Source organism: Xenopus laevis, chromosome 2L, assembly GCF_017654675.1.
Source record: "Xenopus laevis strain J_2021 chromosome 2L, Xenopus_laevis_v10.1, whole genome shotgun sequence".
Classification (NCBI taxonomy): Eukaryota; Metazoa; Chordata; class Amphibia; order Anura; family Pipidae; genus Xenopus; species Xenopus laevis.
Window position 1 is genome coordinate 115043814 of NC_054373.1, and position 72089 is coordinate 115115902.

The 72089-nt window shown below is 38.7% G+C and overlaps 2 protein-coding genes across 6 annotated transcripts; both read right to left on the reverse strand.

Moving 5' to 3' along the window:
* Positions 1–584: 584 nt before the first annotated feature.
* LOC108708405 (interleukin-1 receptor type 1) lies at positions 585–31951 on the reverse strand. 2 transcript variants are annotated; one of them, XM_018247073.2, is made up of 11 exons: positions 31774–31948; positions 22268–22331; positions 18166–18403; positions 17355–17523; positions 11619–11781; positions 11151–11216; positions 9688–9805; positions 8490–8632; positions 6602–6745; positions 5122–5283; positions 585–1754 (listed from the first exon to the last, which is right to left on the reverse strand). In XM_018247073.2, exons 2-11 carry the CDS (start codon positions 22320–22322, stop codon positions 1411–1413), a joined length of 1602 nt encoding a protein of 533 aa, XP_018102562.1. In that variant the 5' UTR covers positions 22323–22331; positions 31774–31948; the 3' UTR covers positions 585–1410. The 2 variants fall into 2 exon arrangements, with proteins under 2 accessions (XP_018102562.1, XP_041438302.1); XM_041582368.1 differs by lacking the exon at positions 6602–6745 and having other exon boundaries at positions 31774–31951.
* Positions 31952–47026: 15075 nt separating this feature from the next.
* il1r2.L (interleukin 1 receptor, type 2 L homeolog) lies at positions 47027–58199 on the reverse strand. 4 transcript variants are annotated; one of them, XM_018247075.2, is made up of 10 exons: positions 58101–58199; positions 57275–57371; positions 55918–56179; positions 54612–54792; positions 52818–52989; positions 52544–52609; positions 51397–51529; positions 50723–50868; positions 49041–49171; positions 47027–47387 (listed from the first exon to the last, which is right to left on the reverse strand). In XM_018247075.2, the coding sequence occupies exons 2-9, from the start codon at positions 57348–57350 to the stop codon at positions 49044–49046; spliced, it is 1164 nt and encodes a 387-aa protein (XP_018102564.1). In that variant the 5' UTR covers positions 57351–57371; positions 58101–58199; the 3' UTR covers positions 47027–47387; positions 49041–49043. The 4 variants fall into 4 exon arrangements, with proteins under 4 accessions (XP_018102564.1, XP_041438303.1, XP_018102563.1 ...); XM_041582369.1 differs by lacking the exon at positions 58101–58199 and adding an exon at positions 58009–58062 and having other exon boundaries at positions 57275–57368; XM_018247074.1 differs by lacking the exon at positions 58101–58199 and adding an exon at positions 58009–58053.
* Between the last annotated feature and the right edge of the window lie 13890 nt (positions 58200–72089).

The following is a 72089-nucleotide window of genomic DNA, read 5'->3' on the forward strand; positions in this document are numbered from 1 at the left end:
TTTGTCAACTCCAGGCCAAGGACAACAGGAAAACTGAATATTAATACTTCTAGGGCCTCTATACAAATGTGACTATAATATCAGTGATAATAAAGAATTAGGAAGTGTTTGAGGGTTCTTTTCATATAAATATTAGTTTTATAACATGAAAATCACAAGCACTTCAAATAACCAGGGAGGTGCATTAAAACAATCCTAAATTAAGCAAATGTTTATGTCTAATATTTTTAATATACAGCTTTCAACTGTAGCTATTTCATATGCTAGAAAGTGTATCCTCCTGCAATGGATGGCACATTCTCCCCCAACACTTACCAGATGGCTCAGCCTACTTAGAGCCCTTCTCCCTCTGATACAACTCCCCTACACTGCAAGGGGGTCCCCAAAATACAACAAGGTATGGGGAGAATGCGCTGAGGCTATAGACTAACACTATATGGGTACCCCTCTGAGACTATGATCCCTCCCTCCACTGGGAACTCCAAAGTCCCCCTTTTTCTCTAGCAAGTGACTAAACATCACCTTGAGTAGGTTGTCACTGACTGATCACTATAGGTGTATTTTAGACACAGGAACAAAACATGTTTGTAGAACCAATATTGTATTGTTTATTGTCTCAATGTTATAAATGCATAAAAAAGGGAGGGAGTAATAATGATGGTTAATACTCACCTAAACTAACTGAAATACAGCTCTATGCATTAGCACATGCTGCCTGGGTTAGTAATAAAATTACCCGTATTAATGTGGATTGATTGCAATGGCAAATAGAAGTAAACAAATACTAAAACAATTGTGTCCCTTGTGGCTATGGAACTAGCCATTTTGGTAAATGCACCATTGCCCAAAGAGCTAGAGTGGTTCATTTATTAAAGGGTAGAGTATTATGTCACTTTTAGGCTGAAACTTGCAAAGCACCCAGTTGTGACTTCTCCCCATAGTGGCTCCTATGTGACCTGGCAGCTTTCATAAGGAGTATTCATGAGGAGGGCAAATGTTTAGCCTATGGAGTAGTCTTGCTCCTTCTACCCCATACCCAATAAAGTGCTGTAACTGATGAAGGTGGCAGCAACCCCAAGACATGCTGGATGAACTGGCATCCTTGGAATATTTCTCTCTCTTACTGAATAAATAGGCCTTCAAATGCTTTGCAACTATGAGGCTTGTGTGTATACAGCTCTAATTATTAGTATATGCAAGATCACCTAGTGCCCTGAGATACAGATACTGCACAAGAGCAATCTGATTCTGATCAGACCATTATCTAGTAGGACATAACTCAATGCCCCATATGTGCCCAGTCTTATCCTTCCATGTGTGACCAGCTTAATAACTCTGATTATCAGAGCCTTATAAAATGCTCCCACGTGTGGGAAAACGAACTCATTCCACAGTAGCATCAGCACTTATTCAGAGTATTGGTGTCTGAGTGCAGCAGGTCTTTGTGCTGGTTGGGGGCATATAGTATCTCATATGTTTCCAGAACTTTGTGTTTGACTGCATGAAATCTCCTTTCCAACGGATAGCACCTTGCTTTTGTTTGATGTACTGGATGGATTCTGGCATATTGGAGTATTCCATGCCTTTCTCTAATTCAACTAATATCACTTTAATTTTATTCCGAATGAGAGCATCGTACATTGCGATTTGCTGCTCAAAGTCATCCTTTAAATAGTTTTTGGACTGAGTGCTTCCTAGAACAATGACCAGCCTTCGACTCTGGGAGATGGCTTCATCAACAACATCAGACACGGCTGGGAAAATAAAATAACAATTTGTATTAATATATTTAAATTCCTTCATGACAAGCACAAAGAAGGGCATTATAAACTGAAATTCAGAATTCAGATTTGGTCCAGGGGTTTATAGTGAATGAATATTGTTTTGTTGTAGCTGTACTATAATGTGGTTATATTCACTCTCTGCTGCAGTACAATGGCATCCCCAGGAGGCAAATCTTTTCCTTTCCTACAACAACCATGTGATATGCATGATCCCCACCTTGAAATGTAAAATATAGGTTCAAACAATAAAGGTGGTGGTTAATAATAGGTTCAATACGCAGAACTTTACTACAAAACTCAAGTGCTTTAATGTGTCACGACATGTTTCGAGCTGAGCTCTTTCTCTTTACCTACTGAATCTACCGTTACTTGGTGTTGCACAAAATATAGGTTCAAGTGTGGCCAGATGGAATAAATTTAACACACCCAGACCCTCCCTTGTTCAGTGGAGACCACTATTGTTCTCTGCGATTCTTCAGCCCAAGCCATCTCTAAGTCTGCTTTCTCCCTCTGTGTATATCTTCCCTATTCAAAACTCTATCAACTATACTGTCATTTTGTTACAACAGGAAGTACAGAGTGATGAGTTACCTACTGTCTACCCCATAAACCCAAATAATGAGTTCATTCTGAAGCAGTGCTCCAATCCCATGCCAAATAATTAATTACCATTTACCTTATATTATTATTATTAACATGTATTTTTAGAGTGCCAACATATTGCGCAGTGCTGTAAAATGAATGTGTTTATACAAAGAAATCACATGAATTACATACATAGAACATACAGAGTTACATACATAACAACCATTACCGGTACAAAAGGTGAGGAAGGCCCTGTGCAAAAGAGCTTACAATCTAAAGGTAAAGAGAAAACTGCAGAAAACTCAGCAGAAAACTGCACCGGCCCGGGGTTATACCAGTGAGCACCACGGAGTGTTCTCTTCTGGCTTCTTCTTTCTTCAAATTTCTCGGGGCAGATGCATGCTCAGTTTACCAAAATAGCCGACTTTTTAGTTAAAGTTTGGATTTTTGTTCTACTGTGCAGGCGCAGCTGTGCGAAGGAAAGAGGAAGATGCTCACTGGTATAACCCCAGGCCGATGCAGTTTTCTCCTGATAGGAGTATTGGCCCGGGGTTTCAGGTAAATACAATCACTTGTAAATATCACTTGGGGTGCCTAACATTTGGCACCCCCAAGTACAAGAAGACTTTCCTTCTCCTTTAAAGAAGAATTCAACCCATTTGTAGACCTCCCCCCTCCCCCCCCCGAGGCTAACTGTCCCCTGGGGGAAATGCCCCATACTTTATACTTATCCGTTGGCGCAGATTCTGCCAGCGGAGTTCCACGCATCCATCTTCGGGGGCCTTGGTAAGCTGACTGGGAGATCAGCAATTTCCGTGTATTTCCATGCATGCGCAGTTGTCGCAAGCCGGCAAACTGTTCCAACTGTGCATGCAACGAAATACCGATCAGTCAATCAGGACCCTGAAGATGGATGCGTGGAACTCCGCTGGCAGAATACGGATAAGTATAAAGTATGGGGCATTTCCCCCAGGGGACAGTTAGCCTCGGGGGAGGAGGGGGAGGTCTACAAATGGGTTGAATTCTTCTTTAAAGGAGAAGGAAAGTCTTCTTGTACTTGGGGGTGCCAAATGTTAGGCACCCCAAGTGATTGTATTTACAAGTGATTGTATTTACCTGAAACCCCGGGCCAATACTCCTATCAGGAGAAAACTGCACCGGCCTGGGGTTATACCAGTGAGCATCTTCCTCTTTCCCGAGGGGTAAGTATAAAGTATGGGGCATTTCCCTGGGTGGGGGGAAGTTAGCCTCGGGGGAGGAGGTCTACCTGGGATGGGGGGGGGTACTCGGTTTTTTTACAAATGGGTTGAATTCTCCTTTAAGAGATCTTTTGAAAGCAGAAAGGTTTGGGAGAAAGTAGATGAGAATTCCAGGGGAGGGGTGCAGCCCTTACAGTGTGTGATGAGGTAGTGAGAAGAGTCGAGGAGCAGGTCAGTAGAGGAACATAGTAAGTGGTTGGGTGACTATCTAGAGATGAGTTCAGAGATGTAGGGAGGGGCAGAGTTATGAAGTGCTTTGAATGCCAGGGTCATTAGTTTGTATTTTATTCTGATAGCGAAAGCCAGTGCAGGGATTGGCATGGCAGAGGAGGAGCAGTTGATGAGGTGTACAAGCCTGGTGGCAGTGTTCGTTATGGACTGGAGAGGTGACAGTCTCTGGTGGGCAAGGCCAATTAATAGAGAGTTACAGTAGTCTAGACGTGATATGATGAGAGAGTGAATAAGAATTTTGGCAGCATCTTTTTGATGATAAATTATCACATTTTGGATATGTTCCTTAGGTGAAAGTGAAACGATTTAATAAGTGACTGGAAATAATCAGTGAAGGACAGGGCAGATTCTAGGATAATCCCAAAGCACCGGTCCTGGGGAGACAGGGTGATAGTGGAATAGGGATGTAGCGAACTGTTCGCCGGCGAACTAGTTCGCGCGAACTTCGACTGTTGGCGTCCGCCGCAAGTTCGCGAACGTTGCGCGACGTTCGCCAATAGGCGTTTGCGTCAAAATCGTTCGACCATTCGACCATTCGATCGCTAAAATCGAACGATTTTCGTTCGAATCGAACGATCGAAGCCATTGGATTGAATGAAATCATTCGATCGAATGGCTTCGATCGTTCGATTCGAACGAAAATCGTTCGATCGAACGATTAAAATCGTTCGAATCGAACGATTTTCGGATGTTCGAAGTTCGCGAACTGTTCGCATTTTTTGCCGGTGTTCGCGAACGGCGTTCGTGAACACATACTCGGCAGTTCGCTACATCCCTATAGTGGAATTGTTAACTACAATAGATACTTCTGGGATGTTACGGGTGTTATTTGGGGAAGAGTACCATTTCTATTATAAAGAAGTTTAATTCAAGGTAGCGTCAAGACATCCAAGTAGAGATAGCGGACAGGCAGGAGGAGACCCAAGCTCTCCTGCTTGAAAAAGGGCCTTTTGCTGCCCGAAACATGTCGTGTGGACGCACAATAAAGCACTGATTAGCAGGTATTCTGCTGTTTGCCTTTGATTTCCATATCCCATGATTGAAGTATTCTTGTGGTGACTTGACGGAACACCAGAGGGAATCAAGGCTTGCGAATAATGCTTGGCGTTCTGTGTGTTACCCTGTGAGTGAGACCCAAGCTCTGGATTGAGAAACCATAGATTGAGATATTAGAAACCATACGATATATACATGTTAGGTAGTCCTACTATACTGCATGTATTACATGTCTGTAAAATAAACAAGAAGAAGAAAATATTCACCTTCCCCTGGTGATACATCTCGTCCAAATATAAAAAGTCGATATGAAAACTGTTCCTCTAGGACCTCAGGCAGCACCTTTAGTACAAAGACGTCCATGGGATAGGAGCTGGTTTCACTTAGACTTTTTGGATACATAACGTAAGCGTCATAGAGCTTTCCATCTGTGACAAATGAACAGAGTTAAATAAAGAAATTGGATACATGATAAATACAAAGTATTGTGAACACTGCCAGGAACAACTGGGATTGTTACAATTCCCTCACAATATGAGTCAGGTAAAGACGTTTGAATACATTTGCCCCTATGCCTCTTGGGGAGACATATGGAGCTGTAAGACAACCTGTGCTATAGGCCCTGTGCTAATGCAATGCAGCACCTGCAAATAGCTCTTTATATTTGTATTTTCAATCAGGCCGCCCTCTGCAGCTGAGTTAGAGAAACAAACATTGCTACCGGACAACCCAAATAAATCTGCAACATGCTACAAAGATGTCTCTAGTCATTTTAAAAATATGATTCTACTTCGGAATTCAGACCATGTTTTAGTGAACCCCCGTTTGCACAGACACATACAGGTATGGGATCTATTATCTGTAAACCCATGATTTCCCTTTTCTCTGAAATAATAAAACAGCACCTTTTACTTGATCCAATAAAGATATAATAAAGATATAATAAGCTATAATTAATCCTTAAAGTGGACCTGTCACCCAGACACAAAAATCTGTATAATAAAAGTCCTTTTCAAACTAAACATGAAATCCAATTTCTATTTTTTATTAAAGCATTCATAGCTGTTGTAAGCTCATTTAAAAATCTCAGCTGTCAATCAAATATTGTCTGCCCCTCCTCTATGCCAGTGGCATAGAGGCAGGGCAGACAATTACTTTCACTTTCCATTCAGCACTTCCTAGATGTCACTGCTCTCCCCAGATCCCCCAGTTCTCTTCACCATTTAATTGTGTAGCCAGGGCATGGGGATGGCCATCGGGTCCCCTATTCTGGTGCACAAACAAGATTCTGAGATGATACAAGGCTTGTCTTAATAACAGTGTCCACAAAATGGCTCCTGCCTGCTTGCTATAAATTTGAAATCCCAGACTGAAGGAAGCAAGATTCAAATAATTTATATAGTGTAATTAAAGTTAATTTTGCTTGACTAATGCGATGAAATAGGATTTTGAATAATTTTTTTGGGTGACGGGTCCCCTTTAATAGTGATGGGTGAATCTGACCAGTTTCACTTCGCCGTATATGGGCAACAAAATTGTGCGCAGTGAAACTTGGTGAAAAATTTAGCTCATCGCTAATAATTAATCCTTATTGGTAGCAAAAACCAGCCTATTGGGTTTATTTAATGTTTACATGATTTTCTAGTCCACTTTTCTAGTCCACTATCCAGAAAACCCCAGGTCCTGAGAATTCTGGATAACAGGTCCCATACCTGTATAATAGAAACCACAAACATAAATCAATACCCTTTTTATTTTTTCGAGCAAAGCAGGAACTCCGATACCAAAGGACAATATCAATTTTAAAAATCTTGACGGCTATTACAATATTGATAATGACGAAAATCAATGATACAAAAAACGCGATCAAAAAGGGCTGCAAATTAGGATCTGCAAAGAGAAAGAAGACAAAGACAAGTATATGATTATTGTTGTCTTGCTCAGCACAACTCTACTAAGGGCAGAGACACGCAAAGATTCAGAGAGATTTAGTCGACCGGCGACAAATCGTCTCTTCTTCAGCAACTAATCTCCCCGAAAAGCCTTCAAAATCTCCCTGTTTACGTTAAAAGCCTTATCAATGAGTCTTGCTATATGAGATAAGGTTCAGGTAGGTAAAACTACCAACATTACAATGTCCTCCATTCCTCTGCACACCACTACATCGTTTGTATCTTTGTATGTTCCTGACCGACTCTTCTGTTCCTCTCAGAGCAACCTCCCGATTGCAGCCACCATTAGTACAGGTATGGAATCTATTACCTGAAAACCTGTTATCCAGAATGCTTTGAATTATAGGATGGCCGTCTCCCATAAACATTAATAATTTTTATGTATTATGTCAATTTACTTGAATAAAAAGGCAATGTTAAAAAAAAAAATCAAATCAAATTTGCTTTTTCTCCAATAATAAAACAGTACCTCGTACTTCATCCAAACTAAGATATAATTAATCCTTATTGGAGGCAAAAAATCCGATTGGGTTTAATTCATGTTTAAATTGTGTAGTAGACTTTTTAGTAGACTTAAAGGAACAGTTCAGTGTAAAAATAAAAACTGGGTAAATAGATAGGCTGTGCAAAATAAAAAATATTTCTAATATAGTTAGTTATCCAAAAATGTAATGTATAAAGGCTGGAGTGACTGGATGTCTGACGTAACAGAACAGAACTTCCTGCTTTTCAGCTCTATTACTCTGAGTTAGTCAGCGACATTAAGGGGGCCCACATGGGACATAAATATTCAGTGAGTTTGCAATTGATCCTTAGCATTCAGCTCAGATTCAAAAGCAGTTATTACCCATGTCCCCCCCCTCAAGTCACTGATTAGTTACTGCCTGGTGGAAACCAAGAGAGCTGAAAAGCAGGAAGTAGTGTTCTGGCCATTATGTTACACATCCAGTCACTCCAGCCTTTATACATTACATTCTTGGCTAACTAACTATATTAGAATTTTTTTTATTTTGCACAGCCTATTTACCCAGTTTTTATTTTTATACTGAACAATTCCTTTAAGGCATGGAGATCCAAATTACGGAAAGATCCCTTTCCGGAAAACCCCAGGTCCCAAGCATTCTGGATAACAGGCCTTCTACCTGTACTGCTATTTGCCCTTAAACCTTTATCTATTGCTGCTCCTTTCATTTGGAATGCCATCCCTAACTTCTGAGTAAAAGGAATCTTCCCTCAGTCTCCTTAGAAATCAATTCCCTCTTGGAGCACTCGCATTAACATCTGACTCCTGTCCTGGCACTTATAGCACAGTGACAACCACTCTAACCTACAACACTTATAATCCTCCTATTTGTGTCTGTAAATTACCCACCTACTTACTGTAGATTGTAACCTCTACAGGGCAGGGACCTTCTTCCTCTTATCTCTTTAACACTTAGCACTTAAACCTGAATGTAACTGTATTCTGTATATATTTGTATTTATTATTGTATTGACCTTGTTTTTAATGTATTGCTCTGCTGCACAGCACTGTGTACACAAGCAGTAATATGTGAATTAATATATATACACATACTGTACTTTCACCTGACTAAACCTTTTCAATCCAGGTGATGCATAATAACCATACTTAAAAATGTAACTAAAATTAAAATATGCTGGAAAAGAGAAAACCTACGTACCTGGACGCTGTAGCATAACGTAAGCTTTAGTCATTGCATTGAAAATTTCACAATAGAACTTCTTGTTATAATGCTCTTCTTTAATCTCTGTAAAGTTCAGATAACTATACACCATTGGTTCTCCGTCCTCAGTCATGGAAGGACTAAAAGTATGCAGAAATAAACTCAGCAAATGTCTGCCAACAGCTATAGCCTAACAGTGTAATGGATTTGTGGATATGGAATAGGTGAGAGTAATAAAAAGTAGCAATAACAATCAACTTGTAGCCTTATAAGGCATTTGTTTTTGTTATATGGGGTCAGTGCCCCCACCCCTCATCTGAAAGCTGGAAAGAGTTAGAAGACGGTACATAATTTAAAAACTATAAAAAAATAAAATAATGAAGACCAAGTTGTACAATTAGCCATTCAATAACATAATAAGAGTTAAATTAAGTGATTAATATCTGATAACAATATATACTGATGTTAGTTTGGTCAAGTCTTCAATTGTTTTGGATCAAGACTAACTAATACTCAATGGTTACATTTCAAGTATTTTCCTCAACTGGGAGCCTATAGAATCATTATGTATGCATCTGTTTATACGTATGTATATATATATGCATGTATATGTGTGCATAATATATTTATCATCTTTTTTCCTACGATACATAGGCGACCTCGCAGAAACCACCCTAAAACTGTTGATGAAAAAAATGTACTGTTCAAAAGTAAATTTCTATAGAATATGACATGCCGTCAAAAGTTACTGTTAATTTAATTTGGTTTTTTTCCCCTTCACTCGGCCCTTTCACCAGACCGAGATAGGACCGATTCTTTTCTCTTTCTTCACCTTTCTTCTATATGCAAATATTTGATGATGTTACATAAATGTGAAACTACCTTTTCACTAAACATGTTAAAACTCAAATATAAAACTATTGAAAAAAAAAAGTTAACTTAAGGGTGAACCAACCCTTTAAGATAGCAATGAGGATCTGAGAAATGGAATTCTCTATTTTTCCAGATATAAAGTAATTTCCCCACCTAGAACAGTGATTTTGAACCTCCAGCTATTTCAGGCTGTAGCCTCTGTAGATGGACACAACATGGACACTGACTAAATCCTCATTGGTATCCACCACTGCTGAATCAGAATTAGTTTGTATTATTCAGCTTGCAGATTGAGGTAATTTTTTGTTATTAAAACACTTACATGATATCTCCAGTTATAACAGTATCATAGACCTCATCAACTGCAGAATCATTGTACGTCCACATAATCAAAACTTCGTCACCATTGATCACTTCGCATCTGAGGCTTATGGCAGATCCTGCACCAGTACAAAATGACATCTCACACAAACTTGCCACGGTACTTGCATACTTTACAGTGAGACTAACAATATTTTAGGAAGTGGTAGCTATGTTATCACTGTTTTTATTGTTATTAAATGCAATTAATACTGTGGACCTTTAACCATATCTGCATAAACAGATTATTATAACAGATCTATATAAATCTCTTAATGGTGGCCATCATCAGTAACATTGACATCCACAAGCAGGACATGTATGCTGTAAAGTTCATGCAATGCAGAATGCAGGTTACACAGGCACAATACACTTTGATAAAAAAAGTTCTGCTGGGGTTGAATGCTGTAAGCTGAGCACAGGAGAGGTGGTTAGGTGAAAAAAATAGGATCGGACAGCTTGAGTTTCTATGGGAACCAGTGATGCTATCTCTTCACTGGCTGTTAGACTGGAGGGTGTGTTTAGTAATCTGTGCTGAGAAGAACTGAGCATGCTCATAAATTGAGTCAAAGCAAATTAATGAGGGAGGGGGCAGAGAGGGTTAGAGGAGGAGAAGGAATTCTAAGTGATTAAGGGGATGCGGCAGCCTTACTGTTAACCTTTTAACAACCAGAGTGGCAGATATCTAAAGATTTCAAAGAGTCTGTTCACTGATAAAATCTTTGTGGGAGGAGTTTACATGTCCTTTAAAGTTCAGATTTTCACTCCACTGTGCATGCTGCTGGGCCCAAAGAAAGAACATGTAGAAGAAGATCACCCTCTGGTCCTCCTCCAGAAATACCCAGTGCAATCTTCTAGTCTTCTAACAGGAGCACCTGCCTGGCCCACATCATCATTTTAATACCATTAATTCCGCAAAGTCAAGGCACATAGTAAATTTGCAGGGAAACAATCACTAAATTGTTTACTTTCTGAATACCGGTTAGAAACAAACACAGTTTATGCCACACTAGGCATGCAATATAATTACAAATTTGGAGCGACCGAATACTAATTGCAGTTGATCATATTCATATAATATTGTGGACAATGGCAATCTTCTCAGCCATACCACGGGGGCCTGGAAACGTGGTTATCCACACTTTAAGGTGGTTTATAAGCATGCGGATTCTGTGTCTACTACATTAAACAATCTGTGACACTGAGACAGATACAAGCTAATGAGAAAAATATATCTCATAATTCAGTTCCACATTTTTCTATATATACTTCAATGAGGTTGTGGATGTTAAGCCACGGGATACGTTTTCCTCATCCATCTGAATCTGCCCATCTTTCCAATTTCCTCCTTTTAACCACTTTTTCTCTTTAATACAGGTATGGTTAGTGAGTAGAACATTGCTATCCAAATGAAACAAAACTCACCTAACTCCACTTTGTTAATAGTGTTACTGGGATTTCGCATAAATGGTAAAAGAGAAGCTGCCGCTACTGAAAAAGAAAACAACAGTGTTCAGTTAAATAGAGCAGTAATGTCGTTTCCTTATATATACACAGAGCTGGCTTTCATGGCTACTGCATTTTACATGAAGAGCCAGCAAACAATCTGATGAAGTTAAAGGGCGATGACTAGACTTATTAGTATTAACTTAGAAGGCTGGGCATCTTACACCTTTCCTGTTACAAACCACCTAAAATTAGAGGGGGACCTTGTACAGTAGCAGAATAAGAAGAAATACAACAGAACATATTGTTTGTTTCAAATCTATGCAGATGCCTGCAACTCTATAACATGGTGCTTCTCTCACTATCTGCTCATTAATACCATCTCATCCAATCACACAAACTGAAAGTTTAAATGCACAGGGCTCTACGGTATAAATAAAGTTTTACCTGTAATTTCCAAATCAATAGTTCGAGTCAACGAATACTCTGTCCCACTGTACTCAAACTGCACAACACAAGTATATAATCCTTCATCTTGCTTGACAGCGTTCTGTATGGTCAGGGCATCAGCCAAAGCATAATACTTATCATTTTGCAAAGGCTGGCATTCCTACAGAGAAAGTCATTGTGTTCATATATTAGATGGAAAGATTACATAGAGAAAATATATATAAATATGAATTCTAATTTTTTTTATGGTCAAAACTGTCAAATTTGACTGGGGAATTATCCAAACTCGATTAGAGTTTTTAAAAAAATCCGATTTACTGGTAGATTTTTGAGATTTATCAAACTCTAGCCCTTTAAAGGGGAACTATTGCGAAAATGACAATTTTATATAAGCTTCAGTCTACTGAAATAAGAAACTTTATAAATATCAATTAAAAATTCTGTACTGTTTCTGAAATAATCAAGTTTATATTCACTATCCCTCTGTCAGCATCTGTTTCTCTTCATTCTGTCTTCATGCAGCAGTTGGGTGTCAGATATTCATTGACAGTTAGATCCAATATATCTTATAGGGGGCTCATTTTGCCTAGAAGATGTATTAGAGCTCACTCTATCAAACTCATCAGACATCATGTCTCTCTACATGCAGGATTTGTGCAAAAGGCAATTATTTTGTTTGTACTGGAATCAGTTATTTGAGTGAGCTCTAATACATCCTCTTTTTTTTTAAACTGAAATGTTTTATTGATTTTCCAAGGAATAAATTCAACATATTATTGTATGAGTTCAGTTACAGAGAAGCATAAGATATCATATTGAGGTTCAATGGTGAGTGAAAGAGCAATAAAATAACATGAATTAAAACAAGGAGTAATTTAAACAATAGAAAAGAAGGAAAAAATAAATAAAATAAAATTTGACAAAAAAATTCATAAATAAATAAATAAATAATGGCGGCTGGGCTAGGTATTAGAGCAAATAAGAACAGTAGTCAGAGACATTTTCAAGAATGTAGGTAGCTAGATGACCCAGAGAGAAAGTTGACAAACTATACATGCAATGCTGAGAAAAGCAAGGGATCATTTTCATATGCTAACCAGGGTAACCAAATCTTATCATAGGCTTCCATATCATTTTGTAACATATATGACATTCTTTCGTTGGCTGCTATATCAATTATCTTTGTTTTAAGCATGGATATAGGGATTGGTTTTTTCCAGTTGCGAGCAATAATCAACCTGGCGGCTGTGAGGATATGTGGTGACAGTATATGAGCCAAGTTGGGTAATCGAGCTTGTTTCTTTTCCAGGTGGTGGTTGGGTCTTTAGGGAAATCTGTGTGTAGGATTTTAGATAGTAGTTGTATGATACGATCCCAGAATATTGAGACAGCTTTGCCAGTCCACCATATGTGAAGCATTGAGCCAGTTTCTTGGCAACCTCGGAAGCAGTGCGGATCGCAAGATGGGAAGATCTTGTGCAGTCGGGATGGCACAAGGTAAGTTCTGTGTAGTGGCTTGATTGAGGTCTCTCTATTTGATACACAAGTTCTTCCTAAATTTGCCGTGAGGCTGCATTGTGACCATTGTTGTGTTGAGATTGTAATTTGGAGGTCTTTTTCCCATTGCAGCATATATTTAGGTTTATATTTATTTTCGGTAGGTAGTTTGTTGAATAGTTTATACGTTAGGCTGAGGATGCCTGGTGCCAGTGGTGCTTGTCTGCAGATTGATTCAAAGCATGATTTTGTGAAGCAGTTGCCATTGTATTTTTTGGCTTGCTGATGGGCGTAGTGGATGAGTTGCGAAGCTCTAAATATCTCTTGCTGGAGTGGTTTGAATTTTTGAATTAGTTGTTGCAATGTGAATGGTTTGCCTCGTTGAACCAAAGTTTCCAACGTGGTCACTCCTTTCCCTAGCCACCATGCATATGCCTTTTTAGACTTTCCTGGTGCAAAGTCCGGGTTGTTTATTACTGGGCTTAAGAGAGAGGGGAGCAAAGTCAGTTGTGTTTTATCCACAAGTGTAGCATGTCTATTGTGATTGGGGATGCTTCCGTAAAGCTTTGCAAGGGAATTTTGCTGAGCCATAGGACATGGTTGGTGATGTGTGGGTAGAGCAAGTCATTTTCAATCTGGACCCATAAAGGGGCCGCTTCTCCTGCATGTGACGGAGCCCATTGGGCAATTCTAGCAGCTCTATAGTATTTAGTTAAGTTTGGCACTGAAAGTCCTCCATTCGATTTGTGTAAGTACATAACATGTCGCGGTATAAGTGTCTTTTTATTTTGCCAGATAAAGTTGTTAATGGCTGACTGTAACTTGTGGATATCAACAGATAGGACAGGGATGGGTAGAGTCCTGAATAAGTAAAGGATCTTTGGTAATAGTACCATTTTTACACAGTGAGTTCTGCCGATCCAAGAAATTCAGTGTTTGTCCCAAGAGGAAAGTTTCTGCATCAAAAGGTGTATTAAAAAAGGGTAGTTAGTCTTGTATATAGTAGAGAGAGAGGTCGTTATTTTTACTCCCAAGTATTGTAGATATTCATTCCTGGTGGAGAATCCAAAATTCAGCTCAATCAGTTTAATCATTGGTTTGGGAAGGTTACAGGGGAGCATTTCTGATTTCTCTGGATTGATTTTCAGGCCTGAATATTTTGCAAAATGTGATAGTACGTTTAGTAAATTAGGCAGAGATGTGAAGGGGTTAGTCACATGCATGAGTAAATCATCAGCAAAAAGTGAAAGTTTGTATTCTTTACCCTTTACAGTAAAGCCTCTAATATCAATATTGTCCCTGGAGTGCTCTAGCTAGAGGTTCCATTGTTAATGCAAATAGGGCAGGGGAAAGAGGGCATCCTTGTCTCGTACCTCTCTGAATCTTGATATTGTCTACCTTCCTAGTAGAGGGGAGGTTGAGGTGAGCTTGTGGATCCTGGTAATATGCCTTCAGCGTATTGATTAGAGTAGATCCTAGACCAACTTTTTCTATAAGGGAGAAGAGATAGGGCCAGCTAAGTGTGTCAAAGACTTTTTCAATGTCCAATGCCAGGAAGCAGGTTGGGATTTTATTTTTGTTGGCATATGCTACAAGGTTTAGGGTTTACCTAATATTATCTGGAGCTTGGCGGGTAGGAATAAAGCCTATTTGGTCCTTATGAATGGTGGATGGTAGAATCGTATTTAGTCTGTTCACTAAGATGGTGGCTAGTAACTTAATGTCCAAATTGAGTAATGATATTGGTCTATCATTTTTAGGGTTTAAGGCATCTTTATTAGGTTTCGGGATAATTGAGATGCTAGCGTTGTTCATTTCGGGAGGGGGTCTGCCGCTGGTAATGAGTAGAAATAGTTTCTGGAGTTGTGGGATAAGTTGGTTCGATAATTTCTTGTAGTACAATGCGGAGAACCCATCTGGGCCTGGGGCTTTACACATCTTTAAACGTTTAATTGTGTATTCTATATCTTCATAAGTAATATCTTGGGTCATGATCTGTTTCATGTCTTCTGAAAGATGCTCAGGGGCATATTGTTTCAGAAAATCCTCCATCTCTCCTGGTTTCCCAGGGGAGTTAGAGGTGTATAATTTTTGAAAGAAGGATATAAACGTTATTTTATCAGGATTTGAGGAGATTGTACCATTAGCTCATCTGATTTTTTTGGACCTGGCCTTGACGCAGTTCTGACTTAAGTAAATTAGCTAGCATTTTGTTGGCTTTATTTGCGTACCTATAAAATTTATGTCTAGTCTTACGGATAGCCTTTTCAGCTTGTTCTATTTGGCATGCGTGGAGTTTGTGCCTGGTCTCATCTATCAGCTTCCTATTATGTTTCAAGGGGCAAAGTCTGTTATTTTGCTCTAGTAATGCTAATTCAGTTTCTAGACATTTTTGGACCTGTATCCTCTCTTTCTTTTTTTGAGAAGCATATTTTATTAAACAACCCCTGATGTAGGCCTTATGTGCCACTCAGACCCAATCTATCAATGTATCAGACTCTAAATTGTCTTGGAAGAAAGTTTTTATCTCTTGTGAGATAAAGTTTATGCATTCAGGGTCTGCTAATAAACTTTCATTCAATTTCCAATTGGAACGCCTGAACAAGGGCACCTGTAAGTCAAGTGTAGTCTGTACTATATCATGATCGGACCATGCACATTGTATGTGCTTAGAATCAATTAGTGAGGAGGTATCTGAAGCATAAACTAGGATATAATCAATTCTAGAATAGGATTTGTGTGTGTGGGAATAGAAGGTATAATCCAGAGTAGAACCATTAACCTCTCTCCAGGAATCAATAAGCTTGTGTGTATGGAGCAGTTGGTCTACCCGCTTAGTGATTGTCTTATATCGCACCGGGTGATTAGATGAAGATCGGTCTAGTATACGGTTGAAAGATAAGTTAAAAGTCTCCTGCCAAAAGGAGCCTGGTCCGGTTTAAATCCGGCAAAAGGCTACAGAGCGTGTCATAGAATTGGAGCGGATCAGCATTTGGGGCATAACTGGAGATGATTATATAGTGCTGGTCATATAGCGTACCTTGAAGTTATTGCTTTGGCTTTTAAACAGTTTCTTAGAACTCTGCGGTTGAACTACATGTTCATCATCCTTAGCTGGTCAGTAAAAAATCAGATGTTAGTGGATTATGAAACCTATTCAATTTCACTAACATGGTCTTTTTGTATTCTTTGGAAACCCAAATGGGGGGGGGGGGTACTGTTTGGTAGCTATGGATTACCAGACCAGTAGCAAACTATCAGCATTTTAACTACAATTTAAATTTAACATTTTAACTGCAATGTAAATTTAACATGTATAATACTGGGGACAATAAAATATGACTGAAGACTCTGCAGTGCTGGCAATCAAGGACCTCACTTTTAATATTTTGTTTATGGGTTCTAGTTTCATTTCTCATTACAGGAGAAAACACATTGTCTAGCAACGTGGCTGGCCTGCCATAAAACTGGTTAAAATAAACAAGATTCTACTCACTTTTGAGTATTGTACAGTATGCTGGGAACTGTAGATATTCGGTTCTACTGTTAACTTTTATCATTTAAATCACCTTGTTTACCTTCCAAACACTTTTTCCAGTTCCGTTGTTTTCAGATTGTTCACCAGAAAGAAAAACTTGCTTTCCATCTTTTATTCTTTCCATTTTAAAGTTTAATGTCCCTGTCTCTAGTGTTTCAGTCTGGCAGCTCAGTAATCCAGACACAGATTCTGAACCTCTGTAGTGAGGTTGTGGGCGGGGAGAGCAGAAGAAGCACCCAATTCGAACCCGCCCACGACCCAAAAAATATGTGTGTAAGTTAGCCTGAACCTGACCAACCTGCGGGTATTCGGAGAGGCCAGCACATCACTGCTGTATGTTGTCCTAGGGTCAGATGCCTTTATAGAAAGGCAACTCATACTGATTGTACAATGCTGACTGCTGTTGGATTTGTTTCCCATTAAAAGGAAGATTTTTGACATGTGGGGTCTGATCCCTTCCTCCAGAAGAGGTTAATTGTTCTGAACTGAACCTCAGTAAATATATAGAAGGAAAAGGTTTATTGCTGCTCAGTATATTGCAGAAGGGAAGAGGTTAATTAATGTTGTATTTCAAGAAGGTAATGAGGTTGGTTCAATTCTTTGCAGCACTTAAGGATGCATCTCTATCAATCATTCAAATATATAATCCATTTATTCATATTCAACCTCTATATGAAAAGGACAAGAATAAAATGTACCTTAAACCATTTGATCTGAGCCTTGGAGATGTCAACATAGTCCCATACATATGGGCATATGATTTTGGTGGCTTCCGAATACTGCCAATTAGGGAAGAGTGTGGATCTGTTATAACACAAGCCTTTCTCATTTTCAAAAACAATCAGCCTGGTGCAGTATGTAACATCTCTATAATAAACAAAATGTGAAAGCAATTAGTACAAATAATATGCTCAGCATTACAGGATGGGGGCTTATCATGTTTTATCTAAAATACATTAAAGGGTGTATGTAACATGGCAGTGCAATCCTTCCTGTCTGTCCCTTTCAGGCTGTACATCCCGTAGCGTGCATGAAGCTGTGGTTTTGGGGGCCTTGTTCCTGGATAAGCATTGAACTATATGTGTAAAACTGTAACCTTGAATAACATTTGCTAACAATCCTTCCAGCATTTTCTTAAACATGGCATACTGTGATATTATAATGCTTAAGTGGGACTGACCACTAGGTGGAGATAACAGCATGTATAATATCCAAATGTAGTTACAGGTAGTTGCAGAAAACACTATGAGAAGATCTAGAGATGTTGGAGGGTCCAGAAAATACAATGAGGGAGATAATATTGCCAGTAAATTCAAGCACCCCTCTTCTTATGCTCCCAGTCAGTTACACCTCTTTGCCTTCCCAACTGCACCCTCCATTCAACCCAATTCCTCCAATCTTTCATGGGGCACCCCAATCCAAGGCCACAACAGGAATGTGGGATACTATTGCTACACTTCATTCTTTTATAACCCACCACCAAAATAACTGCATTATATGGCGACTTACCTAAGGACACACATGTACCATCCTGCATCCTCTAAGCTTGCAGGGAAAAACCAGAGAGCATTTCTATTTTGATGGATTCTTGATTGTGGATCTGAACTAAATGGTATGTGGGAACCATTTTTAAACCATGTTATGTTAGAACTGTCATTTCTGTTCCCACAACAAGGCAATCGAATTGGCTCCCCATTCAACACGTACTGAACCTCGGCACATGTTACATCTTCATTCCTGCAAAGTTCTGCAAGGGGGACAAAATGTTACACCTAAATTTTGCACCAGAAAAAACACTGCAGAGTTCTGTAAATTTATTGTAAAAAATGTTGGCATTTGTCTCAGTTTTCACTTAAAGCTGAATTTACCTAGATAACTATTAGGACAAATACTCGAACAGCGGTGATTATAGGTCAGAAGCCTCCTAAGGAGTAACTAGATGTTACTGGGCCCACACCAAATTAATTGTAGGGCCCCTAATTACAACACTGTGCAGAAATTGTGCTTTTATACAATTATATGTTGAAATTGCTCATTAATTATGGTCTCATGGAGCTCCCTATACTTCCTGCCCCCCCCCTGCAGCCACAGGGTCTGCTTCCTTTGTAGTTAAGCCTCGCCCCCCAGCACCTTTCTGTGCTGGAGGGGGTCCGGGGACCACATCACTAGTGCTGAGAGCAATTGTGCTCTCTTGTACTATAAGAGCAAAGTTCCTTTTTGCCAGACATTTGCCCTGTAAACCACTTCTATGGTTAAGGGATTCTTGAAGAATGTGTACAATAGAATACGCTCTACACCGCAGGCAAAAATGAAGATCTCACTAAAATTGTGTAAGGAGTATTCAAGGAATTGTTGAATAACTTGTTTATGATAACACAGGAAACTGCAGCATTACGGAGAGACAGGGAGTACTTACTCTAGGAAAGACCACTCCTAACTGACATCCTCTTCATGCTCAGAAAATCCACAACACCACAATATTTGTTAAATTACACTTGCCATTAAGAAGGGTTATGACTGCCTCGGCAACATGCAGACACACAGGGGATTATTAACTAAAACTGTTTTTATTAAACCAAGCTCAACCATACTCCCATCCATGATTTTATCTTATTTATCAATAAAATAACTTGAAAAAGTCAGTTCGGGAAAAGACATAAATAAAATTGAGCAAAAACTCGAATTGTATGAATTTTTTTGGATTTGATGGCCGAATCGCTCGAATTTTTCTGGCCATCGCCTGAAAACCTCAAATTTTTGGGATTATCGGACAAAACCCAGTGCAGATCACAATATTTTTAAGTTGTAAAAGGGACATCTGCCATTGACTTCTACATGACCTTGATAGGCGGATTTTTGGATTTGGATTTTAAGCAGATTTGGGGTATATAAATCTTGAAAAATTTGAGGTTTTTTTTCCTCTAAAAATTCGAGTTTTTGCCCAAAAACCTTGATAAGAAAATATTGAGTGTTAGTAAATAACCCCCACAGTCTCAAGGTAATTGCAATGGTGGAAAATAACTGCCCACTGAAACAAAACATTTTGTTGACTACCCCATTATTATCTAGCAATACATTTTTAAAGTGTGACTAACTGGCTGTAAGTGCCGGATTTGCTTTCTGTCAACTGTGTTTTCTCAAACACTTTGGTTACTTTTTACATTCTACGCCACTCCTGAATAATATCTGATGACACACAGTAGAAAAAAAATTCTTCTTATACCCATGTTTTGTAGACCACATGTCAGCATATTTCACTTCTGTAGTTTTACAGTTAAGATAGCTAATAGCTTTTCACATTGGGGTATAAAGAATTGAAAATTTAGGGAAGGATTAGTTGCTGAGTTTGTCTCATCTGTTTATTTACATGCATGAAAATACCAGGAAAGTACAATTTACTGGGGGTGCCAATTTGTGAGTCACATCATGAATAAAACTGCTTACCTTGGACCCTGGGCAATATTGCACTTGCAACTGGTCACAGAAACTTAATGGGAGTCAAAGGAAACATTCCCCTGGGACATTACATTTTCAACAGTTTTTGAGGGTTGAGTGCCAGTCCAGGGTCCATGGTTAGCAATTCCATTCACTTGGGATGGGGGTGACTAACAAATTAGGTACCTCCCAGTCATTTTCACTTTCTTGCCCTTATAATTCCCTTTGCATTTCTAGCATGAAATCAGAGCAGGGTTTTAATTTCTTGGTAAATGGTAATATGGTAAAATATATTTCTACATAAAGCATATATATTTTGAAAAACATTACTGTGTTACACAGTTTCAGACTTTATTTAAAAAGCAGGAGTAATGTTCCAGGAAGAAGAGTAAGGGATCTTTATCACACAGCCCCAGGACCCATATTATTCCATATCATGTAGTATTTTTACTGACAAATTTATCCTCATTTGTACTAACTGTGAATTTACCGATGGACAACACTTCTTCAGGAAACTTGATAAGTGCCCATTTTCATTCAGAGCACTTTCCCCCATGGGAGTCCGCAGAAAATTTTCCGGGGGGGGGGGCAAGAAAGAAAACATATTACAGAAATAACTTGTACCCAGATTTTGGTTTCCACACAAACCCAACAACAGTATATATATATATATATATATATATATATATATACAACAGCTTATACTTTATATAATATATAAATGGCCATTCTATTAGTCACACAAACTCCCCAATTGCCAGGACAGCAATTGGTATTTTCTACTTTCTTAGCACAATTACTAGCCAGCGGTTTGTAGAATGGTATTCCCTCTAGAGTTCTAATTACAGTTGGGTACATACAGTGAAGCCTCCATTTTACATACCCTCATTTTAAGTTTTTCCATATATTATACCATTTTTGTGGTCCCACCAATATATAATGCCTAATTAATTTCCCTAAAATATAAAATAGGGGTTCTACTGTACAGGTAGAGTAACAACAGCAGCAATAGGTTGTGCAAAATGTCACTAGTATAGAATCTATGTTTATACATTCCATTTCAATCTAAGGGAAAGCTGCTTTGTTCTCAGAGTGGCAGAAGGGTTAAAATATAAGAGTCATCCAAAAAGAAAAAATGAGGTGGATACAGGACAGGATCAGGAGAGGGGTGAGATGCAAATATATATATTATAATATTATAGATATTTCTATATATACAGATATATTGAGTGAAACAGAAGGTTATTAGAGACAGAGAGGTGAGTGTGGGGTAACTCAGCAGAATGCGAAGGGTAAAAGAGGAGAGTGAATAAAGTGAGGCAGAGGGTTATTAGAGACAGAGAGGTGAGTGGGGGGGGGGGGGTAACTCAGCAGAATGAGAAGGGTAAAAGGGGACAGTGAATAGAGTGAGGCCATGGATAGGTGGGGGATTTAATGGAATAGAGGAGCAAGGAAAACTGCTTCATCAGGAAGAGACACACACACACAGTTAAGAAGCAAGAAGCGTATCAGAGCGGGAAATCGGCGGAGCTAAGTCCGGACTGAGGCTTTGAGCAGTAGAATAGGCATTGGAATGGTCCATTATTTGAAGGGGTGCTGACCATAAGATGTAGGTAAGCCTTTTTTTAACTTATTGCTGGTTCTTAATGGAAATTTTAATAAATGTGTTCATATAAAAAAAGAACAAGACAATGTACAGTATATATATACATATGGCAAGAGAATATCCTTTATTTTAAAGTACAAGTCCAGGGGGTGGGGGCAAGTGCCCCTATCTGTGGACGCCCATGCTGTCCTCTAAGGCTACTGACACATGGGGAGATTAGTTACCTGTGAAGCTGCCTAGTGAGGAAACTTTGGAAATGAAGCGTCGCATATGTTTTCCCACCAGCGCAGATTTAAATGTGCCCAAACAATCTCCCCATATGCCAGTACCCTAAACTGTGTATGATGGATGCACATAATACACCACTTGCTTGGACTTTTATCCCCAGTTCAGCCAAAGTGGCAGTGATATAGAATTCATGATTTCAAAGATATAAACAGTGCCTGGAAAATTCATCCCTGTATCCCATTGGCAGCCAAGTGCTTGATCATGAATTGATTCTGTGAAATGAAAGTACAAGACATTTTTATATCAGACCATAGTAAGTATTGGAAGCTGTAATCTACTTACGGGCTTTGTATGTAGCCAGTCCAGACAGAATAACCAAAAAAGCAAATGGGTGCATAGTGGAATTCTACGGAATAAAAAAAAATGAATAAGGAGGTTTTAATAAAATATGTAGGGTCCCATTTAGTTTTTGTACATATGACTGATCTTAGCACCGGTTATTTTTGTCATGCTTATATTTATAGTAATACAATGGCATATTGTGCCATTGAGAGGCAGTCTTTTGTATAAACACACCTATACATATTAACATATCCTGGATCTGATGTACGTACTAGCTGGGAAATGTATGCAAATAGACCTGCAAGAATGAACGGGCCTTACACATGCAGGGCAAGTTAAGTTAGCTATGGAAATGCTTCTAATTCCTGTGGCCTATCACACACACAAAGAAAACCCATCAGCCTTCACTTCATGCAGGAGAATGAGGGCTGAAACTAAGTTCACATCTTCTCTATATAAGCAACTAAGCCTACATCCTTGTCATATCTACTGAATATAAGTAAGCCTACATCCTCTAATGTCTACACTGATTAGGCATCTAACCCTATATCCTCTCTATATCTACTCTAAACAGGGACAGGATCCCAGAATGTGGTTTCCTGGATAAGGGAGCTTTTCCTAATTTGTGTCTTCGTACCTTAAGTCTACTTAAATATAATTTAAACATTATATATACCCCATGATCCACCGATTGGTAAAGTACATCAATTAACCAATAAAAGACAACAAGGGGAGGGACATTAAAATAAAAAAAAAATCTATATGTACAAAAGGCATCTTAAAACATATGGATAGAAAGTTATTCATAATAACAAGATATGTCAAAGCCATAGTTCAAACCCTGAAGTTGTCTTGTCTATTTTACTTCTCTTTTGTTGAGCAATGTGGACAAGCTTCCTCCTCTGGAACCCAGACTGACACTTCCTATACACATTACTGATAAAAGCTTGTATTTCCTTCAGAGCAGTTGGTTTAAACATCTTTCGCTTTGTTGTCTTTTATTCTTTATCCAATAGTTGTAATTGGTATTTATAGCAATAAAACACCAGATTAACACAAGACAATGCTAACAATCAAGATCTTAATACATATGTCACACGTCAGTGGATGTTGCCTTTTATTAACTGATGTAGTTTACTGATTGGTAGATGCAGGGTATATGGTCGTGCTTGAAAGTTTGTGAACTCTTCAAAATGTTCTATATTTTTATTAGGGATGCACCGAATCCAGGATTCGGTTCGGGATTCGGCCAGGATTAGGCCTTTTTCAGCAGGATTTGGATTCGGCCGAATCCTTCTGCCCAGCCGAACCGAATCCAAATCCTAATTTGCATATGCAAATTAGGGGCTGGAGGGAAACCACGTGACTTTTTGTCAGAAAACAAGGAAGTAAAAACTGTTTTTCCCATCCCACCCCTAATTTGCACATGCAAATTAGGGTTCGGATTAGGTTCGGTATTTCGCCCGAATCTTTAGCGAAGGATTCGGGGGTTCGGCGCATCCCTAATTTTTATATTAATGTGTCCTAAAACAATCTGAAAATCAGATTTTCAAACAAGTCCTAAAAATAGATGAAAAAAACCTTGTTACACAAATGAAACAAAAATGATTTTATTTGGCCATGTATTTATTGAAAAAAATTTTTTTGAAGGGTTTACAAACTTTCACACATGTGGTATACCAAACCATACCTGTTTAGTCTATGATTATGTGCCTAAGTGCACGAAACACATAATGCTTTGTGTACAACAACTATTTGCCTAAAGGTCCCCATAGACGCAAAGATTTTTGTTTGGTGATTTTAGAGAAATCCAACCAATCCGTCAAATTATTTTGACGTTAGTGGGAATCGAACAATCGTACATCTTACGATTTTTCGTCCGACATCTGTCAGTAAATTGATCGGCCAGGCTAAAAATGTTTTAGCAATCCAAGTGCAATCTATGTATGCTTGCAGGGCCAAGTAGGCAGCTACCTTAGTTTTCCTGGCAATATCTCTTGAAATGGTCTTTTTAGTTGATGGACAAATCGTACATTTAAACTATCATTTCGAGATAAGATTTTTACATCTATGGCCAGCTTTAGATAAAGTCTGCAATTCCTTTACTTCTCCTGTCCATGGTATTAGTGAGTACCTGCTTTTTTCCTGTGTCAGATACTTGCACCTTGAGCTGTAGGTCTGGGGCTTATGTACCCAGAACCCACTGGTAAACTGGTAAGGTTCTCTACTTGCATTGCCACGAACCAAGAATTGTTGTATTATACCTTGATATTCAAACTGTTTTATTATTACAAAGAAAATGGACTGCTTAAAATGAAGTCTATGGGAGATGGCCTTCCCGTAATTTATAACTTTCCGGATGATGGGTTTCCAGATAATGGGCTTCCAGATAATGGATCTGAAACCAACATAAGCAACTAGACTACATCCTTTCTATATCTATTTTATGTAAACAACTAAGCCTACATCCTCTTATATCTACTGTATATGTGCTATTAATCCTACATCCTGTCTATATCTACTCTATATAAGCAACTATATACATATATTCCCATATCTGCTGTATATAAGCAAGGTGCCACATAAACTCTATACCTCCTGTTTTAAAAATGGCCTTACCTGAAAAGAACGAATGACTAGTAAAACATAGAGCCAGGGAAAATGCATTAGGCAATTCCACAAACAAACACAGTTATTAAACCTGCCTCCTCCAGAGATGTCAAGAATGGGTGGGGCATTGCACCTGTTTAACCAGAGGGGCTGGGACAGGGCACGAGAATCTTCATGGAGGGGCTGGCTGGCACACCAGGGGGACATTGCTAGTGTAGAAGGGGAAGCTACCAACGAAGATGGTAGGCAACTGTTGTTAGAATTGGGCCTATTATAAAGGAGACCTTCATTAGGTAGTTCCTTAATTGTGTAGACAGATGAAAAATAACAGTTCAGTATCTCTGCTTTTTCCCTGTTCTCATCCAGCTACTGCCCCCCTCTGCAAATTAGGGTCCCAACTCTTCCTGTTTAATTGTTTTACTATTTATATATTTTAAAAAAAATGTTGGATTAATTGTACTCCATGCTGCAATTCCATTTCTATTTCAGCTTGTCTGGTAGCTTTTTTGCCTGCTTTATTGGCCTCCTTGTACTTGATATAAAAAATACAGCTGTCCCAGCTAATTTGAGTGCCTTAAAAAGTTTGTCGAACCCAGTCGAACCCAGTGAAAAACCTTTGCCAGTTAATATGTTGCAGAGATGTTGGTCACTCCCTTATAGATTTGTCTCTGTAACATAATCTCAAAGGAGACCATGCCACTATTCCCTAAATGCTCACCCATGCAAATGCTAAAGATGAGTTCAGTATTATTAGTTATTACCAGGTCCAAAGAGGGTCATTCCTAGTAGGTTCTTGAACTCACTGAAATTGTCATTTAGCACATTTACAAACGTTATGGCAGTCACCTGCCGGTATGAACACAGGACAAATTTTGGTCCATAAATGGATTGTAGTTATACTTGTGGCACAGAGAACATTGCGTGTGACATTAGCCTAAGGGACAACAACATGTTCACACCAGGCTGACCAATTCTAAGATAGTAACATAATATACATGGCTGTCTAAAACTGCTCAAGATGCTCCCACTTTAGAGCAGAGCAGAGACACCCATGGCCCTTAGTTATCATTTTTTGTTGCTTATAGATTCCAGTGGATATCAAAAAATCAACACTGCTGATTCCATTGCAGGCTTTAATTGTACATTAAAGATGGCTGATCATTCCAATTATTTCTTCCCATGGTGAAGCTTACAATCAAATTTTTCTGTCATTCAGACAATACACAAAAGCCAATTAACATACATGCATGTTTTCAGAATGTGGAATACACCAGAGTACCCAAAGGAAAGCCAAACAGACATGGGCAGAACATACAAACTCTTTGCAGACAGATCCCAAATTGAAATTAAACTTAGGACCCATTACTGGAAGTCACCTGTGCTTCCCACATGCAACATCTGTAAAAGTTCATGTCATAATTACAGCAGGATAAGCCTGGAAGTTCATAAAATCCCTGAAAGTAAATCCTTAGCATGACTTAAAGAATGACTCAGGTACAATTCGTATAGTCTTCAGACTATGCTATTCATTTATCTCTGATTTATGGCTTCCTTTAACGATTATAAAGTTGCCAACAACTTAAATATAATAAAAAAGAAATATAATACAAAGAGTGATGCCTTCTTCTCTTTCTAGACATTGTTTTTCAAACAGTATTGTCCCTGGGTATTGTTTCCTGGGACATTCCCTTTTATTAAAGGGGAACTATCGCGAAAATGAACATATAGGGGCCGATTCACTAAGGGTCGAATATCGAGGGTTAATTAACCCTCGATATTCGACTGGGATTTAGCGCAGATAGTACGATCGAACGATCGAAGGATTATTCCTTCGATCGAACGATTAAATCCTTCGAATCGTTCGATTCGAAGGATTTTAATCCAACGATCTAAGGAATATTCGAATATCGAAGTCGAAGGATTTAGCGCAGGTAGTACGATCGAACGATCAAAGGATTATTCCTTCGATCGAACGATTAAATCCTTCAAATCGTTCGATTCGAAGGATTTTAATCCATGATCGAAGGAATATCCTTCGATCAAAAAAACTTAGGAAAGCCTATGGGGACCTTCCCCATAGGCTAACATTGAGTTCGGTGGGTTTTAGATGACGAACTAGGGGGTCGAAGTTTTTTTTAAAGAGACAGTACTTCGATTATCGAATGGTCGAATAGTCGAATGATTTTTAGTTCGAATCCTTCGATTCGAAGTCGTAGTCGAAATTCGAAGTAGCCCATTCGATGGTGGAAGTAGCCCAAAAAACACTTCGAAATTCAAAGTTTTTTTACTTCGAATCCTTCACTCGAAGTTAGTGAATCGAGCCCTTAATATAAGCTTCATCACACTGAAATAATAAACTTTCTAAATACAATCAATTAAATATTCTGCTTCGTTTTTTAAATCAAGTTTATGTTCACTATCCCTCTCTCAGCATCTGTGTCTCTTCATTCTGTCTTCATGCAGGAGTTGGGTGTCAGATATTCATTGACAGTTAGATCTAATATATCTTATAGTGGGGCTCCTTTTGCCTAGAAGATGTATTAAAGCTTGCTCTATTTTAATTCCGGAGGTCTGTTGTTGGGCTTCTTATGGAATTAAAAATTAAAACTTTGAGAGATATACTAGTAAATGGGGAGCTCAAACTATTTCCAGCCCTAAAGCAGGACACATTTTAAATTTTTTTTTACGTTATTGGTCCTTGAAGTAACTGCAGAAATATGCCATTTTTGAAAACTTATGCCAGAATGCAGTTCTAAGGGGTGCAGTTTATATGTATATAAAAAGAAAAGTAAAATGAGCATGTTAAAGCTGTAGCTTAAGGGGTTTTAATTGTATATGTAAAGACATTAGATTTATAAAAGTGTGTGCCAGAATTATGCCACACTTTTTACAAAATGTAAAAACATCAGTGACATGACAAAGTGCACTGAAGTGTGGGGTGTGTAGGAGGTGGAGAGTGAGAGTTACCTGGTTTTGGCATCCCCTCACCAGCAGTATGTGGCCAGTCTCGCACTCCCAAATTACAAATAAAGCCACAATGGAAAGGACCTAAACCAGAGGTTCCCAGACTGTGAAGCTGGCCCTCCTGTGTGGCCTAGAGCAGCCAGGGGTGCACTTTACCTATATGAGATATTATTGTTCAAGGCCAAATATCTGGGACATAACAGGACGTAACCAAAACGCACCAACTCTCAGGTTGTCGTTTCACTTTCAGAGAGTAAAAAATAACTCTTCACCGCTGATTACACAGAAAGTATCTTTCATTAAAAGAAACACTGACAAAGCAGAGACCACTGGGAAAATCCAAAATAACACATTCACCCATTAAACAGTCTACTTCATTCTATGTGAGGCCATGAGAAATACAGCATAAGAATATAGACCCAAAAATAGACCCACTTATCAGCAGTGCAACCTCTGGGAACCATCCTCTATTTATCATTATAACATGTATTTTTCAAGCGCAAACATTTTCCGCAGTGTGGTACATAATTGGCTGTATACGATGAACATAAAGTTACACAAAAAAACAACAACCTGGACCCTTTTACTATAAAATACAGGAATACTACAGACATTGCATGATCAACTAAAGGCACAAGCCCAATCCCATCATTATCATTATCATTATGTTTTTAAAAAGGGAATATTCATTCTTACAATACACAATTTGCAAGGTGTAATGTGTAATGTGGTCCTCATGGATTTGTGTAATAAAATATATAATATAAACACACACATATATCCCTAACACTGTACATAGTTGCATAAATGAACTTTCTGGGATAGTCTCTGGTTTAAATTCTATGGGGCATATTTATTATGCTGTGAAAAAAACCAGTGGGATAATACACCACACATGGCCAGACTCCGCCATGTAAAAAATTTTTTAAAATTTTTAAGTTTTTTTTCTAAGTGCCAACCATCTGAAGCAATGTAAGATAAAGGCAGCAAATCTGGCATTCACAGTTTTTTCGGATAATTTCGTTTTACACAGTTTAATAAATATGCCCATTAGTCCTAGGAAACAGCACTGGTTTCTAAACTTACCAGTTGGAAACAAATATTTGAATTGACATTACATAATCCAAGGCCTTCAAGGGGTTGCTCACCTTTGAGTTAACTTCTGCAATGATGTAGAGTGTGATATTCTGAGACAATTTGCAAATGGTTTTCATTTTTTTTTTCACTATTTGTAGTTTTTGAGTTATTTAGATTTTCTATTCAGCAGCTCTCCCGGTTACAAGTTCAGCAATCTGGTTGCAAATTAGCCAGCAACCATGCATTGATTTGAATAAGAGACTGGAATATGAATAGGAGATGGTCTGAATAGAAAGATGATTAGAAAAAGTAGCAATAACAATAAATGTGTAGCCTTACAGAGCATTTGTTTTTTAGATGGGGTCAGCAACCCCCATTTGAAAGCTGGAAAGAGTCAGAAGAACTGAAAAAACTATAAAAAAAGAAAATAATGAAGACCAATTGGAAAGTTGCTTAGAATTTGGCCATTCTATAATGTACTAAAAGTTAACTCAAAGGTGAAACACCCCTTTACATGTCTGTGTCCCTGTAGACCTGGTTGTATACAGGCCCTTACAAATGCTTACCATATGGGCACACCAAAAACTCACCCAGTGGTGCTACCCTCCTCCTAGGCACTCACTGGTTATGTCTCCAAATGTGTTTACGTGATTACCGTATATACTCGAGTATAAGCCGATCCGAGTATAAGCCGAGGTACCTAATTTTACCTACGAAAACTGGTAAAACTTATTGACTCTAGTATAAGCCTAGACACAACTACAGCCCTGTCTACCAGCAGCGCACCTTCCGCCAAAGAGACTCCCCCAGCGATCGACCGGACTTCTTTGCAAAGTTGATGGTGACAGAGAATTGTGCAGAGAGTGCTGTGTGTCATAAAACCATCACTGATCTTTTGTATAACCAACAGATGGCGCTGTGTGATATTGCCATCACTGTTAATCCTTTATTCAACCAACAGATGGTGCTGTGTGATATTGCAGTTACTGTTATTCTTTCATATAACCAACAGATGGCGCTGTGTGATATTGCAGTCACTGTTATTCTTTGATACAACCAACAGATGGTGCTGTGTGATATTGCAGTTACTGTTATTCTTTGATATAACCAACAGATGGCGCTGTGTGATATTGCAGTCACTGTTATTCTTTGATATAACCAACAGATGGCGCTGTGTGATATTGCAGTCACTGTTATTCTTTTATACAACCAACAGATGGCGCTGTGTGATATTGCAGTCACTGTTATTCTTTGATACAACCAACAGAGGGTGCTGTGTGATATTGCAGTCACTGTTATTCTTTGATACAACCAACAGAGGGCGCTGTGTGATATTGCAGTCACTGTTATTCTTTGATACAACCAACAGATGGCGCTGTGTGATATTGCAGTCACTGTTATTCTTTGATATAACCAACAGAGGGCGCACTGTTATTCTTTCATAAAACCAACAGAGGGCATTGTGGGATATTGCAGTCTCTCCCCAAGTGAACTGTTGGTATAGGAATGATTAAAAGTGACTGCAATCTCAGCTACTGCCCGCTGACCCGAGTATAAGCCGAGGTAGACTTTTTCAGCACATTTTGGATGCTGAAAAACTCGGCTTATACTCGAGTATATACGGTATATAACACAGAATTTAAGTAGGTATTAAAGTGCAAAGTTACAAACCAGGAAGCCAAAGGGTGCTAATGTGTCACATACAAAAACCATCCTTTAAAAAGTAGGGCAGATTTATCAAATTGTGATAGTTGAACTCACCACAATAAAACTCACTCACTTTCTATTAATTTTTATGGGATTTTTAGAATATTAATTATCAATGGAGTTCACCATTTGATAAATATGCTTTTAAAAATCCCATAGGAATGAATAGAAAGTGAGTGAGTTTTATTGTGGTGAGTTCTAATCTCATATTTTGATAAATCTGCCGTCCATTCTGCACCGTGTGTTTCCTTTTGCTGCCTTGCCAAATATACATAATAACACTTGATTTATTTATTTTTTGTCCTCCCGTAACATACCTCATACAGGTAAGGTTGCCACCTTTTCTGGATAAAAATGCCGACCTTCCTATATATTTATCTTTTTTCCCTATTTATAACATTGGGATCAGCCATCATTTTTACCGGCCAGGTGGCAACCCTGCATACAGGTAAACTAAGGCAAACCCACACAAACACATTTACACCTACTAACCCCCCAGCCACTGTAGATCTTCAACTCCCTGCATCCCACCACAAACAATGCAGGGAGTTGTAATTCAGCTAAAGACACCTAGACGCAGATTTATCAAGGGTTGAATTTTGAAGTACAAAAAACTTCGAATCGAATTAAAAAACTTCGAATCGAATCGAACGATTTTAGCGATCGATCAAATGATTTTTATTCGATGTATAAAGACTTAGAAAATTTTTGCAGAAGGTCCCCATAGGCTAACTCGAAGTTTTTTAAAGAGACAGTACTTCGATTATCTAATGGTCGAATATTCAGTCAAAGTAAATTCGAAGTCGTAGTATCCAAAAAATTACTTCGAATTTTGAATTTTTTTACTTCGAAAATTCCCTCAAATTCACTTCAACCCTTGATAAATCTGCCCCCTACTGTAGGCTGAAGTCAGGGACTGAGTAAGGGCGATACCAATTAGCACGACACAGCAGAAAGACCAGGCGCAGAGATATCAACTAACTAACCCCCTGTCATTAGAATCATAATGGTCCAGTCCTAGAAGCTTTTACCCCTTCTAAACCATAACTTGTATAAAGTTACCAGAAACATCCAGAGAGAATAAGTAGAAACTGAAATGATAATCAGAGGCTGCTTCTCAGCACTAGGTACAAAGCTGAGGCACTTACCTAGTACAGCTGCAGGGGCCGGTATTGGGCAGCCGTCACATGGAAAGAGTAACAGTCTCCTCAGCAGGTAACTAGGCTACGAGCACTTCCATTTCCTGAGTGGGAGGGGGTGCTAGTGATTTCAACACAAGTCTTTGTGCAGTTTTTGTGAGGCTTTCCTGGTAACATCCCTGTTGTGTGAGTTGTGGGAGCTCTGCCAGAGACTCACTAGTACTACTTGTTAACTCCTGCAGTGCTGGCACATTCTCCTGTGTCACACGTCCTATCCCTAAAGATAATTGTTCACGTGTAATAGAAGTTCTGATATTCTGCACTGACTGTTTCTGTACAATGACCAGGCTCATACGCGTTTTGTGTCACACAATAAGTATAATCATTTGTATCACTGATCTGTTTTTCATACATTATAAGAGAGGGAATGGGATGTCTTTCTTGTAAGAACCAAACCAAAAACCTGGTACAGGTTTGGGACCTTTTACCCAGAATGCTCTAGATCAGAGATTTTCCAGATAATGGATCTTTCTGTAATTTGGATCTTCATGCATTAAATCTGCTAGTAAATTATTTAAACATTAAATAAATCGAATAGGCTGGGGTTTCCTGCAATAAGGATTATCTTTTATTTGGGAGTACAAGCTACTGTATTATTATCAGGGTCAGACTGGAACTGCTGAAGCAGGGCCCCCCTCCAATTCCCCTTTCGAGACGCATGCGCATACATGCACATCTTGTATTTGTCACAACGTGCGGCAAGAAGATTAGCGCAGGGAACAGGACTGCCCTGCCAGCCCAGTCTGACCCTGTTTATTATTACAGAGAAAAAGGAAATCATTTTTAAAAATTTGGATTATTTGTATAAAATGGAGTTAATGGGAGATGGCCTTTCTGTAATTCTGAGCTTTCTGGATAACTGGTTTCCGGATAACAGGTCCCATGCCTGTACTTTAAATCTCCCAAAACTGCTTTCCCCCAGGTAAATCACAGGTGGAAACATATACCTGTCGGTTTTATTTTCCGAAGTTGCCTCATAAGGCATGCAAAAAAAACATAGTGATTATTGTCCCACTGGTGATTTACATTATAGCTGGTGGGAAAGCAATTATGGGAGATTTGTCTGTCGCAGTAGCACAGGTTTATTGCGGGCAACAAATCTCCTCTGTTCCATGGCCCTTATAAAATGACCCCATTTTAAAGGAAGGTTTTAGAAGTCAAATTCCAGCTTTTGTATGTAGATGTGTAAAAAAACCCATAAAATTAACAGTTTACATAATTCATATGAACTTGATGAAATAAACTGAGCATTGGTGGTGGAGCCTGATTGGTGAGTGAAGCTGCCCACACACTGATACCTCACCAAATGAGCGGATATATGACCATTTTGGTCACCCACATGATGGGTCAAATTGGTCGGACATGATCTTTTGGCCCTGGGTACAGATCATAATGTGGGCCTATTCTAACCTTCCCAATAGAGGGTTAGAACTAAGTGGCATCATACATGGGCTAATAAGATACAGACTTTGCAGAGCTGCTAAATGATGTGACGATAAACCCCAAGTTGCAAAAGAATGCAAAAGAATGAACCCCAAGAGACATACATAGGCACCTTTATTTGTCTGTTTATTTGTCCTGGGAGACAGCAGAGCTAACATTTGTACAGCAGTGAAGAAGGTCAGCTTCTGTATAGCTAGCATTTCCTCCACATTTTTCCTCAGATTATACAAGACCACAAGTAACATGTTTGTTTAGATAGAGGGAGGTTGTTGCATGTCACTGTGCCGGCATCTTGAAGAGATATAGCTATCAACATTAGTGAATGTCACGGAGTTATATAGTACATTGTGATTAGTTTCAGCAACCAGAAGGAGAAGAGTTTAGGAAAGAGAGACTAGGAGGGAGACTGTGCAGGTGGGTCAGAGATCTGAGAAAGTGCAGTGGGAGTCTGCACTAACATGGCCCTGTGGAAACTATATGTAGGGCAATGTAGGACAGACAGCATGTCCTATATATATATTTATAAAAAATGTAAAGACGGACAGCACCTCTCCTCCAAAGAAGCTAACTTGTAGCTGCCCCTGTGCTTGCTATAAACTTCATACACAACTGGAACAGAAAACCAGCACCAAGGGACTTCTTGTGCAAAAAAGTTCTGTATTAGTTACATTTGTATGCAAAACCGACGTTTCAAAAGGTCCCAAAAGGGACCGAAACGTCGGTTTTGCATACAAATGTAACTAATACAGAACTTTTTTGCACAAGTAGTCCCTTGGTGCTGGTTTTTTGTTCCAGGTGTGTGTGTGTGTGTGTGTGTGTGTGTGTGTGTGTGTGTGTGTGTGTGTGTGTGTGTGTGTGTGTGTGTGTGTGTGTGTGTGTGTGTGTGTGTGTGTGTGTGTGTGTGTGTGTGTGTGTGTGTGTGTGTGTGTGTGTGTGTGTGTGTGTGTGTGTGTGTGTGTGTGTGTGTGTGTGTGTGTGTAAAAATACACATACTCCACTAAGTTGACATTTCTTTATTGTTAAACATAATGCACCTGCAAGAAGTTAATAGAAAACATTAATTACTCAGAAATCCCAGATATATTAAACTACTGAATATTATTGAACCCATGTGTATGCATTCAGCATAGAGTTTAACATGTTTCTTGTGAAAATGTACCTTTTCTAACTGTGCTACTTACATACATCTTACATACATATTTTTACTGTATAGGGGGTCAGCAACCTTTACTATCAGAAGAGCCATTTTGCCCCGTCTTCCACTAAAGAAAAATAGTCTGGAGCCGCAAAACATAACACTGCTTATAAACGCTTAAAAGTTTTAATCTTTTCTTAATTTTAATTGTTACAACAATTAAGTAGGCCTACTTTGAAATAAATTAAACACTGAATAGCCCTATTAAATGCTAGTGTCCTCATCTGTTTAATGTGACTTCTGTTTCTGAAGCTGCATGCTGAATTTCCCTCTCTTGTCTTGTGTGTGTGTGATCGCGGTAAGGACCACGATGAATCATCTTGCTGCTGCTTGGTCTTGCCTGTCACTCCTGGGACGTCTATGCAGCCCTTGCACCTGCTGGCGGCTTCCTGAGTGTGCGACCGCGGTAAGCTAACTGTTAGCTTACCATGGTCGCACACTGAAGAAGCCGACAGCAAGTGTGAGGGCTGTATAGACGACGCGACAGGTAAAGCCGCAAGACAGAGCCGCAGCAAGCAGGATGAAGAGCCGCATCAGACTCCGGAGCCGTGGGTTGCCTACCCCATAGGCTATGCTGCTAAATAGATTCAAAATGCCTATTACTTAACATATATGTATGATATTTGCAATTCACGGCTCCAAACACTTTGCTTAAAGGGATTCTGTCATGGGGAAACATGTTTTTCGCACAACATATCAGTAAATAGTGCTGCAGAATTCTGTCCTGAAATCCGTTTTTCAAAAGAGCAAACAGTTTATTTTATAGTTAATTTTGAAATCTGACAAGAGGCTAAACATATTGTCAGTTTCCCAGGTGCCCACAGTCATGTGACTCTTTCCCCAGCAGCCTATCAACAGAACCATGGGAAGGTAACCAGATTGCAGCTCCCTGACACAAGATAACAGCTCCCTGGTAGATCTAAGAACAGCACTCAATAGTAAAGATAAAAAATAAAAAAAAGTCCCACTGCGACTCCTTCAGTTACATTGAGTAGGAGAAACAATAGCTTACCTGAAAGCAGTTTGATCATGAAGTGCTGGCTCTTTCAGAAAGCACGGGATCAGGGAAAATGACCTGAGATGGCTGCCTACACACAAATATTAAAATAAAATACACTCCTGCACTGAACAGCCAGAAAAAGATTCAAAGTTTCTAAAACTTAATTGGCTTTTGGCAGAGAGCCCAGAATATGTGGAAAGTGCACTTTGATACATTTGTAACAATTTAAGATAAGTAAAGATACTATTGTAACAATTTTAAGATAAGCTGGTCTCTTGGGGAAACTGTGACTTGCAGCTTAAAGGACAATTCACCTTCATTAGCAAAACTGTAATAATACACAAAAACCACAGAAATGTGTTCAAACCTTCATAACCTGCCAAATTTTGGTACTTAAGGGGGTATGGCCGCAAAAATGGGCATGGTAAAAACATTTTCACCAAATCTTTTTATCCCTCTTTCTATTTCCAAAGGGAGGTATGTACTTGTGGACCAAGCTACACCTAAATACAAAGCACTTCTCCACAGTGCAGCCCACTGATGTGATACTGACATCTTGATAAAGAAAGCATGTGGTTTGATGATAGACATCATAGAGGGACATTACCATTAATTCATGTAAATTGCAAATGTTCTTAGAAAAGCCCCCTGAGCAATTTTACATGGACAAAATTTGTTGCAATCAATGATGCCAATTATTAAAGGAGAATTCAACCCTTAACTAAAAAAAAACCTACCCCCCACCCTCCTCCCCCACAGCCTAGCTGCTAACCCGGGGAAATGCCCCTAACTTTCTACTTACCCCTCGGTGCAGATTCAGGGATCGAAGTTCACGGCAGCCATCTTCCGGGTCTTTGGAAATCTGAGACTGAGACAGGAGAAGCGATGCATGCGCAGTTGGAGCAATTTCCCGGTTCGCGACAACTGCGCATGTAAGTCCTTTATTGTTATGAAATAATGTTATTTGGAGAAATACATCTATTTTATTTGATGACATCACATTTGACATTAAATTGGTTTATTATTAGTAACTCCATAAATACAATTGTTGTAATACCCCACGTTAATCTTAATTTTACGTACTGGGCCAGTAAATATATGCCTTTAATTTTCAGAAAAACAATGACAATTTGATTAAAAACATTGAAATATGATATACACTTAAATATTTAGTAAAAATTAAGGCTGTTTTATTCTTGGCAAAGCACAATCATTTTTATGAGCAGTAACAATTGCTATGGCTCAATAAAGCATTGGCCATAGTTTTGGGTGTATACATTTTTCTTCACCAGCTTCTTTTGTATGGGGGGAGACAGAACACCCTCTGTACTGGTTGAATGACATCACTGCCATGGTGTTTAATCACAGCAATAGTGTAAATTTGCGTGACACAACTTAGTTGCATCTTTTGATGCAACTCTCTAGTGAAGCCACCGAATATACCACCATATCCAAGATGGTGATTATTCCAGGGTTCTTGCAACTTGCAAGTAATTCATTGGGACTGGATGGGTGCATGTTCGCTGCCACCTGTTTTCAGAGCACGTATCATTGTGAATGGCATCAATGTACATTTAATTTTGTATTTATTTTAGCACTTGCCCGTGCCATCATAAATAACTCTTTTTAGTTGGGTAATTTTGTTCCTTTCCACTGTAATGAATTATTGTGACAGGACTGCTAAGTGATACACACTGTATTTCCACTTACCAAACATTTCCTGTGGTAAGCTTATCCTTTACAAATCAACTGTTTCTGAAACAGGTTCCCATATGTATAATTTCTTTGTATATTTATAGTGTTCACATATATTTTTTGTATATTCTGATAATCCAAACTGAAACCACAAAATTGTTAGTACAGTATATTTTCTAATTTCTTCAAGGGCCCACCTTGTTTTGTATCCTGTATCTGTATCCAGCATAGAATCACTCCTATTTTCTACTTCTTTGCTTTGTTTGATCTCTGGGTTCAGTTGTATCTGTTGTGAGGCACATGGGATGCCACTTGTTATCATTGGGCTCCAGCAGTTAATTCTTACAGTAGCTTTTTTGTGTATTGTTTTTGTGCTGGATGTATTGGGGCTTTATGAACACTTGATATTGTCATAATACTATGCACGTATGTGTGGGAATCAGATACCAGAGTAATCAATTTCCTGTCCTGTTTCTCTCCCCCAATCCTCCTAGAGCAGTCTGTGATGTTGTGCCCTGCCCACTTTTATCATCACCCCGCCCTTTTGATGTCACAGACTGCCCCCTTTGTTGTTGCTCCCCTGTTGGCCAGTAAATAATTTATGAAAAAGTGGCAACCTTAGCCTCACCTGCGATGAATAATGTGGTTTGCCTCAACAAAAATTTTTACATTTGTTACATTATACATTGTTACATTGTGATACAAAGTGACTAAAGGGTGAATTAAAAAATACAACCGAATAAGATGTCACAATATACCAACTTTGTATTGTTTTCTGATACACTATAATTTCCACTCTAATATGGATACATTTTCTACTTTCTGCACAGAACAGTTTAACTTCTAATGTTGTTGTGTTCATACAGAATCAATCAATGAAAAAGGTAGAGCAGAGATGAGTATACTTATGCAACATGTTGGTAAAAAAACAAGGTTTATGTGCAGTCAAAAATCAGCTTTGTGATTTTTTGTAGAAAAAGACAGCTTAAGTATGGAGGCTAATTATTTACTGTGAAGGCAATGGTTATTGAATGTGTAGTCTGTATATCCTTCTGTTAGGTACTTTGTAGGTTGCTTTCCAAACAGCACAACATATGGCATATTCTGGTGCAGATTGTGGTTGACTTGCAATATGGTGCTCAGACAACCCGTGCTCAGAATGAGGTGGTGCACATGTGCTCTGCACAGAAATAGACACTCAACCCTCTCTTTATTGTGAAGCGATTGTACTCATGAGACACCAAGCACTTAATTTGCTTAAGCTACGTCCCCTGACTTTCTATTGACTGTTGGGAAAGCCACATTCTAAAAAGTATGTTGCAGTGTGGGTTTGTATGGTATTTTCATAACCTTCCCACAGATGTTACAGCGATTAAAGATTACAAATTAAGCCATGTGTGGAGTTTACACTCACTGGGCCAGATTAAATTCAGTGAGAAAAAAGTTTATCATGTGAAAAGTCATGGACAAGATTCAATTTGAGATGCAATTCAATTCAGAAAAATTATCTCACGGTTTATCACTTTAAAACTCTATTGAAGTCTATGGGGAAAAAACTGGAACTGAATTTGGAGAAAGGTTTTTCTTCTCAAATTGAATCTCGCCCATGACTTTTCACATGATAAACCATGAGATAAGTTTTTATCACTGAATTGAATCTGGCCCCATATTTGACTTAGTCTGTTGAATATATTGTACTTTATAAGATGTGATATTAGAGTTCTGACACCTTCAGCTGCAGTTTCATAGAGTCTTCATCTAAACACAATACAACGTGGTATCAGTATTGTTCTGCTGGAATTTCCCATGACACTTAAAAATCCCTTCCTCTGTTTTCATCTTTTGTATAATGTATTGAGGTTATGTGAGAACCAATCCATAAAATAGTTTTTCAGTCCCTATTCAAAATATTTTATTTGATATGTTGCCATACTTGTCCAGATTCAAGAGCGGGACTGAGCTAGAGCTACCAGACCTTTAGCAAATAGTAGGCCATCAGGGATCAAAGAATGTGAAGAGACTGCCCCAATAAATGTGTTGTAGAATGACATATTTATATAGCCACTTTGCTACAGTTGATTGCCTACTTGAAACATTGTAAGTCACTAAGGAGCTCCATGACCATATAAAGGCTAAAGGCAGAGTTCTTTTATACAGGTCATGGAAATCTGAGGTGAATTCTAATATCCTCATTTTATAAAAGGGTGTACGTTATTCTTTATAATACACAAGTTTCAGTGAGTCATATGACACAAACCACACAACAGAGCAGCAGTTATAACTAATGACATCACTATGCACTGTTCATAAAGATACCGTTTCCAGGATATTCATGGCTATATTATAATTGGATCAACAAAAATGTAATTTCCACATAAAATATTTTGACAGACAGAGGGGAAATAGCTTTTGTACATTTTACATGGAAAGTAATCTGATATATTTCACATTATATATTTATTTTGACCACACCAAGTGTTGGGTGTGGATACAGGTGATCTGATTTTAGGATTATAGCTTTAGGTAATACCACATATTATTTCCTTTCTCACAGATACAACAGACACAAAATATGAATAAAACAAGAAATGTTAAGTTCTTTCTATCAAGGAATATATATTTGTTCTGCAATTTTTCTAATATGTAAAGGTTAGAGGTGATGCATTTTTCATTTTATAGAAATATATTGTATAGAACCAAAGTGTACAAAAGTAGACTAGAAATGTTCACAGTATCTTTTGACCTTCTTTACCAGCCCAAGGTGACAATTCAGCAGAGAAGATCTGAGCGTTTAAAGAGGCCACTTATAGCTTCCCATCTCAATTTCTGTTGATTCACAGTACACACACTTTTCCCCACACAGTTTCCTGAGCTTAGGGAACAAGTCACAAAATATTGTATATATATATATATATAAAGTCCTTGTGTTTTCTCCGCACGCCAAACAGCAGTAAGTGACCCAGGTGCTACCCGTAATGGAATAGATAAATATGTTGTAGATGGGTGCACACCAGGAACGTTTAAAGCCAAATTACTTAAAGGTTAAAACATACTTTATTGAAAAATTTTTAAAAACAGGCCCTGTTTTTAAAAATTTTTCAATAAAGTATGTTTTAACCTTTAAGTAATTTGGCTTTAAACGTTCCTGGTGTGCACCCATCTACAACATATTTATATATATATATATATTTTATATAATCTTGATAAAGGTCCCAGTTGAGGACCGAAACGTCGATCTAATAAAGTAAGCAATTCTTTATATGAAAAATCCTGGTGTGCATCAGCATTTTTGTTACTATATGGAAGATTTTCTGATCTTGCACCCGGGTATAAGCTCAGGAAGGTGTGTGCTAAAGCCTTTGTATATATATATATATATATATAATATTAAAGTCAAAATAAGATAAGTAATAATATCAGATTTACATAAACAGCTCAGAAATCGGTACATTTGGCATCACAAATTATAATTAGCTTCTATGACAACAACCCTGTTTTTATGTTATGAACCTTAAAGAAATTGTTTAGTATAAAAATAAATACTGGGTAAATAGATATTCTGTGCAAAATAAACAAAAAATCTAATCTACAAAGGCTTGAGTGACCGGATTTCTAACATACACTACTTCCTGCTTTGCAGCTCTCTTGGTTTCCACTGATTGGTTACCAGGCAGTAACCAATCAGTGACTTCAGGGTCGGAACTAGGTGGGGACGGGCCCTGGTGCGGGCCGTGCAGCCCCCCCCCTCGTCTGTGCGCATTTTCTTTGCGGCTGCAGCTGACTCCAGTCGGCTGCAGCGCGCACGATCTGCCGGGGGGGGGGGCCCTGTGGGGGTTCGGTCCCTTTTCCCAGTTGCACCCCTTGCTCCCCCTGTAGTTACGCCATTGTCTGTTATGTTATACATCTGCTCACTCCAGCATTTATACTTTACATTTTTGACTAATTGACTATATTAAGAACATATGTTATTTACCCATCTATTTACCCAGTTTTTATTTTTACACTGAGCAGAGCAGTTAAGCAGAGCATTTAAGCAGAGCAGTCAACCCCCTATTTTCCCAGGAGTTACCAGATTTTGGGCTCCATCCCACGGTCTCCTGTCACTTTCAAGCATTTCCTTGATTTCTGACGATTTTCCATGATTTCTGACGATTTGCATCAAAATCTGATCCACAGAACATTTCAGTGACATCTGTGGGAGCAATGTGTGCATATGCAACACAGAATCTTTGGCTTCAGGAAAGGTCTACACATGCGTATGACATCTATTCTACTCATGCCACTGCTAGGAATGAAAAAAATTCAGGCAGTGAGCTGGCAGTTGCCACGTATCCCCCTAGTGGACAATAGTTGACATCTCTGTTTAAGTTTTCCAGAGTACAGTCAATGTGAGTTTTAGTTATTAATATAATAGGGGTCCTGATTAACCTGGATACAAGTGTTAGAGCATTAAAGGAAACTATATCCCTAAACAATGTAGGTCTCTATAAAAAGCTATTGCATAAAACAGCACATATGTAAAACCCTGCTTCATGTAAATAAACCATTTTCATAATAATATACTTTTCTAGTAGTGTGTGCAATTGGGTAATCATAAATAGAAAGTTGCCATTTTAAAAAATAAGGGCTGCCCCCTGGGATCGTATGATTCACTGTACTCACAAACATACCATCAAACTATACTTGTTAGATCACACAAGCCAATTAACAGACAGAGTTCTGTCTTTTGCTGTAAGAAAGATACCTGTGCGGCGGGGGCCCCCTGCTTTGCCATTGGCTGGGACGCCCGCCCCATGGTCCTAAGCGCCAGTGCCATGTTGTCTTCTAAGGCGCGCGCGTGTTTGCGCGAGCACGTTTTGGCACACGTTTGGCGTGAATTTTGAAAACTATATAAAGGGCCATTCAGTGTACAGCCCTTTGCCCATGATAGAACTTGTTCTTGTGGTTTTCCTGAGCCTTGTGCGTCTGTCTTGAAAATTCTGATCTCATTATCCGTGTTTGACCCTGCCTGTTCCTGACTACTCTCTAATCTGTATCCTGACCCTTGCCTGCCTACGACAACTCTTCTGCTTAACCCCTTGATCGACTACCCGGTTTTGACCCTTGCCTGCCTGACGATTCTGATATCCGCCTGCCTTGACCCAGCCTGTCTGACCATCCTTCTGCCTAATCCTCTTGTACTGTGACCTTCGGCCCAAAAGACTCTGCTTCCAGCCGTGCCCCTTTGCCAGCCAGAACATCTCGCCTTGAACCCTTTGTTAAGTCCAGGTGGCACCCAAGTAAGCTGAGGGCTCCTCCCGAAGCCCAACGGTGGTCACACTACTGGTGAAGCCAAGCTGAGACCAGGGTGCTTGGCACTTGTTCTGGTATTGGGTGCCGGCCGTGACATTTGCTTCCACACTTCTTCCTGTTACTGTTGCAGTATTTCTGGTCAGGTGATTTCTGAGGCAGCACACAGACCATCACAAAATGGTGGCTCAAGGCAAGAGATGTAAAAGGACAATATTTAGTTAAATATATGTACCAGTTGGGTAAGATTCTTTAATATGCCACTTAATATGATATAAATAAAATATCTGTTGCTTAAGTATTCATTTTGGGGGTATAGTTTTCCTTTAAGAGGTGCATAATTACAAACCAAATTTGCCAAGCACTCTTGCCTCATGGCAAGTTAAAAATAAAAGGTGATCCTGTATGAATACATTGGTATATTATTAAAGAGATTGTTTACCTTGAATTAAGTTTTAGTATGATGTACAAAGTTATATTCTGGGACAATTTACAATTGTTTTTCATTATTTATGTGTGGCCTTACAGAGCATTTGTTGTTTAGATAGAGTCGGTGGCCCCCATTTGAAAGCTGAAAGAGTCAGAAGAAATAAATAAATAATTTAAAAATCTATAAAAATAAAAAATTAAGGCCAGTTGAAAAGTTTCTTACAATTAGCCATTCATTAAGGTGAACCACCTCTTTACTAGTGAAAGCATAAGTACTTGCTGTCCACTCTGGAGCATTAAGACTTACACCCAGAGGTGCTAGTCATGGGGCAGGGTACAAAGTGTGGGAAACAAGGTAACTTGCACCTGTTTTATGCACTTAAATGCACCTCTTAAATGTTATAAAGTAAAAATAGCAATAGCAATGAAAATATCCAAACTGCTAATATGTTCCTCCTATAAGTGCCTACATATGTTTATTTAAGAATTCCTTCAAATATAGTATTTTGTCACATGTGATCATAAGGGGCATATGTTCTTAGAGCGCTCTTCTTTAAACCCAGTTTTCTGAGCTGCCTGTGAGAGGTCTGATATTTTTGAAAATAAAAGTATGAATTGCAGATGTTTAAAATCTTTATAAAGAAATAATTGGCTTAAAAATTTCCATTGTAAAATAATAATCAAAGTATTCCTTTTTAAACTGTGCTCCCTATGTTAAAAGCTGATAACTTATGGTGGCCAAACACTATAAGATTCGCTCGCCAAACGAGTGGATCTTTCCCCGATATGACCAAGGTAGGGCGATATCAGGCTCATCCGTTGGTTTAGCCCTAGGGACAAACAATCAGATTACAACTGGAAATAGGCACAGACGGGACGAGGACTGCATCTACTAGACGACAAGGTCCTCGATCGATATCTGGGCGATTTTTTGACAGATTTTGGTCGAGGAGGCCCTTCAGAATGTCCCATAAACTGGCAGATAAGCTGAGGAATCCGTCGAATCAACAGCTTGAATCTACCCGTGGCCACCTTTAAGTATATAAATAGTGTTTATGTGACATCATATTCCTTAGCTGAACGGGATTGCTTAGCTGACAATATTTGTCCTGTACATTAAATTCCTTTTGTTCTCTAAGAGTTGCAGCAGGAAATCTTATTTGTGGAATGAGGCATTGTGGTTTGAGTAATAAACTTAAAACTGCTTTCTGCTGACATCTACTGGCCAGTTTAGAAGCTTTTAGTACAACAAGTACAAAAAGGATGTTTATGTTTGGAAAAAAAAACACAAATATGTTATCGAAGTCATACATTTTATTACTTACTGAAAAAGACTAGACAAAAAGCTTTTGGCAATTGAAAGTGTAGTCCTAGGAAACATTTATTTAATAACTGATGATAACAATTAAGATGTACCCAGACTACATGATCTTGAAACTGTACTTGTTAAGATCCATGCTAAAATACTGTACTACTTGAATAACAGAGGCTATAGTGGGGAGCTGAGGGTTTCTTGGGACAACCTACCTGAATCTCTGATTGGATAAGTGACCTGGTATACCAAGGTCCCCTTTTGCCCTAATTCCTCGGCTCCAATTTGTCAAATGCTGACAGGAATCAGCCTAATAGACTGGGGGAAATCTGTCAGCAATTCACAGTACATTGTGTACAGCAGGCGATTACAGAATTCACAAAATTAAATATAGAAACAGACTATTTGTGAAACATGTTAAATAAACCACATCTAAATTGGGAATTGTTTATAATAATAATGACTGCTTGACTTTAGTTATAGAAATGCTGTATCTCTTTTTTGCCATGCTGTGTAAGCAGTAGACACGGTGGCATCACTGGCTTGACCCATCTAAATTTGAAAAAACTATGTGTGCCCGTCAAGAGCAAAATTTTGCAATGATTTTGTGGGTGCAGCTATTTGCACCTCACTATAAATAATGAAAAATAGGGGGAAGTGAGGTGCCTTGGGATCCCTATACTTACTGCTTGGTCAAGGTGGGCATTAAGTACAGGGCTCCCTAGCACTGAACCAGGGACTAGTGTATTGCCCCTTAAGTGATTTATAAGTGCTTGCATGAGCCCCTTAGAAAATTAACCTTATGACATACCTCCCAACTGTCCCTTTTTCAGAGGGACAGTCCCTCTTTTGACAGCTCAACCTGCGGTCCCTCATTTGTACTGGAAAGTCCCTCTTTTTTCTGCACTGAACAGCCAGAAAAAGAAACAAAGTTTCTCACTTAATTGGGTTTTAGCGGAGAGCACAGAACAGCTAACTGGTGCAAATAAGATACTTTGTAACAATTTTGAGGCACATTAAAACAGATTAGATAAGGAGAATTATTTCCAAACTTTGATAACCTGCCAAATTTTGTTAAATGAAAATGGTAATTAGGGGGTGTGGCCACACAAAGGGGGGTGGTCCAAAAATGTTGCTGCGCTATGTGCGGAAAAATTTTTTGTCCCTCTTTTTACTTCCAAAATGTTGGGAGGTATGTTATGATGCCATCTACAATATAGACTTCTGCTCTGAATTCATTCCACAGCAATCAGACTGATTATTTAGGTATAAATTTACGCCTAAGGGCTCATTTACAAATGTACTGAAAAATGCTATATTTGTGAACACTAATTTCCATGTGTTTTACCTACAATGCAGTCTTTTTTTAACATGAATCCAATATAAGAGTGATAGGATGTAAGTTGCAGCACACATTTTTCTTGTTGAATTTGGCATCACTTAATAGTGCTGATGAGCGCATTTGAGTGCAACGTATATTTTCTTGTATTCATTAATAAGCTCAATTCTTAGGGGGCAGATTTATCAAGGGTCGAATTTCGAATTTAAAAAACTTTAAAATTTGAATTAAAAAAGGCCAACCGAAATTTCTTAAAAAAAAACCAATACATTTTTTCAGTGTCGGACTGCCCCAGGTGCATGCGCACAGAGAAGCGCCACTCGCGCATGCGCATGGCGGCGTTCGAGCGGTGCATACGCACAGTTTTGCGTCGCATTATGGGGGCTTGGGGCCCTGGACCAGCAGTCCCGGTGGGCCCCGGGCCCCCCAGTCCGACCCTGCAGTTTTTGGCCAAATAGGTCCATATTCAATTGAATAGGTCCGTTTTCAATCGAATTCGAATCATACAAATCAAAGTAATAGAACAGTCGAATCTTCCGAATCGAAGTTTTTCCCCCCAAAAAACTTAGATTTTTCAAAGTCCACTAATTGACTCCAGATAGGTTCTAGGAGGTCTACCATAGGCTAAAACAGCAATTCGCTAGGTTTTAGATGGCGAATGGTCGCAGTCGAATTTTTAAAGACGATGTACGTGATAAATTTCAAAATCTGAATTTTCGAATATTTTTCAAATTCTAATCTAATTTGGACTATTCCCTAGTCGAAGTACACAAAAATTAGTTTAAAATCCAAATTTCTTTAATTCGAATTTTCACTTTGACCTTTCACTTTGATAAATCTGCCCCTTACTGTCTGACTACATTCAATACAATATATTTTTAAAATGTTAAGGTATACCCTTAGTATTATATATCTACACAACGGGCCTAGGGCGGGTGAAATTCAGGGGTGGTATGCCGCCCAGCCACCTAGTTATGGGCACTGGACATGCCAGTCGCCCGGAGCGCAGGAAGGAGAGGGAGACTGTGAAAGGGAGGGGGGCAGGATGGGAAGTGGAAGGAAGGGGGCGGGGCAACAACCAGAGCCAGCCTAGGGGCGCCGGCCATGTTTATCTAGTTCTAGTTAGTCCATAAGGATCATTTAGGAACAGGAGGGCACAAACAGGCAGCCTTTTTTGCACTTTGTACCTTGCCCCCGTGCTGAAAAGAATTGAGCTCTGCTCTCCATTTGCAAATGAGCAAATCATTAGTTGTGATAACTTCAACATTGAATGACCTATTTCAGTAAATATGTCTGTAGATCATCTAGTGAAAATATATATGGTCTGTAATCATCTAGTGAAAAAAGATATCTGTTGTTTTTTTAGACAAATATCAATCCCACATATTTCCACATCCTCATTTCAGCATATTTACATTGCAAAACATATGTAAATTTATTAAAAATACATCATATTAGCATTAGAGACCCAACACAAGTAAATTCAAGATTGGAGACAAATGAAACTAAAAATCGCCTTTACTTGTCCTTTCTGTATATACATAAGAAATGCTCTAAGAGTACACATATACTTGCAGCACAAAAACTATGTACATATGTATACAAACACTAGCAAGAACGAGATAATGGCATTTAGGCTAATTACGCCACTTTACACATTGGGGTTATTCAATAAAATGTGAAAACTTTGCTACAGGTCTAGTCACCAATAGTAGGATTATTTGATAAACTGATCCGACCAAAGCTGGCACCATTCTGTCCCAAACTGGTTAATTTAACATTGAGTATTCTACCAAGCATAATTAGTGGAGCTTTTTTGATCTTCTAATTGATTCCTGAAGTAATGTCCAAGTCACGGTTCCTAAAAGGAAACAATTAATTAACAATTAATTAATAGCAGCTGTTAAATATGTATACACATGCTCATTATTGCTTTACTCATGACAAATCATGAATGGTATTAGCTTATTAATTTTAATGCAATATATAAGTGAAATACTATGTTGTATGCATGGGCATGTGTGTGTCTATTTGTTTTTCAAAATATAATTAAAAACCAGTGAGCAAGTATTGAATCCAGCACACTAGGCAGAACAGTTTTCCCAAGAGACCCAGACCACAGACCCATAGCCAGATCTTCGCTAAAATGTAGTTCCTGGTGTGCATGACTTCATCTTTTAAAAATATCTTATAGGGAGGGTCTCTGTGAACCCAACAGCACAGTGACTAACAGTATAGTCACAGCCACCGGACTTGAGTTTCTTGAATGGTGCACAAGGAATCCAGAGTGCATTCCCTGGGAAAACACTACTTCGCTCTTAAAATATGTATTTTTAGGTATCTGCATATGCCAAGCAAAATCTTTATAGTTTGGGTTTGATTTTTGATGCCCAAGAGGTTATGCTTCAAAGGAGCCTGTGGATGTTTTTCAGTACACCGCAAAGTTTATTCATGAAAGAGTTAATATCCTCTGAGGAGTAAAAAAAAGCTTATATTGTGGGAACAGAAATTTGTGTCAGGATAAGGTTTAGCAAGGTCAAAGTGTGTCCTCTGGTTGTTTATAGTGCACATTCCTTGACTAATTATAGAATATATACTTTCAAATTGTAAAATGGTACAATGTTTACAGTCTCTTATATGAGTGTTGGAACCTTGACTTGGTAAGATGTAAGTTTATTAAAGTCCAGTGGTACAGGGACTTGTTGGACCCACCAGAGGAGGTGCAGCCAAGTGCAACATCTCATATAAAGTTATTAGCAAAAAACACAGGTTCTGTTACAGTAAGAATTGTGAACACTGTCCATTCATGTATACAGTAGTATATAATTGTGCACTTGGTTTGTGAGTGAGCACAGTAGCTCATATAAGTCAGAGGCATGGATTTTATTGCTTATAATGGCAGTGTTTTTTTTGGGGGGGTTGTCTAATGGTAGTGGTAGTTTTTTGGAGAAATTGTCTGGTGGCACATATTATTAGAAAAATCTTAAAACAATGACGTGTTTTTTGTGATTTATTTTTTAGAAACCTGCAGTGTTCAGGGATATAGTTTCCCATTAAGATGAAAAAGGTGCTACCACCATTGTATCAATATGTGGGAAACCTTCTGGAAAACTAACATGAAAGTTTAATGCATCTACATGCATAAAATAATATTTTGGCATCATACCTAATAACCCTATAATGCTGATGCATTTATTTGCTTAAAGCCAATCTTTCCACAGTGAGTGGCAGAAAATGCAGTTATCTGCTTGTGTCTGACCAAGCACAGAGCACTGAAGCTGTGATAAACTCACTATTAAACTCATGAGTCTGTCTGTAATACAACCTCTTTACACTCAAACACATAAACAAAACCTTGTATGAATTAAAATTGTGAAACAAAAGTCTTCTACAAAACATATCAATATTAAGTGATCAATGAACCTAGCAGTCATGCCCATGTCTTGCTGTTCCATTTGTCGTAGGCACCATGTGGCTAAACTGTATATGTGCTACAGAATTCAGATGCAGTTACCATTCATGACTTGGTCAGAGAATATTCTTTCTTATTTGCAGCCTTCCTGTATTTGTGTGTGACAACCAATGCTATGATCAGGCAAACCAACACTGCTGGAACGACTGGAATGTACCAAGTAAAAGCGGATGCTGTAGAAATGCAGAAAATATCATGATTAAATATATTAACAGCGTTTCAGTCTGAGGGTTGGTAAGATAGATCTTGCGAAAGTAAAACTAAATTGGCTTTGGCACATATATAGTGTTCTAATAAATTAGCATATTGTTGCTATTGCTGCTAATAATAGATATATAATACAACCCCCTTATCTATTTGCACTGATTCACTTGCACTAAATTCTTCATTCTTCAGCATCTGCTGAAAGTTTCTGAACAGGGCGATGGGGCATTGTAAAAATTGCATAGCTTTGCATGTTCATTCCTATAGATTGCTGATTTTAAAGCTGTCCCACTATAAATCTGGACTAAATTCTGGACTACATGGGCTGTACAATGTCTGATCTCCCGATTTAAAGACAGCAGTTGTGTTTACCATGTATTTATTTGAGAATCAGTGGAGAAAGGTAAAGACAGACATGCTGTTGTGTATTAATTAAAGGAATTCCATATTCATTTATCAAAGGTCGAATTTCGAATTCATGTGAATTTTTTTAATTTGAATATACTGTACTCGACTAGGAGGTTATTTAGGAAAAAAAACAAATGTCTAATATTCAATGGAATGGTTCCGACCCGAAAAATTAAATTGATGTTTTTCTCCGAAAAAACCCCCTGAATGTCAGGAAGGCTATAAACATCTTCAAATGGCTCATTGGACATCTGCCATTGACTTGCACATGAACTGGGCAGGTTTTAGGTGGCGAATATTTGAATTAGGACTGATTCCATGGTTGAGTTGTGATAAATCTCACAATTGAAATTGCCTTTGAATAGTGGGATTAAAATTCGAATGTGTGAATTTTTAAACTTGAAAATTTTAATTTACTACCCTTGATAAATCTGTCCCCTTTGCTTGCCCATCATGATTGAAAACCAGGGTGGTTCACCTTTAAGTTAACTTTTAGTATGTTATAGAATGGCTAATACTATACATCTTTTCAACTGGCCTTCATTTTCCTTTTTTATTTATTTTTTATAGTTTTTGAATTATTTGCCTTCTACTTCTGACTCTTTCCAGCTTTCAAATAGGGATCAGTGATACCTTATAAAAAACAAATATGTTGTAAGGCTATACATTTATTGTTGTTGCTACTTTTTACCCCCACGTAGTTTACATAGCAAATCACTTCAGTGTGTAACTTGAAATGCAGTGATTTAGAGTAAAGATTTTGGTTATGCTATTAAGTCAGAATGGCTTTTTAGCAGTAGTGAATATTTTTAATACAGTTCAAGACCAGCTGATGACCTCTTGAATATTAATGGTCATCATGGCCATAAATTGCTTGAACATTTATATACATTTACATCAACACACTCGGGCTCATTTATAAAAACTGCACACGGCAAGAATCAGTGATTATCTTTTTTCAGCCACCTGCATTGAATTGATGAAAACGTCCTATTGGTTGCCGTGGGTTATTTCCCAGGTGCATATTAGCCCAGTATTTATAAATGAGCCCCACTTGGCCAACTTTCTGAACTTTCTGTTCATTTATTTTATAGATGTACCTTATGTATTACCTGCTCGTTGTATCTGAGTAGGAAGGACCTGGGATCCATAATCATTGCTGGCTATACACTTAAATTCAGTGTTAAAATCTTCTTCCTTGACATTCTCAAAAATCAACGAGACTTCAATGTAATGACCATCAGACTCTGTTTTTTCTCTAATAAAAGAAATAAACAAATACACTGTATTGCTGCTGAGATTATTATGGAATCATAAGGTTTGTCAATGATAGTAAATTCTGTGATTATATATAGTTTCCACTAACAGTGAATCCTCAAATTTACACACCCTGATTAACTTTTCCCTCATTTTCAATGTTTTTTTTTAGGTCCCTCAAATATTTAGTGCATAACGCATTCCCCTAATTTAACACCAGTTTTTAGACCCAAAAAATGTAAAATGGGTCTTTGTGCCATGCTTTGTGCCATTGTAAATGGATTAGTGGAAGAGTTTATATGCCGAGAACTTCCCACACCAGTCAGTTGAACTGAAGAAGCTGCTCGGATGAGTAGTGAAACGTCTTCATTGATTACTCAGCAAGTCCAGTTGTTTTTAGATTGACCTATACTAGATATCTTGTTTTTGAGTTTAGAAAAACGTTAATAGTTTTATCTTGCATTCCACATTTTGTTTTATGCAATCTAGAGAATAAAACTCTTTTTTTTTTTTTAATGCTAATACGTACTGAAATGTCCCCTCCGTGACACGGCCATCACTGAAGAACTCATCAATATAGGAGTCATTTGCTGACCACCAAACAATTGAATTATCTCCACCATTACCCGTGTAAACTTTGCATGGAATAACCAGCTTGGTGTCTGTTGAAAAGAAACACATTATTACAATGCTATCTTCAGTTTGATGTGGGTTTCTAGTCAAAACAGTCATTTTTATAAAGTTCAACTTTTTAACCTACAGTCAAAACCTAACCACTGCCAAAGAAGTACTTCAACAGCCGCTGTAAATTATTGTTCAACAAAGGTGAGGTTGGGCAACACTCATACAAAGGGGATAATATATGTATGTCCATGGTCCCCATGGATGAAAAATCTTCTATAAGTGCTATTCCCCTAGTTACTAGGCAAAAGTCTGTGTATTTAAGTTACCAAATGTGTACCAATGAATAAAATAGTGCAATCAAGTCTTCTAATACAAATAAACATGATCAGGTTTCTTTTTGTCTTAGCAATTGAGGAGTTTAATTGTGATCATCTTTGTGCAATCAAATATAGGAGAACCTCAAATTTGAAAATTGAAAACTCACCTTCATCATCCAAAGGAATACATATATGGGAGTGTTAGGCCTTATGTTATTTTTAAGACTATAAGTTTTTGATAAATGCTCACTTTGTCTAGGAACAGTTGATATAAATTACATTTTAAAAAAAACAACACATGTATTCACTGGGTTCACCATTAAATTAGAAATTTGCATGTGGAAATAATTTAAGTATTATGAATATTTTAATAGCTTTTTAAACTGATGAAAAGCAAAAGTAAAAATGCTAACTAGCTGCTTAGACGAGGACCCCAAGAAGCAACAACATATTTAGCTGTGTGGCTGATGTTTACTGGCATTTTTTAATTGATAGTCTTTCTTTTCAGGACAGTAATAATAATATTACATTTTTACATCCTACAAAATGCCTAGTTGGTAGGGTCCAGCAAATCTGTCCAGCCACCAGCCTTCTAGATTCTGCTGACAGTGTCTGGAAAGCCACCAGATCTATATCTACTTTCCAGTTTTCCTAGGAATGATACCCACAATTTGCAGGCCAAGAGGTGATGGGTGAATTTAGGTAAGGCGTGTATGTATACAAATAATATCTCACCTAGTGCAGCAGCAATTGGCTTGTGATTTGGGTATTGAATAACAGGATGATGCATTTTCTCTTTACCTGTAAAAAACAAAACAATATAAAACTTTAACGAACGTTTCAATACCGTGCAGTAAATGCCAATGGGGCCTACTAATGTTCTACAACAGATTGTTCTCTGTTCTCTTTGTAGCTTCCAATTTGCCATTAATGTTTGAAAAAAGAAAGCATTCTTAAATCTCTGTGCTTGATTAATAATTAATATCCCATAATGTGAACCAAAAATTACCTACAGTCCTGAGGTGTATTGTTCTGGAAACTACATATTGCGTGTTCTCATGGGTAAATTGGAGTTTGCATGTATAATATCCTTCATCATCCTTCACAATTTCAATAATGTGAATATAGGTTGTACCATGTGAGTACATGTACTTGATGTCATTTTCCATTGGCTCTCCATCCTTGAGATAATAAAATACAATTAGTGCTAGCTTGCTGATGATCTTAGATATAATTACCTTTTCTCTACTCTGCCCAGGGCAAGTAGGGGGGATATTGCTAGCACAGAGCGCATGCAAAAATGTAGCCTTTTAAAGTTATCAGGGATCACTTTTTACCATTTCTGGTACAATGCCACACATTCCTTTCAGAAGCAAGATCCTTGCCTGACCTAATAACAGGAGCAGCACCGTACCTGCATTTGAAGTGAGTGGTAATAACCTGTAAGTAGTGGCGACAGGTGGTTACCATTGAATTTTTTAGCAGGTGACTTGACCAGTAACACATGTTGTCCTCACTCCTCACTGACATATATATCCCTAGTGCACCATGAGCCTCACGTGAGGCTTCATTCTTTGTTCATACAGCCCTTTAAGGCATAATATGAATTTATTTGCTTAACGGAACAATAACATCAACAAAAATGAAAGTAATGGAAATATAATGTACTGATTGCTCTGCACTGGTAAAACTGGTGTGTTTGCTTCAGAAACACTATTATAGTTTATATAAATAAGTTGCTGTGTATCCATGGGGGCAGGCATTAAAAGTAGCTTTTCTGTGCAGGGCAAAAGCATATTATATTATAATTCTTTCAACGGAAAACTATACTCCCAAGCAATGTAGGTCTCTATAAAAATATATTGCATTAAACAGCTCATATGTAAAACCCTGCTTCATGTAAATAAACCATTTTCAAAATAATATACTTTTTAGTAGTATGTGCCATTGGGTAATCATAAATAGAAAATTTACATTTTTAAAAAATAAGGGCCGCCACCTGGGATCTTACGATTCACAATGCACACAAACAAACCATACATGTTAGGTCACATGAGTCAATTATCAGACAGAGTTGTGTCTTTTGCTTCCTCACTTCTTCCTGTTACAGTTAGAGTTGTAGTTTTTCTGGTCAGGTGATCTCTGAGGCAGCACACAGACCATCACGAAATGGTGGTTCAAGGCAAGAAGTGTAAAAGGGCAATATTTAATTAAATATATCTATTCCAGTTTGATAAGATTCTTTAATATGCCACTTAATATGATATAAACTATCTGTTACTTAAATATTAATTTTAGGGGTAAAGTTTTCCTTTAATACACTTTCATTTTTTGGTGTTACTGTTCCTTTATTACTGAACCAAACCCATAGCATCCATTTACCTCACTGTTCAAAATGTAGTGGTTTGCACTTGTCAGGTGCACTGTTACTAGGTTGCAATTGATAACGATCATACATCACTTTATGTTGTTTGTTTTGCAACCTGTTACTGAATATTTTCAAATCTGAAGATCCGTTAGATTAATGGTAGAGCAGTTATTGCTCATGTATTTACCATCAATCTTAGAACTGTTACCAAACCCTTGCATAAACTGGGATGATTTTATTTTCTCATTATTTCCTTTCTTATAAAATCGACATACCTGCTATATCCATTACATTAAATACTGCAACAATAACTGTATAATTTGCAAAATTCTGTTGGATAGAATGCTTGAGTCATTGTGTTCATAATTTGCACTACATCTGTATATACATGGATGTACTTAAAACCCATGTTAATGGAATGGCTTTCTTACGTACCTTGTACCATTGCACCTGCACATCTGTACGGTTTATGGTAAAGTCACTTAAGTCAGGGCAAAACATTTGGAATTGTGAATGCTCAAAGGCAAGTTGTTCATATGCAATGTCAGGGATATGGACTTCTTCTTCTTTTATAACCATAAGAGACAGAGTTACTTCAATACATAGTGATGAATTCCTGTAAACCAATAATATAAATGCTTTCTAATTCAAAATATATTTTTGTGTATACAGTGTAATATAGAAACATGAAAAACTGATCGAAATTGAAAAAACAAGCACAATCACAGGACATTCGCAAAGAAACAAAATAATTCTATGACACAATTAGGGTCTGAGAACAAAAATAAACAGGTGACCATATGCCAGCAATAGAATTGCTAATTTAGCCTTCTTGTAGTCCTAGTAAAGAGAGCTAGCAGGACAGGACTATAGGAAGAAGGAATGATGGACAGGTGCAAATTAAAAGCAGCAATTAGCAAACGTCCCCTGTCCTTGACCTTCCAGTCATGATTCTTCAGCATTGCATTGCTGGCATTGGGTACCAAGCAGAAAAGAATGTAAGCTACCTCAACAATTGTCTTCTGTGTTTAGGGAAAAATACAAAAATGCATATTAATATTCTGAAGTTAGAGGCTGGAGTGCTGATATAAGAGGAAATAAATTATATAAATCAAGGATGTCCGACCTTTGGCCTCTAACCATTGTTGAACTCAAGCTTTCAGAATTCCTTAGTTAATGCAGTGCAACAACAACAAGAAGGACATATGTTGGGATGCATTAATGACAATATCTAGCACTTTTTAAATTGTATATTAGCACTTTGTATCCACAGTATGTCACCAAAGGACCCCTCTTATGCTGAAAATCTGGGAGAAATGCCTTCTCTGCAATTCCCTAAACTGACAACTTCCCTACATTAAATATGTGTGCATGTCACCTAATTCTACAGATCAGGCATAGAGGACTTATTGCTTTTACAATGTTACAGAACTATGATTTGCAGTCTCCTCTTTTCAGATGATCTTCCAACCCTGCATTCAACTGCAGTAAACTCAGTTGCTCCCCAACAACTATTTTTGAACAAAAAGATGAAGACAAAAAATGTCCATTGACTTCATAGCAAATTGAGCAGAAAAAGTTGGCAAAAAAATCCTTTATTGTCAATGTATCTTACTTAAGTTATTGGACAGATTCATTCATCACTAATTGTAAATTAAGTGATATCTTAATGAAAAAAGAGTGTAAAACAATCATGTATTAAATCAAATGGTTTAATAGTTAATAGTTTTAATTACCATACCTTAAAATGCAGGAATACATGCCAGTATCTTCAATTAATGCTGGAAAGAACCACAAGGATTCTTCTTTTGGATGAATTCTGGACTCCCTTCCAGCATAGAGATATTCAAAAGTATTTTTGGTCCAGGCAAGATTAAAAGAGAAGGGAGACATTCTAGCGAAATCCATTTGAAGATATTGGAGGGCTGGGCACTTGATGACCGCTGGCTGTCCATTTAAAACATAGTGCCCCATGAAATGTGTAATCTGTTCTTGACACTTTTCTGTTTGAAGAAAAAAGGGTTTTCTCAGTTATGTTTTCAAGTTTTGTGGTGTCTCACTACAGGACAAATACACCAAATGCATTCAACGTGATATTAAATTAGGAACTGGCAGAATTCATAATCTCTAGCCTAGCAAGATATTTGAAACTTTAGATTTCTCAGATTTAGGACATTGCAGTTTTAGAATTGTGGCAGTTTTCTCTTAACTTTTAAGGTTCAGGAACTATCAGGCATTAAGTGGTCCTTGCCACATATTTATTATTAGTTTGATTGTATTGAGCTTCAGGCTTCCTTGGCTTAGGACTGAAGAAGATGGTAGGAGTTAGCTAGCATATCCCCATAGTTTTAAGTTGGAATGCAAAAAGACATGTATGTGGTATTGGCAAATAGTGGAAAGTGATAAAGTTGGTCAACAGTATGATCATTTCAATATGGATGCTCCTACATTTCTGAATTTCCAAATGGAGGGATCCTATGCAGAGCTTCATGGGATCCGACTGACACATTGTTCTTCCACCCTCAGTAATGGAGATAGCATGTGTGTATTAAAGGTAAAGCAAACCCTAAAGTTAAAAAACCCTACCCCCCTACCCTACATAGACCCCCCTAATGCCCCTAAGTATTTATCCAAAGTTCAGTTTTATATTTTTACAACGTCAAAGTGCTAATTTCTATTCTTATGTAACAACTTATTTTTTAGTTTCAGACAGACAGTGCGATATATTACATATCTATTACAGGTATGGGGCCTATTCTCCAGCATGCTCGGGACCAGGGGTTTTCTAGATAAGGGAAGTTTCCATTATTTACATAGCAATACTTCAAATTTGCTAAAAAAATTATTTAAATATTAAACCCAGTAGCATTATTTTGCCACCAATATGGACTAAATATCTCTTAGATGGAATGAAGTACAATGTACTGTTTTTATTATTACTGAGGGAAAAGGAAATAATTAAAAATATATATAATTATTTGTATAGAATGGAGTCTATGATAGATGGTGCTTTCTGGATAATGGGTTTCTGGATAGGAGCTCCCAATACCTGTATTATAATAAGATTGTGCAATGAAAATGAAATATTTTGTCCCTACCTTCTTTTCCAGAATCAGGTATAGCGAAAGCCATGGTTTGCAAAATACACATGGTGATCACAACAACATGCTTCATCTTCAGGTATATGAAATGCTGCTGAAATGCCATAATATAACATTTTAATTATTATTTAATATAAACTGATTTCCGTATACAGTTCACAGTTAAAAATTTTTCTTTACATCTGTCAAAATACTGATTGAAATTATTCTATAAACACCTAAAAGCAAAATCTGCTTCACACATTCTATAATAAAGTGAAGCAACCAATGGTCCACCAGTTGCTGGGGAGAAGTTGAATGCAGAGTTCTATGTCTCTACACCTGTTCTATATAATTAGGTGCCATGCACACACATATATTATAATAAGATAGGCAAGTTGCCAGTTTAAGGAATTGCAGAGAAGCATTTCTCCTGCATTTTCAGCATAAGGGGCGCCCTTTGCTGACATAATGTAGATACAAAGTGCAAAGGACCTAATATGTTGGGTAAAAAGTGCTAGATATTGTCATCAATATGTTCCAACATATGTGCCTCTTGCTGCTGTTGCAATGCATTGACTAAGGAATTCTGGAAGCTGGAGTTCAAGAGGAGTTCACAGGTAAGCCACCCTTGATTTATGTAATTTATTCCATTTTATATCAGGGCCCCAGCCTATAACTAGTATGCATAACTAAGATGCATTTTTTGTATAGTCCCTAAATACACATGTCAATTGATCAAGGTACCTTACCTTCATGTCTGCTTGGTACTCAATGTCTTGCTATTAAAGATTCTGAAGAAAAATAAAGGAATGGACCTTCTAGTAAATGCTTAAATATATACCTTTTGGGTGCGCTGTAGAACTTCCTCACATTTCTCAATGTCATTGCAGTCTAAAATAGTTCAGACATTTTCCACATCCACCTCAATATCCTGATTGCTCAAAAATGGAAATATGACAAGTAAAAGAACAGGTTCCTTATTTCTAAAAGAGCATTTTTTTCTCATATAATAAAAATAGATCATTTTAAATCACATTACTTTTTTTTTACGTTCTCTGTCATATTACTTTTCAAAAAGCAATGTTTTCCAAAAGCTAATATAATATTTTAAATTAATAATGTATAACAACTGTATTCCTTGCCTCTTTATGTATTTTCACAAAGTGAAAGCTAAAAGATATCTTTTCATGTGAACAAATCATTGGTTGAGGTGGGTGATGACCAAACTGTAGAAAGAGACATTTAAAATTAGATATATTAAAATGAGATAATATTTATTATCAGCCATATTTCTGGCTAGTGGTATCTGATAATGTGTTATTCATTTAAATTGTCTGTAGTACTTTTTTCATATATAGTTTGTATGTACCTATGAGTGACAGCTGAGAGACACAATGCTTGCCCTGGCTTAGACGGTCTCCAAAAATTAAAACTACTACACTACAGTATGTCAGAAATGGTTTAAAAATGTTTTGTTTTTTTCAAAACAAATAATTGTAGTATTTGTTCAACTGGAACTGCCACCTGAATTAACTGTAATTGTAAAGATAAGTACACTCTGACATTTTATGTGACTCTAAATACATATAGCAAAACCAGAAGTGATGTGGATATACAGTGTATATATATTATATACTTACTATATACTTATAGCCTGTCTTTAAAATGTCTTTTGTTTTCTCAGTTTATCCACTTAGAGTCAAATGAAAGTAAAACAAAAATGTTGGCACTTCACACTTTCATTTCTATTTCATCAAAGATTGCGATATTTTTGTCGATAATGCTTTTTCTCAACAAAGTGTGATTTAAGACAAGTCACTTTCTAATGAGATATACTATAAAAATAGAAGTGAATACTGCTTATGAAATCAATGCGATCACAAGACAATGACGTTTCCTTTGAAACCTCTGAATGATATAATCCATTACATTAGCTGTAACAAGATGATATAAGCATTTTATTGTACAGAAGCAAACCAATATTTTGTAGTTACCTAACCAATATATTCCCATTATTCTCTATTGTCAACTATTATTAAAGCAATTCCCCATGCCCCACTTAAGTGGTACAATGACTATACAAACCAGGTCTGCTATGGTCTTAGTGCTGCCCATGCCCAGCCTCTTTTCCAGCTTAAACATAGCTGTCCTAGACAAATGGGCAAGCAGGATTTTGAGGTTGTATGCCACCCCCAGCCCGTTCAAGTTACGCCACTGTCCCAGTTGTTAACATTTCCACAACAGGGGATGACTGTACTACTCACTTTACAATAACAGAGGAATAAATGACAAAGTGCTTATGATTTGAAAAGTGTAATGAGAATGTGTCCTATTACAGGACAGCAAGGGAAATCACTAAGATGTTGAGAGTTTGCTTGAATCTCAATACCAAAACCTCCAACACAAGACTTACCCCTATATGGAATAATAGTCACTAAGTTTGCCAAGGCGCAGTAACCCACAGCAACCAATAAGAACTTTGTTTTTAAACAGGTGACCAGTACATGCTACCTGCTGATTAGTTACTATGGGTTACAGCTCCTGGGCAAACTTAGAGCCTTTTATTACATACCACCCCCTTAGTCCTTCTTAAGTAGATAATCATCACATGTGTACATTTACAGTACCCCAACTGAGTTTAACTTTGTACACTGTATACCTGTGGCAGCTATCCATAGCTATTTCCGTGTAAGAGTCAATAACTGGACAACTTTGTGAACAGTTTTTGAAATAGATTTGATCATGAGATGTAAGCTATGGAAACCCACAACTTTGCTGTTTTTTACATTAGGTACTGGATAGTGTTAATACTAAATATGTTTATGTCACGAACGCCACCGCCCGGAGCTCCGTGGGTAGCAGCTCCGGCGCAACAACGCCAGTGAGCCGGTCGCCGCGTGATGACGCCAGCGTGTTGCCTCTGACGTGGGACGATGCGCCAGCGCCGAATTGGCACCAAAATTCAAAATAAAAGTGCGCACAGTACTCTACATCACTGCCCAATTATAGGATCTGTTTATTAGCGTTCCTGGGTGCTTTATTGTTGTTATTCTGGACTTTGAACCCCTGCCTGGACTTAGATTCTGATCCATTCTGCCTGCCTGGACTTTGACCTTGTATTTGCCTTAACCCTTGCCTGTACCTTGAACCTGAACTTTGACCCCAAAGGCTTCCTCCTTTGTCCTGACTCCCCCGCTGGGAGCCGATAGGCCCCCTAACAGTTTAAACATGTGTTGCAAAGTTATACATTTGGTAAGGAGATGACAGACTATTCCAGGGAACCTAATAGTAAATCCTCTGTTTAACATGTATCCAGTTACACAGGCATGGGACTGATTCCTGTATCTTTTTGTAGCCTGTGCTCCATCTTATAATGTGGAACTTCATAATGTGTGACCTTCTTGAATTCCAGTTAACATCATCACTTTGAATTCCCTGCCAGCAACAGATGTAGACGGAAACTATTTACTATTATTCTGTCTCCCAGAGAGACCTAAACTAACCACAACAGAAGGCCAATTTACAATAAATTGTGCAGAGTGATAACAGGTTTGAGATCCAGAAAGCTGCAAATTACGGGAATACCATATCCTATAGTGTTCCTTTTAAGCATATACGTAAATCTAACTTGATTTCCCTTTTCTCTGTTACAAAACAATCATATAATAAATAACAATGAATGTTTCAATGACTTAAGGTATGGTGATCAAAATTATGGAAAGATATTTTATCTGGAAAAGCCCAGGTCCCAAGCATTCCAGATTATAGATTACATACCTGTACTTGATAGATTTAATTTCTTTAAGCATTTGGGGAGTTTAATACACTCATCAGCAGAAATCCTCATTTCTTATAAATCCTGTGGTTTTAATGATCATGTATTTGTAACAGTAATTTACTGGAAATATATTACAATATCCTGGCAAATACTGTATACAGTATTTTTCACATGCATGCTATTTTTCATGTGCAGACCATTATACTTGATATCTGTCATGTTTTTAAGCACTTGGTTAATTAAATACACACATCAGTCCAAAAACTCATTCTTCAGTTTTTGATATGGTGCAGCTCAGGCTTTGCATTTGCCTCATCTCCATGTGTTATCTTTTCTAATCTCTTTAAAGTGCAAAAGGACAGATACTATCTGTTTAGAATAATTTTATGTCCTATGTCTTTAAAGGCTACAAGCAAATTCAGTGTGCCGTGGTTGAATTTACTAAACCTGCTAACTGACTCCCACCCACAAGATTATACCTATATGCTATAATGTGAAGATTATTAGATGTTAATAATTTATATAATTTAATTTACTTGTACCCAGTCACAAAGCATAAGGATAGTATTTAAGCCACCACATGCATAGAACTTCTGTCCAAGCATTAAGTTGCCAAATACCTCAATATCTGCCTTTAAAGAAGTTTGCTGTCCATGTGCATTCAGTATATCTCCTAAGTACCTCCAGGGCCAGAACTAGGGGTAGGCAAAAGAGGCAGCTGCCTTGAGAGCAATCATATGGGGGCTCTGGGCAGCTACCTCTAAAATTGTCTTCTGCCAACCCCTAGTCCGCACCCTTCGGTCTTACACCCCTTTCTTCCCTCTGTCCCCCCTCCATCACTGTCCCCTCTCCCCTCCGTTGCTCACCCCTCCGTCAATCTCCCCTCCATCGCTGTTCCCTCCCTCCCGACTCTTCTCTCTCCATTGCGTCAGGGGGTGGTGGTCCTGAGTACCTCAACCAAGATCAGAAACAATGGAGCCATGAAGCAAAACATGAAAGGTACTGCACCGCATTTTGGGATGATCAATATTTGTATCAGTATCTATTTCTCTTGATGGGGTTTTGTTAACCTTTAAAACTAGTTGAACAAAATGTTATACCTGTAATGTGGTTTATTCCTTCAGACAACCTGCATACTATCTGTAGAAATGGCCATAAAAGCATGAAACTATCCAGGTCCAGAGAAGTTTGAGAACAACATAAGCATGCAAAAAAGTTCATGGGGGTGACAAATATGAGCTGTAATTGGCTATTTGGTAGCCCCTCTTTGGACTGGCAGCATACTGGAGGCTTTGTTTGACAGTACACATGGTTTTTATGCAACCAAAACTTGCCACCAAGCCAGGAATTCAAAACAGAGCACCTGCTTTGAGCCCACTGGGAACAACATTCAATAAATTAGTGACCATTATGTTGCTCACGAGCCACTGGTTGGGGATCCCTGCATTACACCTTTGTGGATACCCCCTGGCAGCCTGAAAAATCAGTCTTCAAAATTGCAAGCACTAAGAACAATATCACATGAGGCATTCTATGAAGTGACCATAGTACCCATTAGTCATTGCAGATTTGTTTTGTATCAACAAAGAGAGCCAGGGGTCACCTCTCACACACAAACCTAATTATGTGAATGGGCAGTGCCACAAGAATACAGGAAATAAATCAATAAGACATAGAACACTTTTTGTCATGTGCCTAAGACTGACGTTTGTATGTGTGTCTCTTAGTTAAGGGAAGTGACAAATGTGTGTTGTAAGAGCAGATGTGGGTGTATTGTGCAAAGAACGTACACAAAAAAAACAACAACTTTGTAACTACATCTTTGTCTTATTTAAAATATCTACTAAATATACAATTATGTGTCATGTTACAGTTTCAATTTGTGAGATTAATATTATTATTAATAGATACTGCTTTATCTACTTTATTAAGGAGCTCACTTATATATACAGTCATATGAAAAAGTTTGGGAACCCCTCTGAGCCTGCATAATAATTTACTCCACTTTCAACAAAAAAGATAACAGTCTTTCATTTCCCAGGAACGTCTGATTAGTGGGGTGTTTTCTGAACAAAGATATTTAGTGAAGCAGTTGTATGAGATTAAATCAAATGTGAAAAACTGGCTGTGCAACAATTTGGGGACCCTTGTAATTTTGCTAATTTAAATCCATGTAACTGTTCAGTACTGATAACTGGCAACACCAAATTGGTTGGATTAGCTTGTTAAGCCTTGAAATTCATAGGCAGGTATGTCCGATCATAAAAAAAAGGTATTAAAGGTGGCCAATTGCAAGTTGTGCTTCTGTTTGACTCCTCTGAAGAGTGACAGCATGGAATCCTCAAAGCAACTCCCAAAAGATCTGAAAGCAAAGATTGTTCAGTATCATGGTTTAGCGGAAGGCTACAAAAAGCTATTTCAGAGGTTTTAAACTGTCAGTTTCAACTGTAAGGAATGTAATCAGGAAATGGAAGCCACATGCCCAGTTGCTATAAAACCGATGTCTGGCAGGCCAAGAAAAATACAGGAACGGCATATGCGGACGATTATGAGAATGGTTACAGACAACCCTAAGGAAGGCTCTAGTATCAGAGCCGAAACGTTGTAATACACTACTTTTTTGTTTTGCACCTTATAAGTCCTGTGAATGCGTTTTTTTTCTGAAGTTTGATTTACATAACATTATTAACCTGCACCCAGGCAGTTGTTTTTGTTATAAGAGTGCTCCAGTTTGATGAACAATTATTATATATATATATATATATATATATATATATATATATATATATATATATATTAAACAAAAAAGTCCAGACACTTGTTGTATGTGAAACAAAATAATCTTGCAATGTTTCGAGGCTCCTGTCTCTTTCTCAAGCATCATAATGCCCAATGACATCATATGAGCGAAACATTGCAAGATCATTGGTAAAATCTTTTTTGTTTCACATACAAGTGGACTTTTTTGATTAATATATTAATTGTGGACTAGGTCGCAGACAGGGACAGTGCTCCACTCCAGTTTGTACAAATATATATATATGCATGGCTGCCAAACAAGGAGATCTTTCCCCAACTTGCACTTCCTCAATTTAACAATCGGATCATAATGACTGTCAATTTGGATATACAATGCGGGCCGAAACTTTGGATGCACGATGATATGTGAATAAAAGCACCATTATTTATCAGAACTGGAGTGCTGGTCCATCCTTTGATGATTATACAGTATCACTTTGACCAAGCACCCGTGAAAATATCTAAGTGGTTGGAGTGCAGGTACCTTGGACATATTATATATATATATATATATATATATATATATATATATATATCATTCAAAAAGACCAGCAACAATGGGAATTTTGGTGAAACAAGTTAAAAAAAAATGTATATTGTTAAGTGCATATACAGCATATACAGTAGGCTGTATATGCACTTAACAATATACATTTTTTTCACTTGTTTCAGCAAAATTCCCAGTGTTGCTGGTCTTTTTGAATGCTGTATACACTCTTTTACCATGCACCTGGGTAGTAAATAATTAAAGAGGTGTGGAATATATATATATTGTTATTGCTACATTTTTTTTATGGATGCACCAAATGCACTATTTTGGATTCGGCTGAACCCACAAATCCTTCGTGAAAGATTCAGCCTAATACCAAACTGTATCCAAACGCTAATTTGCATATGGAAATAAGTGAGGGGGTGCGGCAAAAATTTGTTTTGTGACAAAAAGTCACATGATTTTAGGGTTTGTATTCTGTTCAGCCAGGCACAAGGATTCGGCTGAATCCGAATCCTGCTGAAAAGGGCAAAATCCTGACTGAATACCGAACCGATTCCTGGATTCGGTGCATTCCTAATTTTATTACTCATCTATTTATTCAGGTCCTCTCCTATTCATATTCAAGTTTCTGATTAAAACTAGCAACCAGATTACTGAAACTGCTGAATAAAAATCTCAATAACTAAAAAAACACAAATAATTTAAAATGAAAACCTAATGCAAATCATCTCAGAATATCACTGTCTACATCATGCTAAAAGTTAATTTAATGGTGAACAATCCCTCTAATTTATATGATTAAGAGCACCAATATTTGCTATATGCCTATTTCTAATTGAATCATATATGTAAAAACTAGAGGGCATGATGTGCGCAGAAAATAGTATAGGATTGGGGAGTAGTGCAGCAATACTGTCAGCCCATATACAGCAAACATCCACTGATTTTGTAAGTCATTTTAAGATTTAATGCTCTACACCAGTGCTGTCCAACGTCTGTGGTACAGAGGACCGGAATTTTTCTGGCTACATTATGGAGGGCCAATAATGGAAGCCAGTGTTGACCACTCCCTCATTTTAAACCACACCCATGTTACCACATTAATTGTAGTTGCACAACAAAAAACCAAATGGTTGGTGCTCACTGCAGGTATATAACTTATTACTCATATGTAAAAAAAGTTAAGTCATATTCAGACATACCCTTAAATCCATATGCCTCCTCTTCCCTTTGGATAACACAGCACCCCCAGCACAGGATTAAACACTAGGGATGTAGCGAACGTCGGAAAAAAAGTTCGCGAACATATTCGCGAACTTGCACAAAAACGCGAGCGGTTCGCGAACGGTTCGCGAACCCCATAGACTTCAATGGGAAGGCGAACTTTAACATCTAAAAAAAAAATTTCTGGCCAGAAAAATGATTTTAAAGTTGTTTAAAGGGTGCAACGACCTGGACAGTGGCATGCCAGAGGGGGATCAAGGGCAAAAATGTATCTGAAAAATCTGCCTGTGTGTGCTTGGAAGAGATAGTGTAGGGGGAGAGCTGTTAGTGATTTCAGGGACAGATGATAGTAAGTTTGCTGGCTAGTAATCTGCTTGATACTGCTCTGTATTGGAGGGACAGAAGTCTGCAGGGATTTGAGGGACATTTTAGCTTAGGTAGCTTTGCTGGCTAGTAATCTACTGTTCTCTTTAAACAACTGCCATACGTTGACCTTGTAGGCATTGTTTGCCCAGTTTTTTTGGACGCAGCCACTGAAGCACAGTTGCCAGAAAAAATATGCCATATAAATGCTGAAAATAGTCATTTTTCGCCATACGTTGACCTTGTAGACATTGTTTGCCCAGTTTTTTTGGTTGCAGCCACTGAAGCACAGTTGCCAGAAAAAATATGCCATATAAATGCTGAAAATAGTCATTTTTTCGCCATACGTTGACCTTGTAGACATTGTTTGCCCAGTTTTTTTGGTTGCAGCCACTGAAGCACAGTTGCCAGAAAAAATATGCCATATAAATGCTGAAAATAGTCATTTTTTGCCATACGTTGACCTTGTAGGCATTGTTTGCCCAGTTTTTTTTGGTCGCAGCCACTGAAGCACAGTTGCCAGAAAAAATATGCCATATAAATGCTGAAAATAGTCATTTTTTGCCATATACGTTGAGTCAACGTATGGCAAAAAATGACTATTTTCAGCATTTATATGGCATATTTTTTCTGGCCTCTGTGCTTCAGTGGCTGCGGCCAAAAAAACTGGGCAAACAATGCCTACAAGGTCAACGTCGTTGACCTTGTAGGCATTGTTTGCCCAGTTTTTTTGGCCGCAGCCACTGAAGCACAGAGGCCAGAAAAATATGCCATATAAATGCTGAAAATAGTCATTTTTTTGGTCGCAGCCACTGAAGCACAGTTGCCAGAAAAATTATGCCATATAAATGCTGAAAATATGCATTTTTTTGGTTGCAGCCACTGAAGCACAGAGGCCAGAAAAATTATGCCATATAAATGCTGAAAATATGCATTTTTTTGGTTGCAGCCACTGAAGCACAGAGGCCAGAAAAATTATGCCATATAAATGCTGAAAATATAAATTTTTTTGGTTGCAGCCACTGAAGCACAGAGGCCAGAAAAATTATGCCATATAAATGCTGAAAATATGCATTTTTTTTGGTTGCAGCCACTGAAGCACAGAGGCCAGAAAAATTATGCCATATAAATGCAGAAAATATGCATTTTTTTGGACGCAGCCACTGAAGCACAGTTGCCAGAAAAAATATGCCATATAAATGCTGAAAATAGTCATTTTTTGCCATACGTTGACCTTGTAGACATTGTTTGCCCAGTTTTTTTGGTTGCAGCCACTGAAGCACAGAGGCCAGAAAAAATTAAACCAGTAGGGTTTGCACCCTAGTTTGTAACGGTGGCGGAGGGAGGAGGAGGACGCTAAAGGACAGCTGTGTGTGGAGTCATGAGGCTTGAAGAGAAGGACAGCTGCATAGAAGTCAGAACAAGTCTTCCGGCGTGCAGTAACCCTCCGAGATCCACCCCTCATTCATTTTAATAAAGGTCAGGTAATCGACACTTTTGTGACCTAGGCGAGTTCTCTTCTCAGTTACAATCCCTCCTGCTGCACTGAAGGTCCTTTCTGAGAGCACACTTGAGGCTGGGCAAGACAAGAGGTTCATGGCAAATTGTGACAGCTCTGGCCACAGATCAAGCCTGCGCACCCAGTAGTCCAGGGGTTCATCGCTCCTCAGAGTGTCGATATCTGCAGTTAATGCCAGGTAGTCCGCTACCTGCCGGTCGAGGCGTTCTTTGAGGGTGGATCCAGAAGGGTTGTGGCGCTGCCTTGGACAGAAAAACATTTGCATGTCTGACGTTACAGACTGGCCAAAGGGCTTTGTCCTTGCAGGTGTGCTCGTGGCAGGATTACTGGCACCTCTGCCCCTGGAATGTTGATGAGTTCCTGAAGTGACATCACCCTTAAAAGCATTGTACAACATGTTTTGCAGGCTGGTTTGTAAATGCCGCATCTTTTCGGACTTGTGGTATGTTGGTAACATTTCTGACACTTTATGCTTGTACCGAGGGTCTAGTAGCGTTGCGACCCAGTACAGGTCCTTCTCCTTAAGCCTCTTGATACGGGGGTCCTTCAACAGGCATGACAGCATGAAAGACCCCATTCTCACAAGGTTGGATGCAGAGCTATCCATCTCCGCTTCCTCATTATCAAGGACTGCATCATCCACGGTCTCCTCCCCCCAGCCACGTACAAGACCAGGGGTCCCCAAAAGGTCACCACTAGCCCCCTGGGAAGCCTGCTCCTGTTGGTCCTCCTCCTCCTCCTCCACAAAGCCACCTTCCTCCTCTGACTCCACTTCTGGCACCTCTCCCTGCGTTGCAGCAGGTGCCTGGGTTCGTTCTGGTGATTCCGACCAGAAATCGTGCGCTTCCAGCTCCTCGTCACGCTGGTCTACAGCCTCATCTGTCACTCGTCGCACGGCACGCTCCAGGAATAAAGCGAAGGGTATTAGGTCGCTGATGGTGCCTTCGGTGCGACTGACCATATTTGTCACCTCTTCAAAAGGTCGCATGAGCCTGCAGGCATCGCGCATAAGCACCCAGTAACGGGGGGAAAAAATCCCCAGCTGTGCAGATCCAGTCCTACCACCCAGTTCAAAAAGGTACTCGTTGACGGCCCTTTGTTGTTGCAGCAGACGTTCCAACATAAGGAGCGTTGAATTCCAGCGAGTCTGGCTGTCAGAAATCAAACGCCTGACTGGCATGTTGTAGCGCTGCTGAATGTCAGCAAGGCGTGCCATGGCTGTGTAGGAACGTCTGAAATGGGCCGACACCTTTCTGGACTGGGTGAGAACGTCCTGGAATCCTGGGTACTTGGAGACAAAACGTTGGACTATTAAATTTAACACATGTGCCATGCAGGGCACATGTGTTAAACTGCCTAGTCTCAACGCTGCCAACAGATTGCTTCCATTGTCACACACCACTTTTCCGATCTGCAGTTGGTGTGGGGTCAGCCACCGATCGGCCTGTGACTGCAGAGATGACAGGAGTACAGATCCGGTATGGTTTTTGCTTTCCAGGCACGTCATCCCCAAGACAGCGTGACAACGGCGTACCTGGCACGTCGAATAGCCTAGGGGGAGCTGGGGGTGCACAGGTGTGGAGGAGGAGAAGGAGGACCCAGCAGCAGAGTAAGAAGAAGAAGAAGACGAGGTAGAGAGCGATGGAGGAGTAGAGGTGGTGGCAGAACCGCGTGCAATCCGTGGCGGTGACACCAACTCCACTGTTGTTGTTGAGCTACCCATTCCCTGCTTCCCAGCCATTACCAAGTTCACCCAGTGGGCAGTGTAGGTGACATACCTGCCCTGACCATGCTTGGAGGACCATGCGTCAGTAGTCATATGGACCTTTGGCCCAACACTAAGTGACAGAGATGCGGTAACTTGGCTCTGCACATGTTGGTACAGGTGTGGTATTCCCTTTTTAGAAAAAAAATTGCGGCTGGGTACCTTCCACTGCGGTGTCCCAATTGCTACAAATTTGCGGAAGGCCTCAGAGTCCACCAGCTGGTATGGTAAAAGCTGGCGGGCTAAGAGTGCAGACAAGCCAGCTGTCAGACGCCGGGCAAGGGGGTGACAGTCAGACATTGGCTTCTTACGCTCAAACATGGCCTTCACAGAAACTTGGCTGGTGGCAGATGACTGGGAATGGGAACAGGTGGTCAAGGTGGAAGGCGGAGTGGAGGGTGGTTCAGACGGGTCAAGGAGAGCAGAGGTAGAGCAGTAAGATGCTGGACCAGAAGGAGTGTGGCTTTTAGTTTGCCTGTTGCCTTTGAGGTGTTGCTCCCAAAGTGCTTTGTGCTTGCCGCTCATGTGCCTTCGCATAGAAGTTGTACCTATGTGGCTGTTGGGCTTACCAAGGCTCAGTTTCTGACTGCACTCATTGCAAATTACAATGCTTTTGTCAGAGGCACACACATTAAAAAAATCCCACACTGCTGACTTTTTGGAAGTGTGCGATCTGGCGGTAACAGTAGAAGTTGGCGGCATTGGCGGCAATGGCGGGTGCGTTGGCCGGCTGAACACAGGTGCCGATACATGTTGTTGCCCTACTGATCCCTGCGGGCTGTCCTCCCTGCTTCTTCTAAGTCTTATTCTCCTACTGCCTCTCTGACTCTCCGTCTCTCCATCTGAACTACCCTCCTCTTGCTCTCTTCTACTAGGCACCCACAAAACATCAATCTCCTCATCATCATTCTCCTCAGATGCATCAATTTCTTCTGACACATCACAGAAGGAAGCAGCAGCGGGGACCTCCTCCTCATCACTCATTATGTCCATCTCTGTCGTGTTCTCTGCCAGAATTAAATCTGGTGTAAGGTCCTCATCTCCTTCATCTTCTTCTGGCAATAATGGTTGCGCATTACTCAGTTCAAGAAACGCATGGGAAAATAACTCCTCTGACCCCAGTGAAGAAGGGGCACCGGTGGTGGAGGAAGTGTTACGTGGGGTGGCCATAGCAGTGGAGGATGAGGAGGATGTTGTGGTAAAGTTAGAAACGGTAGAGGATGGGGTGTGCTGTGTAAGCCAGTCAACTACCTCTTCAGCATTTTGGGAGTTCAGGGTCATTGGCTTTTTAAAACTGGGCAATTTGCTAGGGCCACAGGATTGCATAGCAGCACGGCCCCTAGCACGGCCTCTGCGTGGCGGCCTGCCTTTGCCTGGCATTATTTTTTAAAAAACAACAACAACAACAAAAACTCAGTTGGTTTTTCTGGAAACGATAATACACACAGCTAGATGGCGGGTTGAAGAAAACAGTGTGCAAATAATGCCTACAAGGTCAACGTATACACTACTACAGCGGTGGATACGGATTACGTAAAATATATTATGGCTGCTTGAAAAAAGTCACTCCGGTGTTTTTTCTGGAGACGGTAATATTATGGATATTTAGACAGAATGTGAACAAGGTCACACAGCTAGATGGCGGGTTGAAGAAAACAGTGTGCAAATAATGCCTACAAGGTCAACGTATACACTACTACAGCGGTGGATACGGATTACGTAAAATATATTATGGCTGCTTGAAAAAAGTCACTCCGGTGTTTTTTCTGGAGACGGTAATATTATGGATATTTAGACAGAATGTGAACAAGGTCACACAGCTAGATGGCGGGTTGAAGAAAACACTGTGCAAATAATGCCTACAAGGTCAACGTATACACTACTACAGCGGTGGATACGGATTACGTAAAATATATTATGGCTGCTTGAAAAAAGTCACTCCGGTGTTTTTTCTGGAGACGGTAATATTATGGATATTTAGACAGAATGTGAACAAGGTCACACAGCTAGATGGCGGGTTGAAGAAAACACTGTGCAAATAATGCCTACAAGGTCAACGTATACACTACTACAGCGGTGGATACGGATTACGTAAAATATATTATGGCTGCTTGAAAAAAGTCACTCCGGTGTTTTTTCTGGAGACGGTAATATTATGGATATTTAGACAGAATGTGAACAAGGTCACACAGCTAGATGGCGGGTTGAAGAAAACACTGTGCAAATAATGCCTACAAGGTCAACGTATACACTACTACAGCGGTGGATACGGATTACGTAAAATATATTATGGCTGCTTGAAAAAAGTCACTCCGGTGTTTTTTCTGGAGACGGTAATATTATGGATATTTAGACAGAATGTGAACAAGGTCACACAGCTAGATGGCGGGTTGAAGAAAACACTGTGCAAATAATGCCTACAAGGTCAACGTATACACTACTACAGCGGTGGATACGGATTACGTAAAATATATTATGGCTGCTTGAAAAAAGTCACTCCGGTGTTTTTTCTGGAGACGGTAATATTATGGATATTTAGACAGAATGTGAACAAGGTCACACAGCTAGATGGCGGGTTGAAGAAAACACTGTGCAAATAATGCCTACAAGGTCAACGTATACACTACTACAGCGGTGGATACGGATTACGTAAAATATATTATGGCTGCTTGAAAAAAGTCACTCCGGTGTTTTTTCTGGAGACGGTAATATTATGGATATTTAGACAGAATGTGAACAAGGTCACACAGCTAGATGGCGGGTTGAAGAAAACACTGTGCAAATAATGCCTACAAGGTCAACGTATACACTACTACAGCGGTGGATACGGATTACGTAAAATATATTATGGCTGCTTGAAAAAAGTCACTCCGGTGTTTTTTCTGGAGA

Excerpts from the sequence above, each read along its gene's own strand:
- LOC108708405 (XM_018247073.2), bottom strand. The coding sequence starts at position 22,322 with ATGCACCCATTTGCTTTTTTGGTTATTCTGTCTGGACTGGCTACATAC. Across the intron at positions 18,404-22,267 it reads ACTGGCTACATACAAAGCCC|AACTTTGCAGGAATGAAGAT; the intron begins GTAAGTAGATTA and ends TCCCCCTTGCAG. Across the intron at positions 11,782-17,354 it reads CTCAGATCAAATGGTTTAAG|GAATGCCAGCCTTTGCAAAA; the intron begins GTACATTTTATT and ends CTTTCTCTGTAG.
- il1r2.L (XM_018247074.1), bottom strand. Across the intron at positions 54,793-55,917 it reads ATGTATTCCTGCATTTTAAG|GAATTCATCACTATGTATTG; the intron begins GTATGGTAATTA and ends ATTGGTTTACAG. Across the intron at positions 50,869-51,396 it reads GTCACGGAGGGGACATTTCA|AGAAAAAACAGAGTCTGATG; the intron begins GTACGTATTAGC and ends TTCTTTTATTAG.